This window comes from Triturus cristatus, chromosome 10 (assembly GCF_964204655.1).
Source record: "Triturus cristatus chromosome 10, aTriCri1.1, whole genome shotgun sequence".
Lineage (NCBI taxonomy): Eukaryota > Metazoa > Chordata > Amphibia > Caudata > Salamandridae > Triturus > Triturus cristatus.
The window spans coordinates 520,924,747-520,996,835 of record NC_140593.1 but is presented as its reverse complement, the minus strand read 5'-3'; positions in this window follow the sequence as shown (position 1 = coordinate 520,996,835).

The following is a 72,089-nucleotide window of genomic DNA, read 5'->3' as shown; positions in this document are numbered from 1 at the left end:
GCGCCATCTTCTCGCATCGCACCAGGATTGTTGAATCGCATCGAGGGTCCATCTTGCGCATCGCAACTGGGCCACAGGCCGAGAACCTACGCATCACCCCCGCACTGGTAAGGATCGCGGCGCATCCCCTACTCTGCACAAGCATTGAGGTGCGATGCGTCATCTCCCCCGGAGCACGGAACCGACGCATCTCCCTCTGCACGCCCTTTGTTTATTTTGCGTTACGCATCCAGATACTTTTGTGAGAACTGTGTCGCATTTAACATCAACTTGAACTAAATAACTTTCACCATCTTTAAGTCAATCTTAAGTACAGTATTGTGGATTTTTGTTGTTTGTGGTCTTGTGTTAAGTCTATATAAAGCATACTTATTTTTATAAAACCTGTGTGGTGTCCATCTGTAGTGTTTTCACTGTATTACTGTATGTGTTTACAAATGCTTAACACACTGCCTCTGAGATAAGCCTGTCTACTCGTGCCAATCTACCAAGGGGGTGAGCAGGGGTTATCTAGGAGTGTAATCCCCTTATCCTGACTTAGAAGCAAGGGTCCATATTTGGACAAAGGTGTATACCATTGCCAACTAGAGACCCCCAGTTCTAACACAGACTATTGTCTCTGATGAACTGTGGCAATAACATATTGGCTAACTCTCTGTGCTGCGCCACCACCCACTAATGCAGTTCTGGGTGCTTCCCAAACAGTCAGGATTCATTTTACAGAGGTCCACAGCATTTAACATACTCTAATGGCAGCTCTGCATCGGCTCAATTCCAAATTGCCAGCAGCTGCAGAGCTGTTAGACGAAGAAAAAGTGTTCATTGCTATGGAATGGCCCTATGTGTTTGAGGTGTTTAGATTTTTGGGACTGGGTACCCGCTTATTACTGTACATTTGACTTCTATGTACCACACTGTGTGCCAGGCTCCGGGTCAACGGTCAACACTCAGAGCCATTACTATTGCTAGAGGCCCCATGGCCCCTCTTATCTTCAACCTGACAATTGAGACTCTTGCATGTATCCTTCGAGACTTCCATGCAGGTCGTGGGATACATATACGGGGCCTGCCACTAAGTATCCCTATATGCAGATGCTGTACTATTGTATCTACAAAGGCAGGGTGATAACCTCGCCCCAGTCATTAGAGAGGTCATCTAGTTTGGTGGTTACTCAGAGCTCCACATAAACTGGGAAATATCATGTCTTCTCCCTGAAAGGCGTTACGTTCCCTGCACCCCCTGAATTCCCTTTGGCACGGAGCACTGAAAGAGTGAAATGTCTTTTTGAATCTGTAACGTGTGAAAAGACAGAATTGTTGGGCCATAATTTGGGTGTAGCAATTGAATTGCTCAAAGCGTGGGTCAAATGATGGATACAGCTGCCGCTATGCTTGCTGGGCCGAATTTCGAAGATGATGGTGCTCCCAAACTTTCTGTATCTCTTCACTAACATCCATGTCAGGATGCCAGCTGTCTTCTTCAAGCAATGATGGAAAAACATTTAGTTGCCTAGTTTGTGGAGGTAGGCAGCTGCATCCCCGGTGGGACGTTCTGGCACAGCTTATGAGAGCCGGTAGACTGGCAGCGTCGTACTTGCAGGTTTACTATCTAGCTCCACAGGCGCACAATATCAAATACTGTTTTCTTGGTACGGAGGTACAGATTTATGCCTGACTCAAATGCACTATCACGTGCCCCATGCTCCCTTAGATTGCAATTTTTAAGCAACCCTTTGTACATATGGATTATGTGTATACTGTAAGTATGACATGTAGGGCCTTGTAGGTTGGTCCCATAAGGTGAACTGTCTGACGCAGCACTCTTCACTCTTGCCAGTTAGGAGCAACCCCTTACTCCCCCTACACTTAGCAGAATAACAATACACACTTAAAACTGGTTGACATTGACACCCTGAGAGACGTCTTCCCTGATGGGGTTTCAGTAGTCTGAAAGAGTTTTGGAGACGGGATCATCACCCATAGCCATCTTGCTCTATTATCGCCTAAACTCTGCAGACAGGCAGACATATCACCAACAACCGGCGATAATTATCGCTAAGCGCATTTAGCGCTAGGATAATTATCGCCAGCTATCGCTGAGATATCGTGCTATCAGCAACGCTTATCTCAAAAGCGATAGAAATACCAGCGATAGCCACATATTGTGCAATTATCGCTGGAAATCCAGCGATAATCGTACAACAATTGGCGAAACATTGGTGATAGGGGAGGGCAGACTTAACCATTATATCCACCTTCCATTGGATATAATGGCTAAGTCAGATTAAATCATGAATCATAAGGGAATGGATCACTTGTAACTGGAAATAGGGGTCTTTCGGGTCGTTTCCTGAACCACTAATACCTGAATAGGTATTATGAAAACCCTCAATCACGTATTTTTGATGATGGTATTGGCGGTGTATCTTGATTCTCCGCCTTTAAATACGTTTAAGCATTATCATCGGGTCTCTTGTGTGTTATGCTTTCCTCCACCCGGAGGGGACCGCTAATTCGCAGTAGTGATCAGAAATATTGGTGCAAAAAAGGTGCAAAATAACGTGAAAAGTTTACGTTAAAAATGTCTTACCAGTACTACCTTCAAAAAGCAAAATTTATTCTGTCAGGTGTATTGGTAGACTTTTAAAAATGGTGGTGCAGTAGGTCAGATTATGTGACCCCAGCACTTTAAAGTGTCCAAAACAAAGATGGTCGACATGTTTCTGCCCCTCTAGCGCCCCAGGAGGGGGTCGTTGGGCATTCCTCAGGACCTAGTGAAAGTGTGAACCGGTATTCTCCAGTTCAAAGAAAGAGGTTTATGATGATTTTCATAAACATTATACGAGTACGAGCCCTGCAAGCCAGCGTCAGCACAAGTCGTGCATAGCCCGCAAAGGAGGCTACGCGCTTACGGTGGCAGTCAGCAGCCGCAACACGGATGCGCCCTAAAGGAACTGAATAATCATAAAATAATGTTTATGAAAATCATCATAAACCTCTTTCTTTGAACTGGAGAATACCGGTTCACACTTTCACTAGGTCCTGAGGAATGCCCAACGACCCCCTCCTGGGGCGCTAGAGGGGCAGAAACATGTCGACCATCTTTGTTTTGGACACTTTAAAGTGCTGGGGTCACATAATCTGACCTACTGCACCACCATTTTTAAAAGTCTACCAATACACCTGACAGAATAAATTTTGCTTTTTGAAGGTAGTACTGGTAAGACATTTTTAACGTAAACTTTTCACGTTATTTTGCACCTTTTTTGCACCAATATTTCTGATCACTACTGCGAATTAGCGGTCCCCTCCGGGTGGAGGAAAGCATAACACACAAGAGACCCGATGATAATGCTTAAACGTATTTAAAGGCGGAGAATCAAGATACACCGCCAATACCATCATCAAAAATACGTGATTGAGGGTTTTCATAATACCTATTCAGGTATTAGTGGTTCAGGAAACGACCCGAAAGACCCCTATTTCCAGTTACAAGTGATCCATTCCCTTATGATTCATGATATATAACTAGGAAGAAGAATGGATGACTGCTCCTTCTAGCTCCCTCTTTTTGATTACAAGATAAGTCAGATTAAAACCAGGCGTAAGAAAAGTAGCGATAAGCGCGGTTTGCGCTACTTTTCTTATCGCCATGCCAGTTAGCAGGAGATTTGATAATAGGAGAAATGTCGGTTAGCGACATTTCTCCCATTATTTGGGGGAGGAACGCCAACTTTGCATCTCATTAGAGATGCACAGCTGGGCGTTCAGGGAAAGGGTGAAAATGCATGGAAACACGCGCTAACGTGTCCATGCTGATAGGGCGTTAAGATTATTGCCGCTTTAGCAACAAAAAGTGCAGCTAAAGCGGCAATAATGCCCTTGATGATATGCCCCTAAGTATCTTTTTCATATTTCCCAAACTGCTGCCTGAACTCAAAACGCTCACACACTATATAAAACATGGGTAGTTGAGCACATCCATTCCCATTTTAAACACAGCAAATATTTTGTATGCCCCGGCCCCAGCCTATTCTAGTAGGTCAGATTGGGAGGAGGATTTGGTGGTACAAATCCCATACAAATACTGGTCTCACTTCTGTGCACTGGTGTGCGACACCCCTCTCACATATCATCACAAACTCATACACTTTATGTTCTTACATCGTATCCCCTTTCTTCTCAGAGGAGTGCACTTCTCTGATTCACAGGAAGAGTCGGTTTACTGACTAGAATTCAGGAAGCTCATCCCCCACTGCTATGAGTTCTATACATATGGGCATAAGTAGGGAGATAACAAATGTTCCAAGAGAGTGTAGCCCCCCCAGTGGGCATACACCGGGGTTTGTTAGTGTAGCGCTTGGGAAGGGGTTGTCCTACTTTGCATGGGGGTACAGCAGAGGTTATTCTAATGTACCCGGGTGACAAGGTGATGGTACCCAAAACCCATATGCCTTTAAATATCCCCTAGTACCGGCAGTTGGTTACCATCAATTGACAGAGGTCTGAAGGCTCTGAGGGACACAGGAGCCAGTGTGACTAATATCAGGTATCACCTGGTGTCCTTAGAGCAGGTAATCTCTGTAGGAAAGTGCCCCTTTTGGAATGGTCAACCAGCACTTTTTGCCTGATATCTGATGCACTTTGACTGATTGTGCACTGGGTCCCTGCTAATCATGTCCCCAGTGCCTGTGTTCTTTCCCAAAACTGTACCTTTGTTTCCACAATTGGCACAACTCTGGCCCACATATAAGTCCCTTGTAAAAGGTATCAGTGTACCAAGGGCCTTGTGACCAGAGAGGGTCTCTAAGGGCTGCAGCATGCATTGTGCCACCCTTGGGGAAAAACATTCTTTTAAACAAGGCCGCAATCACGCTTTGCCTTTACAGCTCCGGCAATAGCACTAATGCTTGGTTTTTAGTCCAACACCTTCCCTACTGTTGACCAGACTGTAGTTGGAATAATAAACGGTACTGTTCCAAAGTCCAGTGGCCCCCCTAAGGCAAGTTGTTGTAACAAATTGTGTGCCTAAGAAAAACGTGTTTATTCTAATGCCAGTGTTGTGAAGGCCTGCCTTCTTAACGCATGCTGCATTCAGTCATACATTCCACCCTCAGATACCCCTCACCTGACACATATACACTGCCATTGCAGACTGTGTGTTTTGGTGCAGCCAAAACCTAAAAGTCGACATGGCACACATTTTTGTGTGTTATGGCAGCAAACACTGCCTGTGGCATATGTATTACAACAAACAAATGATGGACGGAATGCTGACAATGCAGACATTCTCCCCCAGTCAAGAGATCTGGGTTAAATCCATCGTTCTTTTGCCAACTACGCCACCCCAGTTTAGACATGGCCATATGCAAATCAGTCTTGACCCTGTGCCTCATGGGAACAGTCCAGCCCGAACTGCCAAGCCATGTCTTCCCTGGACCGGAATCAAGCATCCTAGGACCGGTTTCTGGCTATCAGCCGTCATCAGCCAGGATAGCTTGACTCCAGTGGCGTAGTGAGCACGGGTCCCACGTCTGGGAATACCCATCCCACTTAGGGTGAAAAGTGTTACAACAAACAAATGATGGACGGAATGCTGACAATGCAGACATTCTCCCCCAGTCAAGAGATCTGGGTTAAATCCATTGTTCTTTTGCCCACTACGCCACCCCAGTTTAGACATGGCCATATGCAAATCAGTCTTGACCCTGTGCCTCATGGGAACAGTCCAGCCCGAACTGCCAAGCCATGTCTTCCCTGGACCGGAATCAAGCATCCTAGGACCGGTTTCTGGCTATCAGCCGTCATCAGCCAGGATAGCTTGACTCCAGTGGCGTAGTGAGCACGGGTCCCACGTCTGGAAATACCCATCCCACTTAGGGTGAAAAGCGTTACAACAAACAAATGATGGATGGAATGCTGACAATGCAGACATTCTCCCCCAGTCAAGAGATATGGGTTAAATCCATTGTTCTTTTGCCCACTACGCCACCCCAGTTTAGACATGGCCATATGCAAATCAGTCTTGACCCTGTGCCTCATGGGAACAGTCCAGCCCGAACTGCCAAGCCATGTCTTCCCTGGACCGGAATCAAGCATCCTAGGACCGGTTTCTGGCTATCAGCCGTCATCAGCCAGGATAGCTTGACTCCAGTGGCGTAGTGAGCACGGTTCCCACGTCTGGGAATACCCATCCCACTTAGGGTGAAAAGCGTTACAACAAACAAAAGATGGACGGAATGCTGACAATGCAGACATTCTCCCCCAGTCAAGAGATCTGGGTTAAATCCATCGTTCTTTTGCCCACTACGCCACCCCAGTTTAGACATGGCCATATTCAAATCAGTCTTGACCCTGTGCCTCATGGGAACAGTCCAGCCCGAACTGCCAAGCCATGTCTTCCCTGGACCGGAATCAAGCATCCTAGGACCGGTTTCTGGCTATCAGCCGTCATCAGCCAGGATAGCTTGACTCCAGTGGCGTAGTGAGCACGGGTCCCACATCTGAACTGGGGTGGCGTAGTGGGCAAAAGAACGATGGATTTAACCCTGATCTCTTGACTGGGGGAGAATGTCTGCATTGTCAGCATTCCGTCCATCATTTGTTTGTTGTAACGCTTTTCGCCCTAAGTGGGATGGGTATTCCCAGACGTGGGACCCGTGCTCACTACGCCACTGGAGTCAAGCTATCCTGGCTGATGACGGCTGATAGCCAGAAACCGGTCCTAGGATGCTTGATTCCGGTCCAGGGAAGACATGGCTTGGCAGTTCGGGCTGGACTGTTCCCTTGAGGCACAGGGTCAAGACTGATTTGCATATGGCCATGTCTGAACTGGGGTGGCGTAGTGGGCAAAAGAATGATGGATTTAACCCAGATCTCTTGACTGGGGGAGAATGTCTGCATTGTCAGCATTCCGTCCATCATTTGTTTGTTGTAACGCTTTTCGCCCTAAGTGGGATAGGTATTCCCAGACGTGGGACCCGTGCTCACTATGCCACTGGAGTCAAGCTATTCTGGCTGATGACGGCTGATAGCCAGAAACCGGTCCTAGGATGCTTGATTCCGGTCCAGGGAAGACATGGCTTGGCAGTTCGGGCTGGACTGTTCCCTTGAGGCACAGGGTCAAGACTGATTTGCATATGGCCATGTCTGAACTGGGGTGGCGTAGTGGGCAAAAGAACGATGGATTTAACCCAGATCTCTTGACTGGGGGAGAATGTCTGCATTGTCAGCATTCCGTCCATCATTTGTTTGTTGTAATGCTTTTCGCCCTAAGTGGGATGGGTATTCCCAGACGTGGGACCCGTGCTCACTACGCCACTGGAGTCAAGCTATCCTGGCTGATGACGGCTGATAGCCAGAAACCGGTCCTAGGATGCTTGATTCCGGTCCAGGGAAGACATGGCTTGGCAGTTCGGGCTGGACTGTTCCCTTGAGGCACAGGGTCAAGACTGATTTGCATATGGCCATGTCTGAACTGGGGTGGCGTAGTGGGCAAAAGAACAATGGATTTAACCCAGATCTCTTGACTGGGGGAGAATGTCTGCATTGTCAGCATTCCGTCCATCATTTGTTTGTTGTAACGCTTTTCGCCCTAAGTGGGATGGGTATTCCCAGACATGGGACCCGTGCTCACTACGCCACTGGAGTCAAGCTATCCTGGCTGATGACGGCTGATAGCCAGAAACCGGTCCTAGGATGCTTGATTCCGGTCCAGGGAAGACATGGCTTGGCAGTTCGGGCTGGACTGTTCCCTTGAGGCACAGGGTCAAGACTGATTTGCATATGGCCATGTCTGAACTGGGGTGGCGTAGTGGGCAAAAGAACGATGGATTTAACCCAGATCTCTTGACTGGGGGAGAATGTCTGCATTGTCAGCATTCCGTCCATTATTTGTTTGTTGTAACGCTTTTCGCCCTAAGTGGGATGGGTATTCCCAGACGTGGGACCCGTGCTCACTACGCCACTGGAGTCAAGCTATCCTGGCTGATGACGGCTGATAGCCAGAAACCGGTCCTAGGATGCTTGATTCCGGTCCAGGAAAGACATGGCTTGGCAGTTCGGGCTGGACTGTTCCCTTGAGGCACAGGGTCAAGACTGATTTGCATATGGCCATGTCTGAACTGGGGTGGCGTAGTGGGCAAAAGAACGATGGATTTAACCCAGATCTCTTGACTGGGGGAGAATGTCTGCATTGTCAGCATTCCGTCCATCATTTGTTTGTTGTAGCGCTTTTCGCCCTAAGTGGGATGGGTATTCCCAGACGTGGGACCCGTGCTCACTACGCCACTGGAGTCAAGCTATCCTGGCTGATGACGGCTGATAGCCAGAAACCGGTCCTAGGATGCTTGATTCCGGTCCAGGGAAGACATGGCTTGGCAGTTCGGGCTGGACTGTTCCCTTGAGGCACAGGGTCAAGACTGATTTGCATATGGCCATGTCTAAACTGGGGTGGCATAGTGGGCAAAAGAACGATGGATTTAACCCAGATCTCTTGACTGGGGGAGAATGTCTGCATTGTCAGCATTCCGTCCATCATTTGTTTGTTGTAACGCTTTTCGCCCTAAGTGGGATGGGTATTCCCAGACGTGGGACCCGTGCTCACTACGCCACTGGAGTCAAGCTATCCTGGCTGATGACGGCTGATAGCCAGAAACCGGTCCTAGGATGCTTGATTCCAGTCCAGGGAAGACATGGCTTGGCAGTTCGGGCTGGACTGTTCCCTTGAGGCACAGGGTCAAGACTGATTTGCAAATGGCCATGTCTGAACTGGGGTGGCGTAGTGGGCAAAAGAACGATGGATCTAACCCAGATCTCTTGACTGGGGGAGAATGTCTGCATTGTCAGCATTCCGTCCATCATTTGTTTGTTGTAACGCTTTTCGCCCTAAGTGGGATGGGTATTCCCAGACGTGGGACCCGTGCTCACTACGCCACTGGAGTCAAGCTATCTTGGCTGATGACGGCTGAAAGCCAGAAACCGGTCCTAGGATGCTTGATTCCGGTCCAGGGAAGACATGGATTGGCAGTTCGGGCTGGACTGTTCCCTTGAGGCACAGGGTCAAGACTGATTTGCATATGGCCATGTCTGTACTGGGGTGGCGTACTCGGCAAAAGAACGATGGATTTAACCCAGATCTCTTGACTGGGGGAGAATGTCTGCATTGTCAGCATTCCGTCCATCATTTGTTTGTTGTAACGCTTTTCACCCTAAGTGGGATGGGTATTCCCAGACGTGGGACCCGTGCTCACTACGCCACTGGAGTCAAGCTATCCTGGCTGATAGCCAGAAACTGGTCCTAGGATGCTTGATTCCGGTCCAGGGAAGACATGGCTTGGCAGTTCGGGCTGGACTGTTCCCTTGAGGCACAGGGTCAAGACTGATTTGCATATGGCCATGTCTGAACTGGGGTGGCGTAGTGGGCAAAATAACGATGGATTTAACCCAGATCTCTTGACTGGGGGAGAATGTCTGCATTGTCAGCATTCCGTCCATCATTTGTTTGTTGTAACGCTTGTGGCATATGTCTGTCTCCTCTCTGGCAGGCCTCACAGCCCTAAGGCAGGGTGCACTATACCACAGGTGACGGCATAGCTGCATGAGTAATATACCCCTACAGTGTCTAAGTACATCTTAGACATTGTAAATGCAGTGAAGTGATATTGAGTACAAGAGCAGGGAGTGTCAAAGGGTTGTTTTTCTAGGGTGCACTACACCAGCCTAATTTAAGCAGGGGTGCAGGGGTGCTCTATCTATAATAAGGAAATACATGTATGAAATGCAGGAACTGAGTCAGAACTGAGTCAGAGAGGCACTTTATTAAAGAACAATTTTAAGCATTAAATGCCAATGGCACAATGTTAATCAAAAATAGCTTTGTATAATTTAGGAGATAACAAGTTCCAGAGACACCTTGCTAGATGAAGAAGCAAATCATGCAATTTTGTATATAAGTTTAAAAATCATGGCAAATGCAGAGAAGAGAGAAAGAGACAGTTTCAAGATACAATAAGCATTATAGCCTGAGCCAAAGCCAAATATGTTAGAGAAGATGGCTGAGGGACACCACACACGCGTCATGACCCGAGGGTTCATTTGTGCGAGGTAGTCCGTTGAATGGACTGAAGAGCAGATTATTTATACTCTTTAAATGAGGAACTATTGTCCTCAGATCACGACATTATCAGGTGCTGTGACTGCAGAATATGACGTACTTTGGCCACTTCTCAGAAATATTAGGAAAACAGAAGTGACACAACATTACAAAAGTTTACCAAAAGGTCACATAAATCATAATGAAATTGAACATTTATTGAACATGATTTGCATCACTTCTCGGAAACGTTTTATATGAAAGCAGAAGAATAGTCCAAATTGACCGCCACGCCTTAGTCTTGGCCAATTTTGTTCTTCTAAATGACAGACACATCCTGTTATTGCTACATCTTGATGTTCAGAAACGTCAGTCTCCTCCGAGGCATGGAGCCTACTGCCTCCTAGACGCTCAATGCAGTGTGGACAATTTTATCACAACCCTGTCTATAGGCTGGCAGGGACACTCTAGGCTCTTATGCTTCAGATGTGGACAGAATGGGCCTGGGGCACTATATGGTAAAAACTAAACCCTGCTTCAGGAGTTTGCCATTATGTACTCCACAACTCCATGATGGCTTTTCTGAATGCTAAGAATTTTGGTATCAAACTTACCAGCACAATAGACCCACACTGATTCCAGTGCTGAATTTATTATAAAATGTACTCAGAGGGCATCTTAGAGGTCCCCCCTGAAAAAACCCAACTCTCTAGTGTACAGCTGACTGTCCTCACCAACCTGCCACACACAGACATGTTTCTGACTCCCTGAGGGGGGTGTCTTTGTGCTCTTGGTGGTCAGGAACAGAGCCTGCTCGAGGTGGAAGTGCTTCTCACCTACCCTCAAGCAGGAACAGCATTCAGGGCGGCAAGCCTTAAAGGCTTTCTGCCCTTTCTTTATTTTGACTAGGGCCTCTCCAGCTAGTTGAGAATGAGATGCCCACCCCCTGATCAAACCCCACTTCTGGCAGTAAGGTCAGCAGGAAAATTAGTAGTTCGGAGAGGTGTGTCCCCTTTCTGCCAGGACCACCCCTAAGGTGCCCTGGACTGAGGTGACCCCCCTCCTTGGGAAATCCTCTATCTTGACTGGAGGGATTCTACCCAATAAGGTTAGGGAATGTCCCGTCCCCAAAGGGAGAGGACATACAAAGGGTGTAGTCACCCTATGGCAAGTAGCCCATTGGCTACCATCTGCCCCTAAATTCAGTATTCATAAACACCCCTGAACCTTGATCCTGAGATTCCTGCAAACTACGAAGAAGAAAGATGAAGAAGACGCCGTGCAGCAAAGCCTGAAGATCCCTTTTGTCTTGGCCTTAGCCCTTCCTGCCTGTATCCACCTTAAAGAATCTGCAAAGAAGACAACGCCTGTCCCATAGACAGAAACTTCTACCACTCTTCCTCAAAGACCAGATCTCCCAAGGTCAGTGGACCTGCTCAGAAGCATCCAACTACAAGGACTCTGGATCCAGCTGGGTCCATGTCTCCTGCCCACTCTGCACCTGAAACCCACTGCCTGAGACTAAGTGGCTCACCTGTTCAGTGAAGTCCCCCCAGTGATCTTAACCTCAACTTCATCAGTAGATGACCTCTCCTGGACCCCACAAAGATGCCTGCAGCCTCTTCAAAATGGGTCCCACTGACCACGACCGGCTTCGGTAAAGAAAATCTGACACCGAAAGGCACCCCTGCATACTCAGCCCCCTGACTTTGGGGAGCCCAGCCGACAGTGCCCAGGCCTTCTCCAACATCTCAACTCACCTGCCCAGCTGGTGGTCACCTTCGTGCAGCCTCCTGGTCTGAGCCTGCAGCCTATATGTGCGAACGAGATCCTCCTTCACTTGATTTGGGTGCCTGAATCTGCTTTGCATCCTGTAACTGGCCACCCCTGTGCAGTTGGTGGTGTATTGTTGGTGCGGTCTTGTTGCCTCCTTGTGCTTGCTTTCACCCCTGGGATCTCTGCCCCAAAACCAAAACATTCCTGCAACCAACACCTCTTGTGGGTGCCCCCACTCTCCATGGACTACCATTCGACCCAGTGACCTCTGCACCTGGCCGCCTCAGTGCTGCTGGTGATGCAGTTTCTACCTTCATCTGACTCTTGTCCACTGTTGGTCTAAACCCCAGAAGACTGGATGTGTAAGTCGATTACTTACCTGTACATGTGCATAATTGTTTTCCTTCCATAGAATTGCATCGCATTTCTGCCTATTGCACTAAGGAGCACATGCATCAAGCATGTTACTAGTCGCAAACAGCCGATTAGCAGAATCCACCCGTTTGCGACCGGTAAAATGCTATTTCCGATACATCAAGCACAAAAGCATTCGCGGTTAAGGAAATCACAATTTTTTGCGATTTCCTTAATTGCGAGTGCAGTTAGGGAATCGCAAATTGCGATCCCCTAAATGTTTTCGCAATTTGGTATTGCAAATTACCATCATTTTCAAGTTGATGGTGATTTGCAATTTCTTAGAAAAATGAATAAAATTGCATTTTCTAGAAGATGGCGGTGGAGGAGGCGGCGTAGTCGGAGGACCTGACACGGACTCGCAGCGAAGGGTGAGGTGCCGCGCTGTGTCCCCGGGGAAGGCACCGTGGGGCTGGAGGTATTTCAGGGACTGGCGGAGCCGTGCCTCTCCTTTCCCCCACCCCCCACTGCCGGAACGACCAAAGAACTGTGGGAGGCTGACGACGGGGGACAATCGCAGTATGGCTGCGGCCATAAGCTCACGGAAGGTAGGCGGTGCTGCCTTCTTCTCTCCCTGCCCTTCCTGCCACGCTGGAAGACCAGTTGCCTCTGTGGGTGCATTTGGAGTTGGCGGCGAGGATTACCAGCGATCGTGAAATGGCCGGAGCGCTGGGTGCGAGAAACTGGACCTCCATTCCCCTCCCCCCTCCCTGGCCTCGCAGTGATTGTGTGTGAGGCCGGTGGCAGGGAACGCCCGCAGTCCCGGGGAGGCAGTATTGCTTGGAGGGCTTCTGGAGCTGTGCCCCTCACTCCCCCTCCCCCCCTAGCCTTTCTGGATCACAGGGCCGCCGTGATGAAGGTGGGCAGTGCTGGAGATGGGAGATAGTGGCAGAACGGTCTAGATACTGGCTGGTGGATTGGGTCATGCATGGGAGACACCGGCGGGCAGGCACCAGGACCTGGTGCGCTGCGGTCCGGTCAATATCTGAGAAGCGGCCCCTGGGACACAAGAGGGGAGCGGTCCGGTGCTGTGCCGCGAAGAGTGAGCCTGCACAGTGTCGTACCTGCGTGAGGCAAAGGGGCACGAAGAGGTTGTTGGGCTGACCTGATATTTTGGAGTGCCAGAGGTGCTTGTGATCTGCCAGAGCGCCCCCAGGCAATGTGGGGCAGTCCGTCCCCGCCACCAGGGGAGAGGCACGGCACCAGCGAGAACATACTCTGGGCCGGTGGGCCCTAGCTGCACCGGTGCAGGAGGAGCAGAAAAACCTTCCTTTACAGGACGGCAGAAGAGGCTTCCAGCCGTGGAAGGTGCTATTGGAGGGGCATAAGAACCAAGAAAGACTAGGCGGAGGCCAGGGGAGCATGGTGGTTGGTCTGGTGGTGTAATAATAGCGCCCTAAGGGACTTATTGTTCAGAAACAGCAAACCACTTGAAACCGGCCAGGGAATCCAGCTGCTCTGTCACGGAACTTAGGCACTGAGGAGAGGGACCACCAATGGCGCGTGACAAGGACACCAAAATGCAGAAGCAGGGGAAACTGGACAAATTTGCTAAACCCCTGCTGGGGACGGACCCCCCCCCCACAACGACCACTATGGATGCGCCGGACAACTATGTTCTCCTTCAGGCCATCCACTCCTCTCGGGAGGCACTGGAAGGTAAAATTGACAGCATCATGATTGATGTCAACTTGCTCTGGCAGGATGTACGGAATGTGTCGGAAAAAGTCACGCAGGCAGAGCACAGAATATCAGAGGTGGAGGACACTACGCACACCCTTAGGAAGGAGGTCATAGAACTGAAGATAGCCATGAAGGAGGTTCTATGGAGAGTGGATGATGGGGTAAATAGGGCAAGGAGGAACAACCTCCGCTTTATAGGCTTTCCGGAGAACATTGAAGGGGGCGGATGCCGGTGCCTTCCTGAAGCAGTAAATACTAGACACCCTGCCCGACACGCACTTTTCGCCGTGCTTCATTATTGAAAGGGCTCACCGTATCCCAGGGGTTAGGCCTCAGTAGGGGCGACACCAAGACAGCTGATTGTGAAGTTTCTTAACTACCAAGACCGTGACCTTGTCCTTCAAGGTATTCGAAAGAAAGGGGAAATCAGGCTCAATAATACCAAAATCATGGTGTTCCCAGATTACTCGAGAGAAGTCCAGAAACAGCGTAAAATGTTCGACTCGGTCAAAGATAAGTTGAGACAGATGCAAATTACCTACATGCTTCTCTTTCCGGCAAAACTGAAGGTGATATATCAGGCCAAGACAATGTTCTTTACCACACCTGAGTAGGCTTGGCACTGGATTGAGGAACGCCCGGTACTCAGACCCTCGGGGAGCCAGCGATCGCCCAGTAGGAAGGCCCCGCAAGGCCGCAGTAGCAGGCCCCGGACGCAAAGGCCCGAATGGAGAAACGGAAAGACATCCCAGAGGGTCCTTGACAGAACGACGCCATACGACACCAGGGGGGCCACGGGCAGGACTCCGAGAGCATCAGACTCTGAGAGTACTTCGCGGAGGGGCAGGCATCATGAGAGACTTGTGGGAGGCAAAGCAGCCCAACAAAAATCGACTGATTGTACGTACCAAGACATCACCACAGACTCGGAGGGGGAACATCCCCTCATTCAGAACATTAACCTCCTTGAAAACCTGGGGGTGTCGGACATGACAGCTGGTGGGGGAACGCAAACTGGACACGAGGATGTGGCCGACTGATGAGCAGTGCTGGGCTTGGAGAGTGGTATGGGCAGTAAGCAGTAGAAGGGGCTTTCCCACCTCCCTTTGTGTGCAGTTTTCTTTTCTTGTTGTGTATTTGAAAGTAATTTAAGCTGAAGGTTTAACAGTTGGGGGGGTGGGCGACAGACCTCTCCTGATCCCAGCGACAAAGTTGGTCAGGGTGACCCGTGGGGGAGTCGATTGGGTGGGGGTTGAGTGTGGAGTAGGGGGGCAGAGGTGGTGTTGGAGGGGTGAGTTTATTATGGTTTTTTGGAACAAAAAAGGAATGTATCAAGTAGGAACGTATCGGTTGAGGCCACTCAGGGGGGTGAGGGGGGAGGGTACGGAGCGGGTAGAGACACGATGGCAGTACAGACACGAAGATTGACAGTTAATCAATCCCCATATTCAGTTTTATCATGGAATGTCAACGGGATGGGGAACAAGTTCAAACGTGGGTTGGTCACCGCGTATTGTAAAAGGCTGAAACCGGATGTGATCCTCTTACAGGAAACTAACCTAAAGGGCACGAGATGCAATTTTTTGGGCCAAAGGCCATACACAACACTGGCACACACGGGCTTCTCCACTGGGGCAAGGGGGGGTCGCTATATTAATTAAGAAAAATCCACCATTCAGGATTGAACGCTCCTGGAGTTACCCTAACGGGACATATGTGGCAGTGCAAGGGTTTGGGACAGGAGACACATTACACTTATTAGCGTATATGTGCCTCCCAGGCTACAGAAGCAGACAAAGGACAGACTGGCGGCCATACTTCTTGAAGCAGGTTCACACACCCACATCAAAGGGGGGAACTTTAATGATGTGATGGATCCCACATGGGATCGCACAACAGTCCCTCAAGGGGGCCCCAGGAAAACCCCACTAAAATGGTTTGTAGACACACTGACACTTACTGACCTGTGGCAGAAACAGCACCCCCAGACCAAGATATACTCCTTCTACTCAGGGGCTCAAAAGGCCTTCTCGAGAATAGAATACATATTTACCCTGACTGGGGAAGTAGGGGACATACAAAGGATCGAATACCTAGCGAGGGGTCTCTCGGACCATTCGCCCCTATGGTTAACAATTGGAGCTCGCTCGCAACACCAAACTGGAGAATGGAAATTGAATTTGTGGGACTCACAAGACCCACAGGTGACCCAAGAGATTAGAGTAGACACGGAGTTATACTTCTGGGAAAATGTAGGGTCGGTAGACTCCGCCATTATTCTGTGGGAAGCCTACAAAGCAGTGCTGGATTGGAGTGATGTGGAAAATACTTACCAACCTTACTAATATATGAATTACACGTGGGATTTGCATCTGTATGGCTTAATTAATACGTGAACTAAATTCTGTATGCATACTAATGATAGACAATTAGAATATTGCATGATATATGTCGCTTTTGTGATGTAATTGTGATTTGTGCTTTATTTAGTAAGTATAAACCGCACTGAGTGTTGCTTTTGCTAGATAAATACACACACATATGGGTATTAGCGAGGGAATAACCTTTAATTAGTCATTTCTATGTATTAATTACGTTTTGTGTTTCTTTGCTTAAGTTGACCATTTTGGCCTATCGAAAGATGGCTGCCTTTGGTGCCTAACCCGACTGCCGACACCGAACGAGGCTTGGGTGAAGTGCGCCTGCGCTGACGCTAGCAACTGTGGCCTGGACCTGACCCCAGATGAACATGTACCTTTCAAGGACAGCGTGGGACATCGGCCAAATCTCCTGAACAAAGACTGTTGTGTGAACCGGAACTGACAAGGGTCATAACCCAAAAGACACTTTCGTGGGAACCTAAAAAGGATGATCCCTGATTGTCCAATCAGCGAACTCGGATGTCCAAACTTTGATACATTAAATATTGATTTTACAATAAATTATGGTAGAATAGAGAGGTTGGTGCGGGTTCGTTTCTGGCCTTTCTCAATTTCCTGACGTTATGCTGACGGAGAGGATGGTGACACTGCAGGACAGCTGTTTGCCTGAATCTTTGACGGACTGAATTAATGCCCAAACTCCTGATGAACTGAACCTACTAAATTTGATGGGCATTGATTTGCGAGACTGCCAGATTTGACATAGAGGACGACATTTAGCCAGAATAGGTAAATATGAATGGCAACTTGATCAAATGAATGATTTAATTTGCAATATTAATATAAAATTGAAATTGAATATCTACAAGAAATGAGTTGGGTTGTTTATTCATTGAAATGTGTTAACGAAAAGGTTAATTAGGGAATTAGAAATTTGGGCTAAATCAGCAACTAACTGATCCATCCCGATTTATGAGAGGAATACTAAAGGTGAAGTTTAGGTCCTAATGGGCAATAGAAGGTGGTGTAGTTTTGTCGCTCTTTAGGGTAGAAGTGGTATTTCCTCCTCATACCAGCATTTGGAAGATAATCGCCTCCCACACGGACTAAGGGTGAGTGAATGTTGGTGTTATGGGCCCCACCAGCGAATGTATGGATAGTGTGTGTATGTGAGATCCTTGGTCTGTGATAGAGGGAGGGATTTTGCACTCCACGCTGGAGCAGCAGTACTCGGGACAGGGCTCAAAATATTATCGCACATAAGAAACGCAAATAGACCGAGGAGGTAGAGAAAATGGAAGCGCAGCTCTTACATGCTGAATCGCAAGCCAGCACGGGAGATGATGTCTCCCGGTTAAGAAAGCTGAAACTCCTGCAGCAACAGTATCCCGCTCTAGCCAAGAAGGACGTGCAATACGCAATACAAGCCATGCACAGGAGGCTGTATGACGTAAGTGATAAAACTGGTAGATTGCTTACCTGGCTCAGCCGGAAAGAGATGGAAAGCAGATGGGTAGCCCAAATGCAGACGAAAGATGATCAGGTTCACGTGACCCCAGATGTGATAGCGCATGCTTTTGCAGGATACTATGAGGCCTTTTATGCAAAATGACCTCTAGCAGGCACCGAACAGATCCACGCATACTTACAATCTATGCAACTCCCCCGACTAGAGGCCAGTGAATCACAAGCGCTGGAGGCAAAATTGAAAAAAGAGGAAATTGTAGATGCCATAGGCCAGATGAAAACAGGGAAGTCCGCGGGTCCTAATGGGCTCCCACTGGAATTTTTTAAACAGCAGGGAGCACTTTTTAGTACGCATCTACTGCAGATGTATCTGGAGGCGCGGGAAAGGGGTGCACTTCCTGAAGACTTGAGGACTGCTACTATTGTGGTGATACCCAAAGAGGAGCAGCCGCCACAGAAATGCGGTTTGTATGGACCCATTTCCCTCATAAATGTGGAGACCAAGATCTTGGCCAGAATACTGGCCAATAGATTAACCAAGGTCATAACAGGAATTATCCATAGGGACCAGTCGGGCTTTATGCCTCACAGGTCGACGAGACGCAATCTTAGACGGGTCTCCAATTGGTTGGAGATGGTGCAACAAAGGACTGATCTGCACCTCATAGTGTCTCTAGACGCCAAAAAGGCATTCGACATGGTCCATTTGCCGTTTCTCATGGCTGTACTGGATAGGCTGGAATTTGGTCCTGAGTTCAGGAGATGGATAGCCCGTCTGTATGAAGGACCGTTAGCAAGGGTCAGAGTTAACGGGGTAACATCCCGGAAAATTCCCAATCGAAATGGGCACTAGACAAGGCTGCCCCTTGTTTCCCCTGCAGTTCGTGATAGTACCGGAACCCCTGGCATGTGATATTCGCGCACACCCACACATAGTTGGCTTTCGGGTAAATGACAATGATGATCTGGATGAACGCATCTCTGTGTATGCTGATGACATACTATTATATGTCACACGCCCTGGAACGACGCTCCCCAATATTATGGTGAGCTGTGAGGACTATGGCAAGTATGCAGGGTATAGAATTAACTGGGAAAAATCATGTGACTACCCAGCAGGGCAAGAGGTCGAGACTGCTGTTTATCCCAGCCAACAACAGGTCGCATCCACATGGATGAAATATTTTGGTATCCACATTACACTCGATAGGCAACTGGCGTTGGAGCGGAACCTGTACAAGGTACTGTAGGAATTCCGTTTAGACGCAGACCGATGGGCTTCCCTACCCCTAACGTTGCTTGGTAGAGCCGCGCTCTTCAAAATGATAACCCTTCCAAAGTTTTTATAAGTCTTGCAAAATACTTATCATTCAATCCCGGAAGAGGTGTTCATTAAAATTGATGACATCCTGAGAAAGTTCCTCTGGGGAGGGAAGCCCCCTAGGGTGGCATTGGGGAAGCTACAATGCAAACCAATACAGCGGTGGCATTTCCCTGCCAGAGCTACGGGCTTATTATTGGGCTGCTCACTTGATAGTGATCAATGAATGGGCCTCCGGCGAGAGGGATCACCCTGCATATGCGCTTGAGCACACACAGTTCCTCAATAGGCCATATTCACATTACCTTTACGGAGGCAAGGGTGTCGCAAAATTGTTACCGGACACAAAAATAGTGATAATGGCATGGAAAAAGGCGAAGAGGGGCATGAAGTGGGAAGACCGGGTCACCAAAGAAACCCCGCTTTGGGTGGGAACACGACTCAAGGAATTTGTTAAGCTGAAAGGCTTTCAGAAGTGGGATCTGGTGGGCATTTCACAGCTTAAGGATATAATATACCGTAAGGAACCGGTGACCCACACCTCCAGCTAGAATATGACATGAACAAGGCGCAACATTGCAAGTATCTGCAACTGAGGCATGCCTGGCGGGCGCAACATATTGATATGGAGGGCCTCCCAGAGTATGCCCTGTTAGAAGGACGACTCCTGATGGGCGACATTGGGGAAAAAGCAGTGTCATGAACCTATAGGACAATTATGAATAATACACCTGATCCACTGCGAAAATTGAGAATACACTGGGAGGCGGACCTGGGAGATATTGAAGATCTAGACTGGGAAATGGCTCTGATGCACCCCAGGGAGGTGGCCATTAGATCCAGGCTGCGATTGATTCAATTTAGCTATTTACATACAATGTACTCTGACAGAGCCCGACTGTATAAGATGGGTAGAGCAGAGTCCCCCAACTGTTTGAAATGTAAAACCATGGAAGGGACCTTCTTTCACACTGTCTGGGGATGCACACATGCACAGTTATACTGGGGCACACTTCTGAAGGAACTGGAGCTTATATTACATGAACCAATACCCCCAGACCCTATGTTCATTCTGCTGGGTATACCCACGGAGATTGATCTCGCCAAAGTAAAGCTGATGTTGCTCCAGCTGGCTCTGGTAGCAGCCAAAAGAGACATGGCGAGGGCTTGGGGAGTGGCGACCACTCTAACACTGGATGAATGGCGGAGAGGGATGGACATGTATATGTTGGGGGAGAAAACAACCAACAAAGCAAGGGGGTGCCCGAAAAATGTTTGGAAAATATGGAAGCCATGGCTAACTGACTATGACCTTGCACTCATGGATTCACAGTAGATAGGGGAGAGGGAGGACACCTGGGGGGGGTAGGGAGATGAGGGATCCCGTTGACAGACACTATTCAACGTTGTTGATTATTCATGTGATGATGTTGTTACACCTCGCTCAGCCTGTAATGAAAATAGAAATGAGATGTTTTGTATATCTGATGTGGTTTTGTGATGTGATTAAGAAAATGCAAATAAATACATTCCCTCCCCAAAATAAATTGCATTTTCTAAGTCCCATGTAGCGCACACATATGCCCTAAGGGCATATGTGTGCGCCACATGTGCACACATGCCAATTTTGGAGGTGCAGCAGGGTGGCCTTTTGGCCTCCTAGCACTCTTCAAATTGCATTCGCAATTTGCGAGTACCTATTTGGTACTCGTAAATTGCGAATTACTTCCCATTCATTCCCATGGACCTATTGGCCAATGGGAATGAATGGAATGGCATTCCTTAATAACAAGTCGAAATTTGGGATTCGCTATTAAGAAATTTGTAGGAATCACTATTTATTTTGCAATTCCTACATGTATAAGGAATTGCGATTCCTAAATAGCGATTCCCTAAAAATCACTATTTAGAAATCACAATTCCATTCTTTGATGCATATGGCCCTATATGTCTATCTCTTACACTTTCTAAGTTTTCTATTGTTTGATTGACATTACCAAAGTGTTTTACTACTCCTGTAAAGTACTTCTATGCATTTACACCACAATCCTTACTGTTTTTCGAAAAGTATTGCTATTCATGAAACTGTTATTTATCGGCAACTGAGTTCTTCTTGGTTCTAAAATAAAATACAAAGTAATAACTCTTTATACAAAACAATCGGTTTTGGATTCAATCTTTGAGTGTGTGTAATAATTTCTTGCCTGAGTTTGTACAACAAATGCCTAACACACCCTCCTGATAAGCCTAACTGGTCAACCACACTACCACAAAAGAGAGTAAGGTATTCTGTAATTTAACCTCTGTAAAGCCTCAGGGGGTCCACTGGACTCTGTGCTCACTATACTCTACTTTGGTATAAGATATACAGAGACAGCTTCCTACAATCACCAATATGTTCCATCAGGTTGTGGTAGCAGACAACTATGAGAGCCACTACCCTGTGCCTCTGGTTGCCATTGAATGGGTGGGTGGTCTCAGGTTCTCTAAGAGTAGCTGAATCCTGCCATGGAAAACACCATCAGGAAGGAGGTGAAGCACCAGTCCCACCTAGAGATGGAATGGTTGCCGGAGTGGGTGTGCCTCACCACAAGGTCCATGGCAGCCCGAGAGGGGAGTCAAGGAGGAAGGGCAAGCCACTTAGGAAACCTGCCCCTGGAACTCCCAAAAATCCAGGAGGAGGCTAAGCCTGAGGAAGATGCCTCGGAACCTACAGGAGAGAACATTGAGGCCCTGGGAGACCTGCCCAAGCAGAAGGTGGGCCAACCAGGGAGGAGTTCTGCAGAGATGAAGAACTGCCCAACTCGTGAGGGCCTGAGTTGGCAAGCTAAGGCCCAGGCAGCTTGTGACTTCTCTTGGGATCACTTGGTCTCTTTGAAGAATGACCTCCTGTATATTGAGCCTGAGGTTCCTGAGCCTGGGGCAACCAGACCTACAGAGGCTTCCTACTCGGTGTGGCTCATACCATATCCCTGGCACAACATCTAAGGCATGAGAAGACCTTTGCAGGCTTGTCACCCACTTCTATTGGCCTCGGATGAAGTTGACCTCAGATGCATTCTGCAGGTCATGTCCTACCTGCCATGCCAGTGGGAAGTCGGGCAAATATCTCCTGGTTCCCTGGTTCCATTACCTGTTGTTGGCACCACATTTGAAAGGATGGGCATCAACACTGTTGGACACTCGTGTCCCAGGAACCCAAGGCTTCCTTAGGCAACAGGTTTATTCTGGTCTTGGTGGACCAAGTCACTATATACCCAGAGGCCATACCAATGAGGACTGTAACTGCACCTACAGTAGTCAGAGCCCTACTAGGAGATTTTATCCAGGTGGGGTTCCCCAAAGATGTAGTATCTGATAGGAGCACAAACTTCAAGTCTGTCAACATGAAGTCAATGTTGGATGAGTGTTAGATGGCTTACACATTCTCTACACCCTATCACCCTCAGACCAATGGGCATGAACAAAGGTTCAATAAGACCCTTAAAGGCATGATTATGGGTCTTCCAGTGCCCATGAGGAAGACGTGGGATGTCCTCCTATCATGCTTTCGTTTTACTTACAGGGAGATGCCACAAAAAGGTGTTGGTTCAGTCCCTTTGAGCTTCTTTATGATCACCCTAATATGAAACTCTCAGTCTGGTGAAGGAGGGGTAGGAGCAAACTCTCAAGAAGCCCCCTCGGGATGTAGTGATCTGAAAGGTCTTGTTCTGGTAAACAAAAACCTGTAATTTAAAATAAATGTTATGGCAAAGTTGTATTGTAAGTCAAGATATCCAACTCCATGTGGGACACCAGAGGAGACCGCTGATGGCTGCCGCGGCTAGACAACTTCAATGGAGCACGACCTTTCTCAACAAATGCTGCTCCATATCGCCATATGACATTGTAATTCATCTGCATCTTACATTTTTTCATTTGGCGGAAGATAATTATTAAATATAATGAGCCATTGACTCATTGATCAAGAGGTCTTGGATCTTCATATGAATTTTTTTGTCCTGAAGATGGTCTCACAGATGTACTACAAGAGAAACCACAATGTCGACGTCTTGAACCAATTTCCCTTTTAGTTTTTCTTCAGATTCAATTGGGGAGATCTAGGACCTATGTGTATGACTAACTCCATATTTGTCATTATAGGTAATGGGTTATGTTACATTGATGACCAGTGAAATCTAACACAGAAAGATTTGAATTTCTATTATCAATATATTGAAGTACTTTCTGATTATGAACCCCTAATTAAATAAGTGTTTTCCTTTAATTATAAGAGATACACCCGTTGTTGCACATATATTTCTTATCTTGAATAACTTATACATACGCGGTCTTAATTGATTTTTCATGTCATGCTCAAACATCTGATACTAAAGATAGAATCTAACAAAGTTGATCACAAAATATATCCCTTGTTGGCACTATTACCTGACTTTTAGAAAGCTGGCATTGTCTTATCCTAACCATTTGGTGCGTACAACCTGGGTCCTAGGTCACATGAATATGAATAGACGGCAGTTGGCCTTTGTGTATTACTCACAGACAGTGAGACAAAGGGGGACTACATTTTGGCAGGATATGCTATCCTGCTAGGATGGGAGGGGCGGAGGTGTTCCTTGCCCAACTTATACTTCAAAGGGCTGCCTAAAGTACACTCCTGGACCTGTCGATACTGCAGAGGAAGGGCTGCCTTTTTTCCCAGTGGGCTAACCTGCTGCTTGAGGCCTGCCTTGTTCTTCAGTGGACTGTCCTTCTGCTTGATTCTTGCCTCATTTACCAGAGACTATCCTGCTGCCTAAGGCCTGCCCTGCTCCCTTTATCCCAGGCTAAACTGGTGACTCCAAGGGTCAGTTGGTGGAACTTCCTTTTCTGAGCTACAGGAACACAACAAACTCCAAAGGCCTCCCTGCAACTGCTCAGCTGATCTGCTTCAACTGTACCTGCCTGGACCTGCAACTGGACCTACCTGTGCCCTGCTGGCCTCTGCTAAAGTGATTTTTTGATCTTTAAGTGGTACCTTTCCAGGTCCCAGACCATTGGTTGGTATCAGAGTGCACTCATCTGTCAAGAAAATAGAAATCCTGAAGTTATGGACTCTTTGTGACGACAAACATGTCTTTTGCCGCTGGGACTCTGCCGCCCACAATGATCCCCAATGCGAAGCTCGAGTGACCCAAGTATTTGCGATTCAGCGTCCGCCAGCATGATAGGGAATGCTAGATCTCCACTTCGCAGTACAGCAACGACAGCCCGCGGTAACCTCCAACACAAAACTCTAGCAAAAACCATCTGTGACCCCTGACCAGATCTTTGCGCTACCGTGATGACCTCCAAAATGCCAGGCCTGCCTTTTGCACTACAACAATTTCCATTCACAATGTTCTCTCTGCTCCTCATGGCCTCGTCGACTGCGAACTGGACTTTTCATGCCAGAGTTTGAGGAGGTAACATTTTCTCCATGACTAATTTGGTCCTTGTATGCGGCCCACACTCCATCATGGCCTGAACTTGTGACTTTTCCCTGATCTAGCGCAATCAGAGGACCGCAAGTGGCGCTTTGTGCTTTTAGGCGCTATATTTACCTAAAACTGCAAAATTGGTTATCTCCAGGTCTACTGATTTGATTTATAACATTCAGGTATTATTTTATTTATTAATTTTGTCTCTATTTTTTTGTATAAATTGATAATGATTTTATTATGATGTGTTTTCACTTTTTTACCGGTTGTGCGCTGCATAAATTCTTAACACAGCATCTCCAAGGTAAGCCTGACTGCTTTTGTGCCAAGCTACCAGAGGGTTAAGCACAGGTTTATTTAGTGACTATCGTGGTTCACCCTGAAAGAGATTGTGGTTGCTGCTTGAGAAGGGTGTTTACCCCCCTCAATCAAAAACCCAATTTCCTACACTCCTGATCTACAGAGCACCCCTTACGAGGCCCTTACTGGCCAATCTTAGCCAATGTTCTCACTATCAGTCATAAATGAGGTGCTCTGGTCTCCGAAAAGGTGATATAAGTAATACAGCGGATTGATTTCCAAAGCCAATTTTACGTTTCTACACGACATTTATTGCCTTGATTTTATTGTTGGATCAATAGGTACCTATTCAAATAAAATCTAGTTTGTGACAATTTGATTTTTCATACAAAATGGAAGAGACTCAATCACATAGCATAATTTCTACAAATATGTCGTGTGTCAAAATTAGTTCAGCATATCGTACATTTTCACATTTCAAAATAATGTTATACCTTGTACAAAGACACAACCATGGTTCATGCAGCATCCGCAGGACTACAATTTGTACCTGGAGAATCAATACGCAGAATCGATTCTCATTCTGTCTAGACAAGGAGACACTGCAATGACACATGCAGGATTGCCTTGTCAAATGCAATATTTCACGCACATAATCACAAATGTTCACGTGCATCTGAACATCTGCCCAGGCGTGACGTTTTACTTGAAACGAACCTATAAACACAAACTCGGGACATGCCCGGGGTGACATTCTGCAAATATATATCAGTCTGGAACGACTTCATTTTAGTCCCTCCTTTGCTGAATTCGAGGCGCCCAGCCATTGCGTTTTCGATCCCATGATCTACCAATGTTTTGCACAAATAGAGATTTGTCTGTTTGTGCAAGTTTTTGTTAAGGTGGGCGTGTACAAATGCAGCTCTTGAAGTGGAAAACTTAAAGTGCATGTACTCTCCCTTTAAAATTAACTAAAGCCCCTAAGAAGTGTTGCTACCTCTCAAAATATAAAAAAGCGCAGGTACTCAGTCCCTGACAATACCTGGTTATTTCAAGCACTGCACAAATGTGTTTTGCTTATTCATGCCTTTTGAACAACTGCTCTGATTTCAACTCTGCTGTAGTTTTCTGATTAGTGACAATTTTAATCGGAGAGGTTTTGACATTAGGCTATCTAGCAAACTAACGCAAAGGAGTCTGACAGTCTAAAAAAGATGAAGCAAGTGAAAAATGTTGAGGCAGGAACGACTAAACAACCTAAACTCAAACATGAAAGTTAGAAAACATATAAATACACAATCGAATGTTTCTGTGCCAAATCTCTACTAAAAACATTGTATGTATGATATAAAATTGCAGATTTTACATAAGTGAGGCTCGAATTCAGGGCCATAGTTATCGTTTTTTCACACAACGCAACACAACAAGACACATTGCTGCACTGCGCTGCATGAAAGGGAGAGGGCAGGAATGCACGATTCCTAGAAAGATGGTACAGTGCTTTCCAGCTCTCTCCTTACGCTGGTGCCCTTTTGGCTGCCTAGTGCCAATGCAGGCACCCGTGCAACATGGTGCAAGGGAGCTGGCATTGCAGGCAGGATTGATTTTGTACAGGAAGGGACACCTTGATGCACAAAAACAGTCCTTTGAGATTTTTCCCTCTTTCTGCGTATGTTAGATGTGAAGGACATCTAACATGGGCTTCAATTGGAATTCCATGGAGCATATTATCAAGCCCATTATCGCCGTTTTAGCGGCAGTTTTCTGCCACTAAAGCGGCGATAATGTTATCGCCTGGCTTGATAATATGCCCCTCAGAGTGCCTGTCACAGACACATTGGGGCACAGTTACTAAACTTTCACGCAACTCAGGGCAGCAAGAACAGTTGCTGTGCATGAAAGGAAGAGAGCAGAAATGCTCCATATTTACAAAGATATGGAGCATTTCTGCTGTCTCCATGCACTCAGGCAATGTGTGCAGCCTAGCACCAAGGAGACACCCATGCACCATAATGTAAACATTACTGAAGCCTTTGTGTTGTCCTTGTGTCACCTTGCATGATGTAAGGACAATGCAAAGGCTTCATAAATATGTGCCTCTGAGTTAGAACCTGAGTGAACAGGCAAGCTGATGCCAATATGGAACATGCAGACATTGCATTTGCAACATCCCACAAAAAAAGAAACAGTACTGTCACTGAGGGGCAATAGGCACCACCAGCGGTCCTTCATTGCTTGTTTCCTGAACCCTGCAGTAATCCCGCATGTGCGGCCCGGCACTTTCAATCGGATTGCCAATTAATGGCATTCTATCGATTCCACAAACGGATTCACGCACATTGTGCCTACTGACCGGACCGAATGTTTGGCTCACCGGTTGCCTCCTTAGTTCTTCCTTGTACCCTACTGGACTATACCTACTGATGGTTGCTGATCCACAGGCATTAGTCTCCGGCATACATGCCTATGTCCTGATGATGATCCCAGTACTCTGTGTGTATGGGTTCAAAACATTGTTGAAATTTTTACAGCTTGACACTGTTATATGAATTATCGAATTAATTGTGCTATGGTGTTCATCTCCATATTTGCTTGACAATTTATTGACCCTTCTTCAAGCGTTTATAAATGCCTGAGCCTCACTTTTCTTTTTAGTTTTAATTGTCACAGTGTTTGTGTTTCCACTATATTGTTTTTGTCTTTTGGAAAATATATATAAAAATATTAAAGTACTTTTGTCTGGATAGACAACATAATATAGATCTCATTGCATTTCTATATTGATCCCTTCTCCCAATCCTTCTTGTGAGGGACCACTGTCGATATAAAAAAAATAAATAGGCAAAGACGTGGCATTGACCCCAGCTAAAAAATGTATTGCAAGCAAGTGATGCTGAGAGCTTTCTGGGCCATGCCATGAAACACTCTCAATAAGCCAGGTGCACCGAATACTTGATTAGCCATGAAAGGGCCGATCAGGGTTCCAAGACCAAGCAATCGATCTGTAATACATGCTGACCTTGTCACCAAGGAGAGCTGAGCGATGACAGAATAATTCTCACCTGGCGTTTCCTCAAGGGTGAGATGCAAGCCCTGAAGCAAGGTCCCAAATTCCCTCACTCACCAAGAATGCCTAACTACGTCAAAGGCAGAAATAGTGAGATGGGGTAAAAGGGGAAAACAAGGGAAGAAAAAAAGACTCCCTTCCAAAGCACACTCAGGGATGACTGGCAAGCTTCAGGTACTTCTTGCATGATTTCTGTATGTAAAGAAAAGAGTATATGTGCTAGTGTAGGTTTTAGGGTTTTTTTGATGCAATATCGTACACTTGTGTTATAATAAGTATTCACATTTAATGAGTGACTTCCTGTTAATTTCGCCTCTTCCACTGAGGATAAGATGATTGTAGTTGCAGGACTGGATTACCAGATAATTATGTAGGAGAGGGCAATAAGGGGTTATGGGGCAGATGTACTACCGATTTTGGGGTCGCAAACAGGAATTCGGCCCATTTGTGACTGCAAAATTGGGTCTGCTCCTTGCACAAACCATATTTTGCGAGTCTGCAACCTATTACCGACTCGCAAAATATGGTTGGCGACTTGCTATTAGCAAGGGGCGTGCCAAGGGTGTCCCTTCCTAATAGTGAGTCTAAATGCAATGTATGATTGTTTTGTGACCGTATTTGCGGCTGCAAAACACTCGCAGTTTACCACCTACTTCAAGTAGGAGGTAAACCACTGACAAACGGGTAGGGGTCCCCAGGGGACCCCTTCCCCTTTTTTGAATGGCTGCGCAGCAATTTTTTTTAGAGCAACCAGTGGTCCCAGGGACCACTGCCTGCCCTCAAGTTCAAGTTCAAGTCAAGTTTAATTTATCTGATTTAGTTCTCTACTGAGAACAACAAATTTTGAGTAAAACATTTGTTACAAAAATATCCGAATGACTTTCAATACAAGTTTAGAAAAGTTTTTAAAAATTTAAACAAGTTATAACACACAAATTGATCTGGTGGAAATTAAAAAAGTGAGATCAAACTCTGCACAGATGCACTATTATATCTAAATTGGACTACTTTTAAATAGCGCCTTCTGGCATCAACCAATATCGAGTTCGTGCATACCAACAAAAAATGCTTCAAATCTTGCACTCCTCCATTGCAAAGATTGCATATACTGGTAGCATTTTCTTTATGAGTCCATTTAAAAGTCAATGATTTAAAAAGAAGTATCCCGAGTCGAAATAAAATTATACATCGCCGGATTCCCTGCCTTAAAGAGAAACGGATATAATGTTGAACCTCTTTATATTCAATTGATTCTGCGTAGGGTTCGTAATGATGCAATTTAGAACAGTGCATAATGTCCAATTCAAAACTAATCCTCGCCGTTAGATGTTTTAAAAAATGCCTCAGTTGTGCTGGAGTCCATGATTTCAAAAGTGCAGTTGTACAGTTTGATAATTTAAAAGCGATGATCACGTTTTGACTAAAAATGTACTTTGTAGATTCAGGCTCGAATGTCTCAATTTTTAGTAAAGATCTTAAGGTGCCTTGATCTGCATGTAAAAGAATATGAGCCCATCTTAAAATGTTGGTTATGGCTCTGGCGAAGGAGCTGACTAGAAAAAATTCCAAGCGCTGTGCTTATGCAGGGACAGCTTGGTGGACCTTAGTTAATTTAGGAAGAATTTTCCCTTCTTTAGTTTGGATTTGATGCTACTGGCAAATTGGAATATATTCCAGAGCATACGTTAAGATAGGGGGAATCTTAGAACTATAGACCTGTAATAAGGAAAAGAAGTGCCTTTGCCCGGAATAGGGATATAAACGTTGAAGCGCCCCCACGTGAACATCTGATTTACGACTCAAGTGCTGCAGGTGAGGGGAGTTATGTAATGATTGAGTGATTGCCTGCCCTCAAAAAATGAAACTGAAAAGTTTAATTTTTCTTTTTTAAATGCATCCCATTTCCCTTAAGGAAAACAGGCTGCATTAAAAAAAAAAAGCTACTTTATTTAAAAAGCAGTCACAGACATGGTGGTCTGCTGACCCCAGCAGGCCACCATCCCTGGGAGTGCTAGCCATTCCCAATGGGGTCGCAAATTGTGCTTTTCTCATAAATATTGATGAAGCATGCAATTTGCGACCCCATTGGGAATTGCAAACAGTGTCGGAGACACTGTTGTACATTCACTTTAGCGAGTCTCAAATTGCGCGTCACAATTCGGCGCAATTTGCGACTCTCTAAAGTGAATGGTCGTACATTTGGCCCTATGTAATTAGATCAGAAAACATATATAGTATAAGGAAATTATCTTGTGAAATGACCTATGATGGTGAAACGCATGCAGTCAATAAAAGCCCAAAACAGAAATTCATGCAAAAAAAATAAAAAGAAACCACAAACAAATGTATATCGCCAATAGGCTTGATTACTAGAAAACGCAATCAGGAATGTTCACAAATTTGTGCTGGGGTACTAGTTAAAGATTAGTCCCTTAATTTCAATTTTAAACTAATCCTTTCTTTGCTCTGGCGAAGGAGCTGACTAGAAAAAATTCCAAGCGCTGTGCTTATGCAGGGACAGCTTGGTGGACCTTAGTTAATTTAGGAAGAATTTTCCCTTCTTTAGTTTGGATTTGATGCTACTGGCAAATTGGAATATATTCCAGAGCATACGTTAAGATAGGGGGAATCTTAGAACTATAGACCTGTAATAAGGAAAAGAAGTGCCTTTGCCCGGAATAGGGATATAAACGTTGAAGCGCCCCCACGTGAACATCTGATTTACGACTCAAGTGCTGCAGGTGAGGGGAGTTATGTAATGATTGAGTGATTGCCTGCCCTCAAAAAATGAAACTGAAAAGTTTAATTTTTCTTTTTTAAATGCATCCCATTTCCCTTAAGGAAAACAGGCTGCATTAAAAAAAAAAAGCTACTTTATTTAAAAAGCAGTCACAGACATGGTGGTCTGCTGACCCCAGCAGGCCACCATCCCTGGGAGTGCTAGCCATTCCCAATGGGGTCGCAAATTGTGCTTTTCTCATAAATATTGATGAGGCATGCAATTTGCGACCCCATTGGGAATTGCAAACAGTGTCGGAGACACTGTTGTACATTCACTTTAGCGAGTCTCAAATTGCGCGTCACAATTCGGCGCAATTTGCGACTCTCTAAAGTGAATGGTCGTACATTTGGCCCTATGTAATTAGATCAGAAAACATATATAGTATAAGGAAATTATCTTGTGAAATGACCTATGATGGTGAAACGCATGCAGTCAATAAAAGCCCAAAACAGAAATTCATGCAAAAAAAAATAAAAAGAAACCACAAACAAATGTATATCGCCAATAGGCTTGATTACTAGAAAACGCAATCAGGAATGTTCACAAATTTGTGCTGGGGTACTAGTTAAAGATTAGTCCCTTAATTTCAATTTTAAACTAATCCTTTCTTTGCTCTTCTTTCTAGAACTTAATAAGACATGTGCACATGAAAATTAGATCTTCATGCCCGGTGGACAATCAAATTAGATAAGTAAATGCACCATAAAGCTAGCACAGAGGGCCATACCTCCTTTGTAGATAACGTGATTCTTAAGAGCTTAAGTTGATTTGTATTTTCTTCTTTCTTAGCAGGTTTCCAGGGGCGTAGACCATTGTCACCCCCCGAGACAGGAGAAACGCAATGAGAAGGATGATTAACGAGTAGCCGGCGTTCAGCAACCTGGCGAGAAGCTTCAGGTCACAACGAGCTGTGACCGGGAAGCAACAGGTAAGTGACAGGTAGGGCAGAAAATGTGCACGTCAACTAGAACACGAAGCGCTCTTCCTCCCATGCCAGCTGTCTTTATTCAGGGTTTGCTCCGCCCCATTTGCAGATGTCATTGGAAGCAGAGTAGTCCTGACAGACAGCCTTGTGTGGGGGAGTGATTTTGCTATATGCCTGTCATATCCTGAAAGTTACAGATCCCTTCTGTCATGTAGCCTGTCCTTTTTCCTCTGGCACAAAGGGTTTCCTGGCAAACCAGGGCTCACTTTAGCTCTGGCCCACTTCTCACCTTCAGCCAGTGATAATAGACATCAAGGATTGAGGGACAAGAAATGGTGTCACCACACAGTACCAGCCTGGTCCTTCCAAATCACCAGAAATGTGTGCAGGTGGAACTGAAGACAGTGGTGGCAAAGGTGTCATTGGCTCTGTTGACCTAAAGCAAACATGGAAATTAGACCCCTGCCTCCTATATTGGTAGTAAAAAGCAGCCATAATTCCGGTTAAATGGGTCTCTCAGATCCCTGGGACCCTGTGCTACTGAAACTAGCTATGCCTCTGAGTTAGATACCAGGCCAATGAAGATAGACTAGGACACTAGAGCAAAACTTCATGCAGCATATAGGCCAGAAAAAGGCAAGTAAGAAACGAAAAAAGTATCATTTTTTGTTGTTGTTCTTTTTGCACTTGTTTGCCAATATAATATGTGAGTGAGCATGTTCCTATGTGTAGGCATCAGTGTGAAGACAGCAGCATGTTTGTGTTCTTTTTTTTTGCACATTGAAAGAATTCATGTCATGATGGTGCCCATTCATCACAAAATGTTGGCACTCCCATGTTGATGGCAATTCTTGATATATTAGGGTCTCTCAAAAAGATGTCCACTCCTGGCACAATATTTGCTCTGGTATAGTGGTGGCAATTTCTGACATATTGTAGACACCCATGATGTTGTGTTGCCTGTTCCTGACAAAATGCTGAACCTGGAATGAAGGTGGTCTAAGAAATTGAATTCATAATTTGGGTGGATGACAGTCAGCACAAATAGTAAAGTCACTCCCCTGTTAGTCTCAGATAAAGGTTTCAATAATATAAACCTGATGTCAATCCCCAGTGGCTATGGCGTAGAGGAGACAGGCTTCACTTAGAGAAAACATGTAAATGTTAGACCTAGCATCCTTGGTGCGGTTTTCCCTGTATTGTTGCCCCTGCCTCCTGTGTTTTTGCTGTGTGCTGGACTTTGTTTTTGCTGGTCTAGATGCTTTGGGCATTTTGCCAATGCTGTTCAATGCCAAAGTGCAAGTGCTCCCTCTGTGATTTGTTATTGTGGATTGGTGTTTCCATGATTGGCTTATTTGGCTTACTACTAAGTCCCTAGTAGAGTGCACTGTGTGTGCCTAGGACCTGTAAGTCAAATGCTACCAGTGGACCTGCAACACTGATTGTGCCACCCACACAAGCAGCCTTTCAAAAGGGGTCTCAGACTTGCCACTGCGGTGTCTGTGCACAGTTTGTACTGCCTTGTCGACCTGGCAAGTACACCCACTTGTCAGACCCTAACCTGCCCTTTTATTACATGTGAGTCACCCCTAAGGTAGGCCCAAGGTACCCATGTGGGCAAGGTACAGTGATGTGAAAGGTAGGACATGTACTGATGTGTGTGACATGTACTGATAGTGAAATACAGTGTAATTCGTGTTTCACTATTACAAGTCTTCCTGTCCCATAGGATAGAATAGGAATTTGTGTATAACATCTTATAAGTATAACTTTCTACTGGGACTAGATAGAAAGTTGGAGTTTAATATGCTTCAACTCAGAATATAAAAACACATATTTTAGTCAATATGATTTTTATATTGTGTGTTTGAAAATGCCACTTTTAGAAAGTAGGTATTTTCTTGCTTAGCCATCCTCTGTGCCTCTGCTGGGGTGTGTATTGACTGTCACAGGGGCTGGGGATGAGCATTCACTGTAGACAGCCACTGGGGGGTTGGGTTGAGGTGTGTCCCGCCTCTCCTGGATGAGTCAGGGCTGGGCTGAATAGACCTTGGTTGCATTTAGAGGAGAGGGAGGAGATTTACTTTCACCTGAATGGGCCTGGTCTGCCTCACACAATTATGTCCCCACCACCTGCCGGGAAGCTGGATCAGAGAGGAGAGAACTGATTTTGGCTGGGCATAGGGCTTCTCTGACGCAAGAGAACAAAGAGAAATGATGTTTGAATATTGGGTCCCAGACCCCAGAACTTTAGATTACTTCTGGACTCTAGAGCACCCTCTACCAAGGAGAAGAGATGGGAAAGCTGAAGGAGAAGTACTCCCCCTTTGCTGTGTGCTGTCTGGGGTTGGCCTACAGTAGCTGTTTCTGCCAAGTAGAGAAACTGTGTGTGTATCCTGCTTGAAGAGAATCTCCAAGGGCTTGAAGCAGAGCTTGCCCCCTGTTCAAGAAGTCTCAGTAACTGCATCCCTCTGGGTACCGCTGCTGGAACTGCGGGTTTCAGTCTCCACAGATGTGAAGAGAAGCTAACTCCATCACTGGGTCTGTCACTGATTTCGTGTCCTGAAGGCACCGCAGAAGGCACCACCGAACTTTGCACTGCTACCATGGTCTTACCGACGCCGTTAGACGACTGTATCTGAGCCACTGCTTGCACTGCGTTCTGAGGGCACAGCACTCCGCACTGCCTCACTTCACTCTGCTGAACCTCATCGGACCTCATTGACAATGTCGCTGCCCACCAGAACACCGACCGGCTCTGTCGCATGCACTGGTCTTACCCACACCATTGGACGACCGTCACTGAGCAGCTGCCTGCACCCCGCCAGAAGTGCACTGCATGCCTCACCGCTTCACTTCACAATGCAAACGCGACGGTTGCCCCGACCGACTCATACCAACATGATCAGACACAATGAAAAGGTACTGTTTACGAGTCTGTTGACACTATATCCGACTCGTACGGATGCGGTCATCTGGACCTCTTAGACTCTTTCATTTTCAGCATCGCGATAGCCCCTGATGGAGCTACAGAATCAGAGGAACTGTGTTTTTGAGATATTTCTACAATTTTAAGGTTCTCTCGCAAACTGCAATTTCAGTAATGTATGTTGGATTTTTGTCGTTTTTGGTCTTGTTTGGTTTAGATAAAGTTTTACTATTTTTCACAACTGGTAGGGTGTCCATTTGTAGTTTTCACTGTGTTACTGTATGCATGCACACATGCTTTACACACTGCTTCTGAGATAAGCCTGTCTGCTCATGCCAAGCTACCAAGGGGGTGAGCAGGGGTTATTTTAGAAGTGCATCCCCCTTACCCTGACTAGGAATTAGGGTCCCTTTTCTGACATTAAAGAATTTAGAAGTACCAAAACTGTTAAAAAGTCAAAAACACACACAATAAAATTGCCACTCCAACTTACAAAAACAGTAAAGATTATTACACAAAATTACAACAAAATAACACAAATCTAATAAGAGGAAACAAAGATATGAATTTGTAAAAACTTAAGGTAAAGAGCACTACAAAAAAAGAAAGCAGCACTCTGTAGTCATTGTTTGAGGTTGACCGAGACCTAGGTATAATTTCACGCCGACCATGGAGCATGGGTCATATACATCAAGCAGATTTGTCCTGTTCAATATTTTATCTTCTGACCTAGTCTCTATAACAGTAGATGAAATCCTCCACCATGGCAAGGTTGCAGGCTGTATCTGCTGAAGTCCTCCCAAAGCCAGATAGCTGCTGGACTATGTCTTTCTGGAGCCCTTGGTTTTGGCAGTAAATGCTCAGTGCTAAAGAAATTCCAATGTCAGAGTGGACAAAATCCTCTTGTCAGCCAGATACTTTTTGCACCTTAGTCCGATCAAGATTTCTACCTTCAAACTTAGTTTTTTACAGAGCTGAAAATCGTCCAGCAGGGCAAGCCTGAAACAATATTCGAGAGAGTCACATCAAAATCAGACCCCCTTGCTGTGAGATCCCAGTGACACCCTGAGGGTCTTGGAAGTAAAAAACTGTCCAAGTCTCAACTTTTTAGGTTTGTTTGACAGGTCGAGTTGGACACTGCACGGATTCCTGGACCTCAAGGACAGCACTTAGGCTCAGGACATACTCTGACCGAGGCCACCTGCTGGGTCCAGGCAAGCTCCAGTTGCAACTCATCAACTGGTCCTTGCAGAAAAAGGCCTCTTGCGGCTTGCAAAGTCCTGGTAGCCACACAGGATGTCACTCAAATGACCATTGGATGTTCACTTCTTTTTCGTAGGTAGAAGTGGGCACAAGTCCAACCAATCAAGACTCCCCACATGTCGCAAACGGCAATTGCAGCCCTTCATCCGTTCTTCTGCAGGTCTAGAAAGTGTTCAGAGGAGCTGGTAGTGAGTCACTTTTTGTTCAGTTCAGTAGCCATTGGGTAGAAGTGACTCCTGGCACTCCATAATTTATGGGGAAAGAATTATTGGGGGCAACTCTACCCATGTGTATGGCTCATCCTGTATACCTTACTGCAAACTACATCAGAGTGCACATTAGTCTAACGGAAATACATTATGATACACACTATCTGCCCCTGAAGGGAGCCAGTGGGCTAGGGAGCAATGAGTTTAGGGAAATGAGCAGTCCTTTCTGCCTCAGCCACACCAAACTGGCTCTGAGACCAGCTCCTACTACCACTGGGCTGGTGCCCAAATGGCTACAGAGACATGAAGAGAATTGTTTAGGTCACCATTGCAAGACATCGGGTGTCAGTCCCCATGTCCTATACATAAAAAATAAAAAAGTAAAAGTGGGTAGGGTAGGGTAAGGGTACCCTTACCCTCTAGGCCTTGGTGGGACCAAATAAAAAATGTTTTGGGTGGAATGCTGCAATCCTGGGGGACTCTTGCTGGAGGCAGTGTGACCCCTAACACCCAGAAGAGTCTTGAGGGATTGAAAAATAAGTGGGGTGGGCACCTCTTGGGGTAGACCAGGCCCTTTGGCCAACCAGATGTCACACATAATGGAGGGTTGGGTGCCCAAGGGCCATTGGATGCAGGGCATGGCTGCAAGCAAGGCCCTACAGCCAAACCAATGTTGAACATGGCCAAAGATGGTGCCTAGGGGTGCTTGGTGCCCACAGGGGTTTGGACGAAGAACCAGGCTGCACAGCTGAGGGTAGGCCACCCATATTGAGGGTGGGAATGGTGATAACATATTACTTTACATTGAAAAACCCTGGATATTCACTGAAAAAAACAAAGGTTAAAGTGACATTATAGTTAGGTATGGTAAAATTATCTGATTTACATAAAAAATTCCTCAGTCTGAAATCACTGATAATAACTTATGACACTAACCGTAGAAGCACTCACACACCCACTCGTACTGCTATACACTAACCTACCCACACAACCACTCATATCCATTCACAGACCCATACAAGTACTCACACAACCACTCACTCATCCATACAGATATCCATACACTCGGTCACTTACCCATAGAGCCACTCACACAGCCACACAATCACCCATACTAGATCTTAACACAGCTACTTACTCACCCATACAAGCTCTCACACTCTCACTGACATCCCCCACAACTACTTACATAGCCATTCACACATCCGTACAAGCACTCACACATCCACCCACTCACCCATACATCAATTCACACAGACACTTACTCTAAAATACAGCCACTCATACACCAACTCACTTAACAAAAACACCCACTGAAACAGCCACTCACTCACCGATATAGCCACTTAAACAACCAGTCACTCACTCATACTGTCATTCAGACACCTACTTACTGACCCATACAGTCACTTACACACCCACTCACCCATTCATATAGCCACTCACACAGCCACTCAATCACCCATACAGTCACTGACACACCCACTCACTCACCAATACAGCCACTCACACAGCCACTCACTCACACACACAGCTACTCACACACCAATATACACACCCATACAGCCACTCACACACCCTCTCAGCCACCCATACAGGCACTCAGACACCCACTCATACATGGATGCACACAGTTGAACAGCCACTCAAATATCATATGTTAGAAATAATATCACTCATTAGTAGTACAGAAAGTATACTATTTAAACTTTTGTAGTACCTTGGTATATATGTTTAACACCTATAAACCTTTAGAAAACACTCACGCTCACTGGATGATTTCATCAGTCATGTTATCACTGATGTCAATGACCATGTCATGAGTGAAGTAATATGTGAGGTCATAAGCAGTACATTTCAGGGACGTAAGTTATAGTTATCTCAGCTGACTATAACTGCTGAATATCAGTGGGTTTGTACGAGTGAAATCTTTGCCTAACTATAACACCCCTGTAACCTTTCCTTTTTTCAATGAATTTCTAAGGCTTTTAAAGTGAATTTGTAAGGTTTTTTAAATTGTATTACCTTACTGTAAACACTAACCCTTGACATTGAGTGTGTGAGTGAGTGTCTCAGTGGGTGTATGAGTGTCTGATTAGGTTTGTAAGTGAGAGAGAGAGAGTATGAGTTGGGATGTAAGTGGGCATGTTAGTATCTGAGTATGTCTGTGAGTGGATAAGAGAAAGAATTAGTGAATCTGTAATGGGTACATAAGTGTCTGACTGTCCGTGAACAGGTGAAAGAGAGTATGAGTGATTCTGTAAATGGGTGCATGAGTGTCTGATAGTGTCTGTGAGTGGGTGTACATGTCTGAGTTCATCTGTGAGTTAGTGCATGAATGAATGGGTCTGTGAGTGGCTGTAAGAGTTTTTGAGTTGTTCTGTGAGTAGGTGCATGAGTGCCTGAGTGGGTTCTGATCATTTTCTGCACATTGGCTGTTGGCCTTGGAGGAGTTCATCGAGTTTCACTTTGCCGAACTCAGCAGAGTTACAGAAAATCTCCACCAAATTCAGCTGAGTTTTGTGATCGGGCAGATGAATGCTCAGCCACCCCTAATGAAGTCCCCTTGGCTGCTGAGGGGCTGCGTTGGGGTCAAGGACCCCTATTGTTGCCACAAATAAGTCCCTCACATTGGGATTACTGAAACATCATCGAAGACCATGCCCCCTTTCTCACCAACTCTGCAAAGGGGCCTCCTGGCGCATTGCTGGTAGGGGGGTGAAGTCCCTTTGGATGCTGAAGGACTGCATTGAGGCCAAGAACCCCTATTGTTGTCGCAGGTAAGTCCCCCATATTGGGATTGCTGAGACCTCATCTGAGGCCCTGCCCCCTTTCTCAACCACATTGCAAACATGTCTTCTGGTGCACTACTGGTTGGGGTATGAAGTCTAGGGATGAGTGCACTAGTAAGTCCGCTCCTCCGGTGGTTAGCCAAGTTTTTGCGAAACACCACATTCCAAGCAGAGAGTGGAGTGGCAAAACTCTGCCAACTCTGCTGGCAGAGAGGAGCTTACCGCTCACCTCTAGATTTCTAACTTTTTTCTGCTTACTTCTGACTAAATTGTACCTCTTTCTACTCATTGCTGACATTTATTTTGCCTCTTCCAGCTAATTTCTGACCTTTATATTGCCTCTTTCTGCTCGTTTATGACTTGAATTTTACGTCTTTCCGCTCAATTCTGACCTCTATTCTCTCACTTTCTGCTTTTTTCTGATGTCTATTTTGCCTCTTTCTGCTTGTTTCTCACCTTTATTATGCCTCTTTCTGCTTATTGGAGAACTTTATTCGGACTCTTTCTGCTCCTATCTCACCTTTATTTTCCCTCTTTCTGTCGTTTCTGACCTTTATTCTGCCTCTTTCTACTTGTTTCACACCTTTATTTTGCCTCTTTCTACTTGTTGCTGACCTTTATTCTGCTTCTTTCTGCTTGTTTTCTGAACATTATTCCACCTGTTTCTGCTCATTTCAGACCTTTGCCTTGCCTCTTTCTGCTCTTTGCTGACATTTTTTCTGTCTCTTTCTGTTCTTTATTTTGAGTCTTTCTGCTCATTGCTGAACTTTATTTTGCCTCTTGCTGCACACTGTTGACCTTTTTCTGCCTCTTTCTGCTTGTTGCTGACCTTTATTCTGCCTCTTTCTGCTCACTTCCGACCTTGATTCTGCCTCTTTCTGCTCATTTCAACCTTTATCTTGCATCTTTCTGCCAGTTGCTGACCTTTATTCTTACTTTTCTGCTAGTTTTTGACCTTCATTCTGCCTCTTTCTGCTCATTTCCCCCCTTTTTTTGCCTCTTTCTGCTCTATGCTGACCTTCATTCGGACTCTTTCTGCTCATTTATGTTCTGTATTCTGCCTCTTTCTGCAAATTTCTGACCTGTATTCTGCCTCTTTCTGTTCATTTTTTACCTTTATTATACCTCTTTCTGCTCATTTCTGACCTTTAATCTGCCTCTTTCCATTCATTTTTTACCTTTATTTTGCCTCTTTCTCATCTTTCCCCCCGACCGTGGTGGGATCCTAAAGGCCCCACGGTCCCAGCCAGTGTCCACCTCCTGTGGGAGCCTGCATTGTTCTCACAGACATGGAGCTGCTAAACATGCAGCTACCTGTCTGTCAGAGCAATCCTTCCGTCCCATCTGATATATATAGGTGATATACATAGTTTCCATAGGTGTTTTTTGTTTTGCCAATAACTGGCATCGTTTGATGAATCCTCACAAAATTTTCAAAACTAATATGATGCTCACTTCAGCTGCCATCTTGAACGTTTTGTTGTGATATGCCATGTGGAGGCTGGGAAAAAGTGGGGGCCCCAAAATGCATTTTCCTCATTGTGAATCTAGTCACGACTACAGCCCGAACTGCTGAACAGAATTGCCCCAAATTTGGTAAAAGGTAGCTGTTGGTCCATAAAAGGACCTTTTTGTAAATTGGCATAAATCCATTCAGTAGTTTTGGAAATATTAATGGAAACCTAAATTAGTATATATAGGACGCGGATCCTCAGAGTATCCAACAGTCTGCGTGCTCAAATCTGTTTGGCCGCCAACACTTCCAACCAGGAATTGTTGGCAGCCATCTTGGAACTCAGTTTCAGCCGAGTCCAAAACATTTTCTTTTTTTTAAAGAGAAGGGGCAGGGTAGGAATACCTTGACCCTTTAGGCCTTTAGGGGTGGGTCCCACAGGAACCCTGCCTGGGTAAAAATCATTTGAAATTTTTTTGGGTTGGGACTCACACTGGATCCACAGCTTCCACTGAAAAAAAAGTGTGGGTTCCTGTGCTCCTTTGATGTTGAGCCCCCATGTATGCCAGATACCGGGGGCATGAGCAAAGATATAGAGGAGGGGGCGCAGGGGGCCCCATTCCTACTGCTTATGAAAGCCCCGGGGACCACCAACTCCCCAGGCCACTTTAAAATGTGGGTGCACTGGGCCAGCCTCTGCCCCAGGGACCACCACCTTCACAGGGAGAATGAAGTTAAACTAATGTGGGGGGGGGCACGCACCTCTCAATGCCCCCAGGACTGCCACTTCCCTGATCATATCGGGTAATATATACATTGGCAGGCCCGCTTAGTCTGCCCACACTCCGGGGACAAGCTGGAGTCAAGCTATCCTGGCTGATGACGGCTGATAGCCAGAAACCGGTCCTAGGATGCTTGATTCCGGTCCAGGGAAGACATGGCTTGGCAGTTCGGGCTGGACTGTTCCCATGAGGCACAGGGTCAAGACTGATTTGCATATGGCCATGTCTGAACTGGGGTGGTGTAGTGGGCAAAAGAACGATGGATTTAACCCAGATCTCTTGACTGGGGGAGAATGTATGCATTGTCAGCATTCCGTCCATCATTTGTTTGTTATAACGCTTTTCGCCCTAAGTGGGATGGGTATTCCCAGACGTGGGACCCGTGCTCACTACGCCACTGGAGTCAAGCTATCCTGGCTGATGACGGCTGATAGCCAGAAACCGGTCCTAGGATGCTTGATTCCGGTCCAGGGAAGACATGGCTTGGCAGTTCGGGCTGGACTGTTCCCATGAGGCACAGGGTCAAGACTGATTTGCATATGGCCATGTCTGAACTGGGGTGGTGTAGTGGGCAAAAGAACGATGGATTTAACCCAGATCTCTTGACTGGGGGAGAATGTATGCATTGTCAGCATTCCGTCCATCATTTGTTTGTTATAACGCTTTTCGCCCTAAGTGGGATGGGTATTCCCAGACGTGGGACCCGTGCTCACTACGCCACTGGAGTCAAGCTATCCTGGCTGATGACGGCTGATAGCCAGAAACCGGTCCTAGGATGCTTGATTCCGGTCCAGGGAAGACATGGCTTGGCAGTTCGGGCTGGACTGTTCCCATGAGGCACAGGGTCAAGACTGATTTGCATATGGCCATGTCTGAACTGGGGTGGTGTAGTGGGCAAAAGAACGATGGATTTAACCCAGATCTCTTGACTGGGGGAGAATGTATGCATTGTCAGCATTCCGTCCATCATTTGTTTGTTATAACGCTTTTCGCCCTAAGTGGGATGGGTATTCCCAGACGTGGGACCCGTGCTCACTACGCCACTGGAGTCAAGCTATCCTGGCTGATGACGGCTGATAGCCAGAAACCGGTCCTAGGATGCTTGATTCCGGTCCAGGGAAGACATGGCTTGGCAGTTCGGGCTGGACTGTTCCCATGAGGCACAGGGTCAAGACTGATTTGCATATGGCCATGTCTGAACTGGGGTGGTGTAGTGGGCAAAAGAACGATGGATTTAACCCAGATCTCTTGACTGGGGGAGAATGTATGCATTGTCAGCATTCCGTCCATCATTTGTTTGTTATAACGCTTTTCGCCCTAAGTGGGATGGGTATTCCCAGACGTGGGACCCGTGCTCACTACGCCACTGGAGTCAAGCTATCCTGGCTGATGACGGCTGATAGCCAGAAACCGGTCCTAGGATGCTTGATTCCGGTCCAGGGAAGACATGGCTTGGCAGTTCGGGCTGGACTGTTCCCATGAGGCACAGGGTCAAGACTGATTTGCATATGGCCATGTCTGAACTGGGGTGGTGTAGTGGGCAAAAGAACGATGGATTTAACCCAGATCTCTTGACTGGGGGAGAATGTATGCATTGTCAGCATTCCGTCCATCATTTGTTTGTTATAACGCTTTTCGCCCTAAGTGGGATGGGTATTCCCAGACGTGGGACCCGTGCTCACTACGCCACTGGAGTCAAGCTATCCTGGCTGATGACGGCTGATAGCCAGAAACCGGTCCTAGGATGCTTGATTCCGGTCCAGGGAAGACATGGCTTGGCAGTTCGGGCTGGACTGTTCCCATGAGGCACAGGGTCAAGACTGATTTGCATATGGCCATGTCTGAACTGGGGTGGTGTAGTGGGCAAAAGAACGATGGATTTAACCCAGATCTCTTGACTGGGGGAGAATGTATGCATTGTCAGCATTCCGTCCATCATTTGTTTGTTATAACGCTTTTCGCCCTAAGTGGGATGGGTATTCCCAGACGTGGGACCCGTGCTCACTACGCCACTGGAGTCAAGCTATCCTGGCTGATGACGGCTGATAGCCAGAAACCGGTCCTAGGATGCTTGATTCCGGTCCAGGGAAGACATGGCTTGGCAGTTCGGGCTGGACTGTTCCCATGAGGCACAGGGTCAAGACTGATTTGCATATGGCCATGTCTGAACTGGGGTGGTGTAGTGGGCAAAAGAACGATGGATTTAACCCAGATCTCTTGACTGGGGGAGAATGTATGCATTGTCAGCATTCCGTCCATCATTTGTTTGTTATAACGCTTTTCGCCCTAAGTGGGATGGGTATTCCCAGACGTGGGACCCGTGCTCACTACGCCACTGGAGTCAAGCTATCCTGGCTGATGACGGCTGATAGCCAGAAACCGGTCCTAGGATGCTTGATTCCGGTCCAGGGAAGACATGGCTTGGCAGTTCGGGCTGGACTGTTCCCATGAGGCACAGGGTCAAGACTGATTTGCATATGGCCATGTCTGAACTGGGGTGGTGTAGTGGGCAAAAGAACGATGGATTTAACCCAGATCTCTTGACTGGGGGAGAATGTATGCATTGTCAGCATTCCGTCCATCATTTGTTTGTTATAACACACTCCGGGGACAGCCACCTCCCTAGGACAAAACATAATATCAATGAGGGGTACCTGCACAGGCCCCATGCAGCCACAGAGACTGCCATCTCCCTAGGACAATTTATTATATTTAGGGGGGCTGTGCGGCCACCCCATAGCCTCAAGGACTGGCACATTCCCGGGGCTGAAAATAATGAACATAGGGGTCCAGCACGGCTCCTGGCCCTGGTGACTGCCACTTCCCTGGGGCAAACTTCTACGATGCACCTCCCCTCATGGAGCCACTTATGGCCCTGGGACCGCCAGCCCCAAGAGCTGGCTCCTGCTACCTCCAGAGGTGCCCAACCTTGGGAGGTAGCTGGCTCCCACCATGTAAAAGCAAAACATAACTCAACTTTCTTTAAACCGGAGCTATCAAACAGCTCCAGCTTGCAAAAAGTGGAGTCTTCATCCGTTTTCCTGCACTCAAATATGCTTGCAGAAAAACAGATACAAAATTGCTTTGACAGACAGGTAGCTGGCTTTCAGCAGCCCCCTGTCTATCTGAACAAGGCTGGTTCCCTTGCAGTCCCATTGCACACTGGGGCCCTTAAGGCACCCGGGTGACATGTAGGGGTGGGTGGAATTTACGTAGTCGCGCTACGCAAAGCTCCGCGAAACGGTAAAAAATCTCGGCGAGCACGCAGAGTTCCGCGAACACGTGGAATTGCTTGTTCCGCACGTTCATGGTGCTTTTTTCCCGTTCGCGAACGTTGTTTGCGTGCTCGGGGGGAAATATCTCGCAAACACGCATTTTGAAAGCGTGAACAAGCATAACATTTTTGGCAATTCCGCATTCTCCGCGGAACGCAAAATTACCCAAATTCCGCGAGCAGAACAGAATTTACCACCCAGGCCTAGTGACATGGCCGATCTAGAGGAGATGGGGTCCCTAGGATTGAAGCCGGGTGTATCCCTATAGTATGATGGCCTGGGGAGAGAGGTCCCTCCCTAATAAAAATAGGCTCAATAAAGGTCAGAAAGAAGCAGAAAGAGGCAGAAGAAAGATCAACAATGAGCAGAAAGAGCCAAGATACAGGTGAGAAACCAGCAGAAAGAGATAAAATAAAGGTCAGCAATGAGCAGAAAGAGGCAAAATAGAGATCAGAAATGAGCAGAAAGTGACAAGATAAAGTTTAGAAATGAGCAGAAAGAGGCAACATGCAGGTAAGCAGTGACCAGTAAAAGGTAGTACACAAGCAGAGAACAAACAGAAGTGACTCATGCACTCATGCACCCACTCACAGAACAACTAAGACTCACTCACAGACCTTTCAGACACTTATGTACCCACTCACAGATGAACTGAGACATGTACACCCACTCACATACCCAGTCATACACTCATGCGCCCACATAGACTCTCTCTCACCCACTCACAGACCTACTCAGACACAAATACACCAACTTACAGACCCACTCAAAGACTTACATTTGCACTCACATAGCCCCTGAGAGACTCATGCATCTACTCAGGGCCAATCAGTGACTCATGCACCCTCTCACAGACCCACTCAGACACTCACACACTCACACACTCACTTACAGACCCACTTAGACACACATGCATCCAATTACAGACCTACTTGGAGACTCAGGTACCCATTCACAGTCCCACTGAGAGACTCACACATCCACTGACAGACCCACTTAGATGCCCCCACACTCACTCACAGACCCATTTAGACACTTGCACATCCACTCACAGACCCACTCCGAGAATCACACACCCACTCACAGACACACTGAGACACTTACCCAGACATTCATGCAACCATTCAGACACTTATGCACTCAGTCACAGATCCATTCAGACACTCACACAACCAATCACACAGCCAGTGAGACACTATTGCAGATACACCCAGATCTTCTCACACACTCAGTCACATACCCATTGAGACACTCACATACTAGGCCTGGGCGGTAAATTCCGTTCCGTTCGCGGAATTTGCGGAATTTGGGTAATTTCGCGTTCCGCGGAGAACGCGAAATTGCCCAAAAATCTGCGTTCCGCGACTTCGCGAAATTTTTTGCTTGTTCGCGTTCTCAATATGCGTGTTCGCGAGATATTTCACCCCAGGCACATAAACAGCGATCGCGAACAGGAAAAAAGTATCGCGAACAAGCAATTCCGCGTGTTCGCGGAATTTCTGCGTGTTCGCGGAGATTTTTTTACCGTTTCGCGGAGATTTGCGTAACGCGATTACGCAAATTCCGCCCACCCCTATCACATACTCAGTCACACACCCACTGAGACACTGTTGCACTCACTCACACACACATTTTCAAAGGTTACAGGTTGCAGTTAGGAAATGGAATAAAAAAAACTTGGAAATTCAGTGAAAAAAACAAAGGTTACAGAGTCGTTATAGTTAGGAAATATAATTTAAAAAACCTTAGAAATTCACTGAAAAAGCCAAAGTTAAAGGGACGTTATAGTTAGCCTCAGATCTTACTCCTACACAACCAGTGAATCCAGGCAAAAGAAATTGGGGCAATTTCTTCCCCACCAGGGGACCCTCAGCGACTTCTCTATCACACCCACGGAGTCAGGGTACCTCAACCCTGACCTCTGCTATTACTTTTCATGATTAAATCCAGGCCCCAGGACCGTGTCTCAATAAATAGGTTGCAGCAGCTAATCATAGCATTGCTGGTGGCACATAGGTCAGCAGACTCACCTTGTTGGATGCTCAATGGATCCCCATCACTAGATATAAAACTAAGACCAGACTATGGTAGGGTGTCACCTCTAGTAACCTGTACGCTGCATTTGTAGGAGTGTTGCTTTTTAAAAATTCTTGTGCTGTGCACTGTGAGTACTTAAGTTGGGGGATCAAGGCCTTTTTGATTTTAAAATAACCTAATTCTCAGGAAGTGAGGAGCAATTGTTTAAGTGCCCGCTTCTATATATTGCAGTCTTTTTAGGTGTGCTTCACAACCGCTTGATTTAGTAACCCACTCCTTGCATGCACATCCCTTCTTCTAGTGGCTGTAGCGCCGACTTTCTCAGACTAAGTTAGAGAGTCGCTCCAAGACAACACTATGCTGCAAGTGTGGGAGTGTTGGGTTTAAAAAAAAAACTTATGTTGTGCACTATTAGCACATAAGTTAGTGGAACTGGGGCCTTTTGATTTAAAAAACCTAATTCTCAGGAAGCAAGGACCATGTGTTTAAGTGCCCGCTTCTTTATACACTTGCAGCCATTTTGGGTGAGCCCGGCATCCACTTGAGTTAGCGGTCCAGTCATTACACGCAAGGCCCTACTGAAAGCAACAGTGGCGGGGACATACAGTGAACTTGGGCATGCCTAAGCCAAGCTCGTCTGCACCAGTCCATTCTTGTCTGTGCCCAAATAGGCACAGAATCCAGGAACCCTGCATCTTGCCAGCAAAAAAGGCTGGTGTTGGGGGCATGGCCAGCTGCCAAGCAAGATGGTCGCTCTGTAAAGTGGCTCCGAGTCCCATCCAGCTAATCTACATCTATCCGCTACATTTATCCACACCCATCTTGTTTAAAAATATAGATGCATCACTTACCTAGCTGATGGTGTGCTGAGAGACTGGGAAAACGGTAAAGCATCCGCTGTGGCCATGACTGGAGCCTCGAGGTTGTTGCGGCTGGTGGGCTGATACTCCTTGGGCTGCGCTCGAGGCCTCAGAGCTCCGGGGCTGGGAGGAGGTAGAGCTGGAAGTGGAGCGAGGAGGAGCTGGTGAGTGGATGTCCTCAGGCGACGACCTACCCTGACACCGGCATGCTAAAGGAGCAGAAACAGGGACCGGGCCTAGAGTTGAATCTGCAGTCTGCCCCGCCAACCGGAGGCCCACTCCAGACATTGGCAGTATCATGAAGGTGAGGTGTTGGTGGCGGGGAGGAGCTACAGAGGCTGTGGCAAGGGTGCCTCACCTGCCCTTCACTGCCTGTCACGAGTGGATCTCTCTCCCCGTGAAACAGGCTGAGTCATAAAGACGCCAAATGTGACCTCCCCTCCCCTTGGTGGCGGCCCGGTGTCCTTTGCTGGGCCCTGAACAGATATACACAGACATCCCAGCAACGAGAGGTCCCCCCCCCCAGGGCTGGCATTCAAGAAACTGACCACAGTATCTGAGATTCAGTGAGGCGTCCTTCAGGCCAATAATCCTGGGATTGTTTGCCACCCTGACATTGAAATTGGATAGAGGAGCCCGCCGCTGCACCAACAGACCGCGCGGGTCAGGCAGGGCCTGCGGCGGGTGGGGGTAGAATTTGCACTCCCCAGATTAATACTGATCCTTTCTCAGGCAGGGTGTCAAAACCTACCGCAGGGCCATAGAAACTGCAAATATGGCCGCCAGGGGTCCCAAGAACAGCCATCAGACCAAGTTGGATAAATATATGGTCTCAAAGGAAGCCCCAGCCCAAGGTACGATAACTGCCTCACTCCCACCCATGGCAGCTGATTCTATTGCAGAGGACACACTCACACTTCGAGATGTAATGGCTGCCATCCAGGGAGTATGGTCATCTCTACAACACAAAATAGACACAATGAACATAGAACTTACACTTGTTAGAGCTGATCTGTGAAATTTTAGGGACAAAGTTAAAGGTATGGACACAACCACGGCAACCCTAAAGGAGGAAACATCCTCTCTCAAAACTCAGGTGAATGACCTGAAGACCATCGCAACAGACCTGGAGGCCTGCCTGGAAGATGCAGAAGGTCGCTCAAGGCGGAATAATATCTGCATACTTGGAGTCCCATAAAAAGTGGAGGGCCCAACTGCTGATCTTTATTGTGGAAGACCTAATACTTAAATACCTGCAGCCCTGTGGGCTCTCCAAACCCTTCCCAGTTGGGAGAGCAAACAGGGTGGTGGGGGCTTGTTCTCGACTGGGAGCTACCCCATGCTCTATAATAGCACGAATCTTCAACTTTTGGGATCGTGATGTAATCTTACAGACAGCACAGAATGACCCCTCACTGAAATACTACAATGCCACTGTTACATTTTTTCCTGACTTTACCCTCAAAGTCCAAAAGATGAGATGTTCTTTTCTGGAGGTTAAGAAAGCCTTGAGCGAAAAAGATATCAAATACTCCATGTTTTTCCCAGCCTGTCTAAGAGTGGTAGCCGAAGATAAAACTTGGTTTTTCACCTCACCAGAAGAGGCCTGGGAGTCGTTGGAGGGGTGGAGAAGGGTGCCTGGAGCTAACACACGACACCAGCAAGACAGGCCGCCCAAAGAGACGAAAAAAGGAGCGGTCAGTATTGGTCGAACAGACAAGGTAGCCGGGGAGGTTCTCTCCGCCTTGAAATTTCATGAACAAAGGCTAGTGACTCTGCATTCGATGTGCTCTATAGCATGCTGGAAACAACCTAATGAAATAGATATGGTTGGTGAAGGGGGAGGTGATGGCTGTTTCCCCTCTACAAAGTTACTTGTTTTGTTACTGAGGGTTGAAAAGTGCTCTGCATAGTTTGGGAAGTGGGCAGTTCAGGGCCCGCTTTGCATGGAGGGGGATAATGTTGGGAACTTGTTACTGTTTTTTTTTATTACACCGAGCATCTTAGAATGAGATTCTTACTGCACAAGATAGATTCACGCCTTGCTTTGCTGGCATGAGTGTAATTCTGCTAGTGCGCTCCTAACCAGATAAGTAACTTGCTTGCCGCATGGGGACAGGATGTAACTTCCCCTCATTTCCTTCCCTTTCTTCCCCACAGGGTGTGCCTACTAGCTACCACCCCCCTCCCGAGACCCATGTTGTGATTTATGGTCACTCCACATGTAAGATTTTTTCCTTTTTTTCTGTTGTTTCTTCCACTTGCCAAAATCGCACCGGCTTGTTCTTTAAAGTATGGATATTGTGTTCACACTGACGCACTGATACCGTTAACGCCCAAGAAGGCGTGCAGGTGATATAGCGCTATAAACGAGGTACCTTCACATTATGAGTGGACCAAGCCACAACTAGCGATAATGTGAAAATATATGCACATCCAGATCTCACTATAGTACACCTTAGTTCCTATAGGTAAGGTTACAGTGCACTTCGAGAAAAGCACGAGTGCATGATGAAACTGGAACAACAAATGCACTGGTACTGCATTCCTGACAATCGTTTCTTTCTTTGTGTGTTTGTTTGTGTCTGTTCTTCATTTCAGATAATTGTCGGGTTCCTACAAATAAGAAGGATCCCTCAGTAACAGCAGGTTACTATAATACTTTTTTGCTTACTTTTTCACTCTTTGGACCTCATGGTTAGGGTGAGCCTTAGCGCGCTCATACCGCCGGTGTCCACACTTTGGTCCTGAAGAATGCCTAGCCATTAGCATCATATAGGCAGAAACATGTTGACCACACGTAGTGAGACATAGCTGACCAATCTATCCAGCTCATACATCGCTCACTCTGTTTTTATCCGTGTCTGGTTGCCTAACGGAAAAAATTATTTTTAGACACAACCAAGACACTTTTTAACTCACCTCACAATCACTCGCACTTGTCACTCAGACAACACTAATCTGCTCCGCAGTAATCCTGGCATTGAAGCACACCAGGGAGGTACTCGACCTTCCTGGTGGGGCCCGATGATGAAGCATGTCACCAACTAGGTTGGTGAGTGAGGGCTTTCTAAAGAATCAAATTTGATTCTTTATGCTTGTTCTTCTCCTAAGAAGGCACACTATTTTGTTGTTTTGATCAAGATACACAGCCACATAAGTTTAACAGGGTCAAATGACAACACCTGCCCAGGCAATAGCAAGAGACACCCATGCTGGACACAATAGATAAAACCCGATTGCGTATATTGTCATGGAACGTCAACGGGCTGGGTGACAAAAGAAAGTGAGGAATAGTACTTCTATACATAAAACACCATTCACCTAGCGTTATCTTCCTACAAGAGACACATATGACCGATAATAAGAGTAAAGACCCACACAGATGGGGATACAAAATGCTGGCTCATGCCAGCTACACATCCGGTTCCCAAGGGGTGGGAATATTGGTCAAAAAGACAATGGCATTTCAAATTCACACCACTCAAGTTGACTAACAGGGACGATACATGGTAATCGCGGGTACATGGGAGGGAACATCCATGAACCTTATAAGTGTTTATTGCCCACCAAAACTCCAGGGCACCATATTGACAGAGCTAAGTGAAATGTTGCTGGCCCTCCCTGAGGGTGTGCTCTACATAGGGGGAAACTTGAATCTAGCCCTTGATGACACCATGGACCGCTGGCCTGCTCGACAGAGTTTGGGGGGACGATCCCAGTTAGGAGGTTTTCTTAACACCATGGGCCTGATTGATATATGGTGAGCCCTTCACCCAGGAGAGCAACAATACACATTTCACTCGGGAGCTCACAGCTCCATTTCCAGAATAGATCATCTCCTGACATTGTCCCAGGACTTGCTGCATTTCAAAATTAATAGGCACCTACCAGGAGGCATTTCAGATCACACATACATATGGGATATCTACGGGGAGACAAGCTTACACCTTTGTCAATACATGAAGCTAAACCCGTTCCTCCTCAAAATCCCCAGCATCCGGAAGGCAATAGAAGTAGTCATGGAACAGTACTTTACTGCGTAATCAAAAGGGCACTTTGTTTCATATTATTTGGGAATGTCCTATCATACAACCATATTGGAAGTCAGTGATAACAAGAATGAATGAGGTATGGGAGGCATCAACAACCCCAATGCCAAAATGTTGCATCCTGAATATCTGGGGAGAAGTAACTATTACAGCAAAGGGGAAAATTTGGAAGACATTGGCACTGATTGTGGCCAAATGAAATATAGCTCATAATTAGAGGGCAGCAGTGTCTCCGAGCTTCAAAGACTGGGAAAGGGACATGGACACATATATGGTGGCAGAGAAGACAGTTTATACTAATAGTGGTTGCCCCGGGAAATGGATTAAGGTTTTGGGTAAATGGAATGATGCATGCAACGGACTGTGTGCACCCCCACATCCCTCCAGAAGGGCACCAAGAGATTCGCAGAGTGGACAGAATGGAAAGAGTCTCATTACATTAATAGTGCTGTGTCACTCAACCGAAATGACACTTGATTTAACTGCTGAATAATGTCTCTAGGTGCTGTATTGTTTTGTTGTGTAACCCTGGTTTTTCTTTTCTCCCGCCCCTTCCCTTTCCCTGTGTATTCCTTCTATATCTAAATAAAAAGATTTATTTATAAAAAAGGCTGATGTTTACTTCTAAACAACTTTGGCACTTTGACCAGACTGTCCTAAATTTTGCCTGGCCTCCCTAAGCCCGCTAAGCTGTATCAACTGCGACTTCTTAGTTAAGCCTTATGATACCAGCTACAAACATAGCCCAGGAGGTGCTGTCTGTGTCCACTCATCGCCTAACAATAACGGAAGAACATCCTGTAGTATTCCAGGGTGTGAATTCTGCTTCTTTAGTATTAATTACTGATCCCTCCCTAAGCATCAACAGCACATATTCAACTTTTTTGTGGGACAACGCTCCAGATGTTATCGCTGCATTACCATCTAATTATGCTATTGTTATTAAGAACAAATACAAATACAGTGTTCAGGAGCTTCCCACTCCCGACTGAGAAGCTTTGTTTTTCTCACTATATCTCACCCCCCCCAACTCACAGTATCTGGAGCCTTGATTTATCGGACTCCAGGATACGCTGGGAGCTGGTGCTTGTTGGCATCCGACCTACTCTCTCCCTACATCCTCAAATGCGATCTTAACATCCATCTTGAAGCTCTCACATATAACAACACTTATGGAGGACTTGAATGTATTGAATATAAGTCCTATCAACTCGGCACCTACTCATGAGGCAGGCCACCTCCTTGACCCCGTCTTCACCGATATCACAGATCTTACCACAGACCCACCCTTGTTGTTACACTGGCTGGACCATCTGGCCGTGCCATTCTCCTTCAGGATGCAAAAACAACAGTTGATGGACAGAATGCAGAACAATGTCATACATTCACCCCAGTACAGAGATCTGGGCCTAAATCCATTGTTTTTTTGCTCACCATGCCTTTCCAGTTTGAACCCAGCCATATGCAAATCAGTCTTGACCCTGTGCCTCATGGGAACAGTCCAGCCCGAACTGCCAAGCCAGTTCCTCCCTGGACTGGAAACAAGCATCCTAGGACTGGTTTCGGGGTTTCACCCCTCTTCACCCAGGATAGGTTGATTCCAGTGGCATGAAGAGCACGAGACTCACGTCTGGGCATACCCTTCCCACCCGGGGTGACAAATGCAAAAACAACAGTTGATGGACAGACTGCAGAACAATGTCATACATTCACCCCAGTACAGTGATCTGGGCCTAAATCCATTGGTTGTTTGCTCACCATGCCTTTCCAGTTTGAACCCAGCCATATGCAAATCAGTCTTGACCCTGTGCCTCATGGGAACCGTCCAGCCCGAACTGCCAAGCCAGGTCCTCCCTGGACTGGAAACAAGCATCCTAGGACCGGTTACGGGGTTTCACCCCTCTTCAGCCAGGACATCATGATTCCAGTGGCATGGAGAGCATGGGGCCACGTCTGGGCATACCCTTCCCACTCGGGTGACAAATGCAAAAACAACAGTTGATGGACAGAATGTAGAACAATGTCATACATTTACCCCAGTACAGAGAACTGGGCCTAAATCCATCGTTTTTTGATTACCATGCCTTTCCAGTTTGAACCCAGCCATATACAAATCAGTCTTGACCATGTGCCTCATGGGAACAGTCCAGCCCGAACTGCCAAGCCAGGTCCTCCCTGGACTGGAAACAAGCATCCTAGGACTGGCTTCAGGGTTTCACCCCTCTTCAGCCAGGATAGCTTGATTCCAAGGGCATGGAGAGCACGGGACCCAAGTCTTGGCATACCCTTCCTACTCGGGGTAACAAATGCAATAACAACAGTTGATGGACAGAATGCAGAACAATGTCAGGTTATCCCCTCTACAAGGTCAACCACTGCCCTTGACAATCCAGGAAAAGGTCCAGATTAGATGCCCCCACTCAGAATGCACAACCGCATAGCACTATACCAGACCTGAGACAGAGAGCTGACTTCGATCAGCCCTTGGTCGATCTTTGGTTCACAAACTCCATGGAGGCATTCTTGCCAGTAACATCGAGGTCCACACTGAGACTCCACCTCCCTGCCCCATGGTTCAGTGAAGCCCTTTGCTTGGAGAAAAAATAATGCAAATGTTTTGAGAGAGATTGGAGAAAGTCCTATGATGAGGACCTTAACACAGAGTATAAATATAAAACTATATATAAAACTATAAATAAATAAATAAATAAATAAATAAATAAATAAATCATTTCTGAAAATCTTGAATGCCCAAAACTGCCCAAAGACACTGATTAATGTGGTCAAGGAACTCTCAAACCCAAGTAAAACATCCCCAGGGCCATAACTGTCACAAACTCAATGCAATGAGCTGGCACACTTCTTGGTTAAAAAGGTGGCTGGTTCATACAGCTGATGAGCAGGCTGCTAACATCACCCCAACATCAGCACATGGGATCACATCTCAAGAGGGGAAGAAAATTGTACTTGCACATCTTTAGCTGCTCCTAAATGGAGTTGCTGTTTCTGTTGGGCACCCCCAAGTTTTTGACCCTACTTCGGTCAATTCAATCGAGCTCTCTGCTCAATCCTCTACCTCTGACCAAACTCAACCTCCTGGACCCGGATTTACTCCAAATAGTGGTTGAACTGCTTAATTCCTCACTGCAAAAGGGCCTCATCCCATTGACATGAAAGCATGCCATGATCTTATTCCTTTAAAAAAGCCTAATCTTGACCCCACTAATTGGTCTAACTTTAGACAGATTTAAATGCTGCCCATCTTTTCCAGAATCCTGGAGAAACATGTGAACTCACAGCTCACCACCTTTGTGAAAGTCCAACCGTTTCTCCACTGATCTCAGTCAGGCTTCAGAGCCGGACACAATACCGAATCCTTCCTTCTGGGAGTCACAGAACATCTTGGATGCGGACAATATATCCGTGCTGATCTTATTTGATCTCAGCGCGGCCTTTGACACTGGGTCCATTCCATTCTCCTGGAAATGCTGATGACACTGAGTCTCCAGGGAACAGCTTAAGCCTGGATGACCTCGTTTATGAAAGCCTACTCTTTCCAGGTTTTGTAGTCAGTTCCAGATCAGAGCCCATGCTCTCACTTTTGGAGTCCCCCAGGGCTCAGCCCTAAGCCCAATGCTTTTTAACATATATGCACACACCCTCGCTGATGTGGTAGAAAGCTGTGGATTAATCCTGTTCTTGTATGCAGATGGCACACAAATTATCTCCTTCCTGTCATATACACAGGGATACAGCACAGGAGCTCTGAACCTGTGCTTGAGCCGGCTCGCTACCTGGATAACCAACAACTCACTCAAGCTTAATGGAGAGAAGACCAAGGTAATGGTCTTGTGCAAGAACCCTTGAATATGGGGTCCTAGGCACTGGCCAGAGGCTCTCGGGGCCCATCTGGAATTGTCTCCAAAGGTAAAAACCCTTGGCTTCTGTCTGGATGAGTGTTTAACAATGAAGTCGTACCTATCCAAGGTGGCCTCCACATGCTTTGCATTAGTGAAGTGGGTAAAAAAAATAATTTAGGATGATTCCACCATCAGCCCATAAAACAGTGATCCAAGCCCTCATTCTTGCAAGAATTGCCTTCAAGAACATCTTGCATCTGAAAAGAAATAAGGCAGCAATTTGGCACCTGCAAGTAGTCCAGAACGCTGCAGCCAGGATCTTCTATTAACTTGATTGGCTCATCGTGGAGAAATGAATGCAGTTTAAAGCCTTGAGCTACATGCACAAGGCCAGATCCGGCACATATCTAAGACCTGATAGCACCTTATCAGCCCTCGTGCATGCTTCGATCACTCAATCATTCCTCTGCAAAGTGCCTAGAATCTGCCTGGTGCACTTGGGAGGTTTGTCCTTTGCACAGCTGGGCCCGAAGTTATAAACTGCCCTTCTGGAATTTTTGCAAAGATTCACCTCTCTGACAATGCTCCGCAAAATAACTTGATGACCTGGTTGTTCCAATATGTGGGTTCAATTCATCCTACCTTTGTCCAGCACTGGGAAACCCTTTAGGGTAGCTGAGAGCTCTACAAGATGCAATAATAACAATAATAATAATAAATATATATTTTTTTCCCTTCAATAACTCCACATCTACTGAAGGGATTCACACCAAATTACAAAAAGAGATCTTTTTCAACCAAGATTTCTGCCAAATTTGGTGTAATTCCATCCAGCTTGTCTGGCTGTAGTCAGGCTGTAGTTGTGTCTAAAATCCCTATGGGAAATTGCATGGTATAAATGCGTTTAGGGACCCTCCTTTTATCTTGGTCCCCGCGTGACAGATCCACCTGAAACTTTCAAGACAGTAGGTGACGTGAGTGGCAAATTAGTTTAGAAAGTTTTGTGAAGATTCATAAAAACAGCGCCAAAGGTATTAGCAAAACAACATAAAAGGTTTAGTCTACGGAAACTAGGTACTAACTATTCCTACTGTCAACCGTCAGTAGGTAATCTATAGTAATATATGTGTGTGTGTCGGTATGTGTGTGTGTGTGTACATGTGTGATGTGTGTGTGTGGATATTTAGATATATAATTATCTATACATACATATATATATTCATATATTACACATAGGCAGTCTGAACTGTGTAGTTATTGTTAGGGAAACTTTCCATATGAAGAGCATTTTTTGACTCCTTCGTGGAAATGTTGGGGGTTATCCATCAAGCAAGGGCTGAAAAAGCGGGTACCAAAATGCAACTTGCCCATGTTATCAATGATCCACTCATACAGTTTTAAACATGTAACCATCTTACCAAGCCCTTTCCATAGACACGGAGGAAAGAGAATTACCCTCAACAGATCCCCAATGAAGCCATTTCCCCACTCCCGATGGGCAATATCGCATTCCCCTCCTGAAATGGAAAATATGATGAGGTTGTGTAGATGTTGTCCCATGACCCTTAAGAGAGTCCCACAACCTAGAATATCTAGAAAACCAACAGTTCAAAGTGGAAGCCCCCACCCAACTTGACGTTAGTGGCTGGCCAGCTGGTGGGGTGCGAGATCGAGCCTCCTGTTCCCCAGCCAGGAAGCTGCCGCTGGGGGTGGGCTCACCTCAGCTACTCAAAACCTGGGTACAGCATTCTTTACCTATTTCCCCCCCCCCAGGCCTCCATAGCATGTTGTCAGTGGTATGCATACTCAGTACTTTCTTGCGGGATGCCAGGATAAGTTCAGCGCATTCTCGCATAGCAAAACTCTTCCAACTACACCCAGGTCTTGTTATATTGCAATGAGGCTGGCTGGGATAGGGACTCACCTTATCATATGTTAGCCATAAGGTCCAGCCTGCAAGTACAACCACAATACCCTATTAAGCATGAAGCTAGACCGCCTGCTAGAGAAATTCTAACACAACTAGAATATCACGGCATACTTGAGCCTTGCATATCTCCTATGAATAATCCTCTATTTCCTGTAGCCAAACCGGATGACTCCTTCAGTATAGCCTTAGACTATAGACATTTAAACAGTCATACATGCACCTTTGCAGTACACAATTCACATAGCACAACTTTGATGAACAACATTGTCCGTTAAAAAAACAAAACTACATTGGACATTTACAATGTTTTTTTTCTGCCAAAACATAGCACCTGAAAGCAGACATTTGATGGCTTTTACTACTTGAGGGGCACAAAGAAAATGTTCTTGACTCCCACGAGGAAATAAGAACCGTCCAGGGCTGGCCATGTAGCCTCAAACTTACAATAAATTGATTCAGAAACATCATACCTTGTTAACATTTAGCACACAGATGGCAGATAATTATTTAAACATGCACTTGGCCAGAGTGTATCGCTCAATTTTGGAATTTGCTCAACATGGTTACAATGGTTACAAATTAAATGTAAAATCTAAAATTGCATTTCTTAGTGCCCTATTTTTAGAATATGAATTATCAAATGGAGGCAGAAGCCTTAGTGCGCTCTTCTTAGAGAAGTGTGCTCTTCTCCAACCACCAAACACATTAAAAAAAAGCTAAAATTTTACAGCCTAGACCTAGACATGTAGGAGGGTGGGATGGAACTATCTCAGGGCAGGTCAGGGACCGGACCTTGAGGACTGTGATATATAGCCTAATGTTCCCAGAAGTACCTGTACTAGAAGTGAACCCATATATATGTATGTTAATACTGTTGGCCTTTAACCATGTGTTGTCTTTCAATGAAACTGTTACTACATCTGCTGCCTTACATCACATTTTACTGCCCGCTATTCAGCCCACATTGTGTATTAATGCTTTTCTTTATTTAAATGTGCGTTTCATCTGTCAAAAAATCAATAAAAAGATTTTTTTTTAAAAACAAGCTATAATTACTTTTAGGCTTTCTCAGCCTTGGCAGAACATACATACCAGATTTACGCACAGGGGGTTAAACAGCTGTATGATTTAATTTGTCCAGATTTTTCAGACAAGCATTGGACTACAGAACAGACTACTGTTCGCAGATCATTGCAAACAGATATGCTTGCATCCAAACACTTGCACACTCTTGTAAACAAAACTAATTTAGTCATTCACATCATTGCGGATCTACAGGCTGTACATAAGTCACTTTTAATGAAGGACAATTAGTGCGGACTACATTTAAATTGCATTTGTATTCTAGTGCAGAAATGCATTTTGCAACCATAGAAAAAAAACTGACTGCAGTTCAAGTTGCTGTCCCTAAGGAGCATCCATTGGCTGAGAGGAAACACAACATTGTGGCTTCTCCCATTCAAGCCTTAGAGGCTGTCACAAAAGCAAGCATTCCTAACACTTAAGCCGTACATTCATGATGGATCCAGTGGCCACCTCCTTGACATCTACTGATGTAGACTATGATTTTAACCCAACATTAGGAAGACAGAAATTTCTCCAGTATGAACAAGAATACCCCATGTCGGATTAATTTTTGCCTCTAGACCAGTATGATTTTATAATCTAAACTGATGGTTCAACCCAGCCTGTGGTTGCTGCTAAGCATAAATACTCAGCAGCATGTGCTGCCGTGAAGGATGTCATGAAAGATGGTGATTATCAGGCACAAGAAACTTACACAGAAGCTTTAGGTAACCGTACTGCTCAACTGGATGAACTGAAATCTTTGGTTCTGGCACCTACAGAAAATGAGTCCTGAATTCTCGACACTCATGGGGCTTGATTCCTATTACTGTGTCCAGTCCAATAATGATAATTTGCACTAATGAGACATAAATGGATTCGGAGACTCTAAATGTAACACTATCAAGCATAGGTTGCTTTGAGGAAAGTGGCAGCTCTTAAAGATGCCCTGCCATGGGCTTATTTTATTCACAAATTGAGCTATCAACTAGTTGGTGTACATGGTGTAGGGAGTTCATTGGATGATGAAGCAACCAAAACAGCAGTTCAGACAGTCTTAGTGGCTGTGAATACTTATTCACATACTAGAAGAGATGAGAACATTAAGGCTGCAGTCACTGCTTCAGGCTCGTGGCGCACCCCTACCTAAAATATTCCCAAAAATACTCCTATCTTTTGAGTGACCAAAACATTCCATTTGACTGCATTCCAAGGGTGGCTGATTGAATAATACTCAACCAGGACCACAAGTTATACCTAATACCTGGTGCACATGAAGGCTTAGTGTCCGCCCATGCTGATGTGGTGGCTACAGTTTCTTTGCTTCAGACATGCTACAGGTGACAGGGTCTTTATAAACATACAAAACAATATGGCCTGTGACATTTACCAACAAATAAAGGTTTCGCTGTGGCTCACCCACCACAAACTTCCCGTCTGATATCAAACAAGACACTAAGTTGTGTCTGTTTGGACCACTGCAAACCACTAAATTCAGATATTTTATTGGGTGGTGATGTATGATCTTGATTTCTATAGGTGGTGTCACAATGGTCGTCTGATGCTCGCACTGTTATTAAAGATTTTCAAGTCATTATATGAACATATACATATACAGTAGCAGAATTCCACTGAGATACTTTGCCTCTAAGGCTTACCAAGATACAATGTGTACCCTGGGTGTTTCTGTGCATTATTCCTCTCCCTATCATCTTGAGGGAAATTCATTAGTGGAGCATATAAACCATGACTTAAAGCAATTCTGAACAGCTAGAATATCAATCAATTAATCAATCAGGGATTTGTAGAGCGCACTACTCACCCATAAGGGTCTCAAGGCCCTTGGGGAAGGGGTGTTTTGGGCAGCTCCAGTCATTCAAAGAGCCAGGTCTTGAGGCTCTTCCTGAATGCTTGCAGTATGGGGCTTCGTATGATGCTGAGGGGCATTTGTCCAGGTCTTGGACGCGATGTAGGAGAAGGATCTGCCTCTGTCGCTGTGGATGCAGGGGATTTCAGCCACAGCTAGGTCAGCTGAGTGGAGGTTTCTCTTAGGGCATAAAAGGAGATTCTTATGTGAGGTATTGGGGTCTGGTGTTGTGTAGGGCTCTGTGGGCATGTGTGAGCAGCTTGAAGGTCACTCTTTTTTCAACGGGGAGCCGATGTAGGTCTCGTAGGTGCTGGGTGATGTCGTCTTGTTGTGGGATACTGAGGACGAGTCTGGCTGCTGCGTTCTGAACGATCTGGAGTTTGTGAAGTAGAGATTTGCTGAATCTGGCATAGAGAGCGTGTCTGTAATCCAGCCTGCTGGTGATGAGTGTATGGGTGATGGTCGTTCTGGATTCGGGGGGGGATCCATTTCAAGGTCTTGCGGAGTATGCAGAGGGTGTTGAAGCATGTGTAGGATATGGCGTTGATCTGTTGGATCATGGTGAGGGAGGAGTCGAGTATGATGCTGATGGTGTGTGGGTGTGGGAGGGGTTCTGAGGGTGGGGGGCACTAGGTGTCATCCAATGCCGCGGGGGTGGATCCGAGTTGATCTCCAGTCAACAGCTGCTCTTCCAGGATGCGACATCCTTCATTCCTTCCTGAAAATTGTGCCTGGTGATGTTGGGTTCCTTGGTGAGGGATAGGATGAGCTGGGTGTCGTCGGCATAGGATATTATGCTGAGTCCATGGTGCTGATGATGGTTGTGGGGGGCATGTAGATGTTGAAGAGCGTGGGGCTAAGGGAGGAACCTTGGGGTAAAATGCATCTGAGCTCTGTGGTTCACATCGTAGTTGGATCCATCACCTGTATGGAGAGATCACTAAATAATCTCCCTAGAAGACATTTGTGAGGTCGGACCCCCATGAGGTCTTGTTTAGGGTCAATATGCATGTTCCAGATCTTGATAACCCTGGCACAGTAGTGGCTGATGCTCACTTTGACATCAATGAACATTTTGCTGTCTTACAAGAATTACTTACTCCCAAGATGAGCTCTTAAATGTGGGTATACAATGTTCTGACACTGACGAAGTGAAGAAGCATCCAGCTACTTCTGGCTGGGTGCCCAAAGTTGGGGATCTAGTCTGGGAGAAGATTACAGAAAGAAGGGAATTCAGACCATCCTGCCGTGCCCCGTTGCCTTTGCTTGCTGTCTAATGTACATGAACTGTGATTTTGCCACTGCTTGCTGGTTGTAAACAGAAACAACAAGTTTAAATTGACCTAATTAATCTCCATCATGTGGCTAGTCTAACACAGTAGGCCACGGGGGTGACTGGGTAGTTCATTATCTCCTCTGCCTACCTTTCAAGAGATCTATCTACATGCACTAAGCAGTCCAAATTTAAACACTCCCTGGCAGGGGATTTCTGATGTTGAAAATGCACTTGTGTCTGTTTCGACTGCGGCACCAAACAATGACATTATATATTATCAACCACCTTTGGAGTTACTAACATTCCCTACTTTGCCCAACAAGGTTCCTTTTTTTGTTGAAACTGCCTCCTGTTACTTTGCTGGCACTGATGATTTTCCTTCTAACTATTCACACTCTACCTTGCATGGTGCACATGCCCTGTTTTCTTGGTTTAAACAGCCTTATCTAGTTTCTCCATGGTACTACCTTTGGAATTTCTTTTCCTTGGTTTTCCTTGTCATCTGTATTGGAATTGTTGCAGTATTTTTTCTGCTGCTAAATGGACACTATTTCCCAGAGTGTTCTTCTCCAGAACTGGTACTGAAGTATGTACACCCATTCTTACTCATATAGGGTCCAAAGAGAATTGTCTCTTGTAACTATTACTGCATTTCTGTCTATGATGATGTCATTTGGGATAAGGTCCCATATGACATTTTTGGTCCACAGAAACTTTACAAATTCCATATGCTTTTAAAATTGTTATAGGCTATAATAACTCCAGGTTCAATATCTGATGAATGAGACTTTGTGACTGTGTCCAACTTGTTATCTGAAATAAAATGCTATACAGTATTTGAAAATGAGGATTTGTATTTAAATTCTGCAAACTATGTCAAAATGTTTTGCTACCATTGTTATGTTCATCACTACTTACACAGAGCAATTTGCTGTTTTTAACTATACACAATGGGAACACTGCCTGACACCAGTAGCGGTCCGTGGAGGGAGTTCGGGGGGGCAGTGAGGCGGGGCGGGGGAGGGGCAGGGTGGGGAAATGTAAACACCGGAATATGGATGAACGGAGGTAAGTACACAGTTAAATAAATAAAACGAATTTCGTTGCGCGTGCTGCATCGCATTTTGCGATGCAGCGCGCGCAAAGGAATTCGTTTTATTTATTTAAATGTGTGCTTATCTCCGTTCATCCATATTCCGGTGTTTACATTTCCCCACCCTGCCCCTCCCCTGCCCTGCCTCACTGCCCCACCGAACTCCCTCCACGGACCGCTACTGCCTGACACAACCTGTTGGGAGGCCCCAACAGTATTTTAAAAAGTTTCTTTACTTCCCTACTTTACTTGTCATGTCTCCGCAGACCCGGCTTCATTTTATTTTAAACTTATCCCTTCTAAAGCAATGAAAAACATGCTGACACAAACAAAGTTAATCCATTTGTATTCTTTTATTTCCAGATTGGCTGTCCTAGGTTAGGATTATTGGAAAAACAATATTGATTTGAAATCAATTTGGGGTATAAGACATTGGCAGGTCCATGGCACTGATGTAATATTTTTTAATAAAATGGTACAACAAACTATGGGCCTGTTAGGATGCCAGAGGTTGGACTGCCGAAAGCCATTGCGGAGGTCAGGAGATCACCCGATGACCATGCGGCCGTCAGACCGCTGTACTATGATTGGACCACCGGGTTGGCAAACCAAGGTCAGCGGTACCCTGGTGGGGACATGCTGCGGTCATGGAAAAAGGCTGCAGCACATGCCACCACTGTGCAGCATTTCCTGCACGTCCGTGCACTGTGTGCCATATGCCATGTCATGAATGGCACACGGTGCACAGAGGTCACCGCCACGGAAGAGGGGTAGACCATGTGCTCTCAGGAACACTTTTTCAGGGGCTTTGATGGCTGGGGCCCTGTTTGGGGCCCATTGGCCCCCTTTCCCCTGTTTCCGACAACCTTTACATGGCGGAGTTCCTGCCATGAAAAGGTTACCTGAAATGGACATCGTAATACTGACAGTGTTGCCTGCCTCTGCACTGCCAGGATTCCCTGGCTTGCATCCGAGCACTGCACCATCAGGATCCAGGATCCTGGCAGTGGTGGTGGTGGTGTGGCGTCGTGCTGATGTTGGACCGACCACCACCATCCAAATACAGAGGTCGGACCAACGGACCGTCGGCAGTCGGACCACCACCGAGGGAATGTCAGCGGTCTGCCACCGGCATCATAATCAGGCCCTATGTGTCTTGAACTAGCTAATGCTATGAATTTAAACACACTTAGCATTCCCAAGAATAGAAATTTTAAAAATTGGCAACAACACATTAACGGTACAGAGCAACAACTTGATGAGATGGTGAAGAATGGTACATGAAACTCTTACCCTTTTTAAGGTTCAGAAGGGTGGTTACTGCGGCCCATAGACACTAATGGCTGCAAGTCTTGTCCAAGGAGGGGAACTATGGGCTTTTACATTTACATATTTATTATTTAGGTCCAGCATACATGCCCAAAAGACAGTGAAAACAGAAGTAGTATGCAGTTCCTAATGTATGGTGCAAGTAATGGTAAGAGCTCAAAGGGTTAACCAGAGTGTGGATAATAAGGCGCGCAGAAGAAGTATTTCCTCCTTTCGGGAAAAGACCCTCACACACCCAACAAGCAGGTGTCTTGCTTCATCATCGGGTCTGCTCCTTATTGGGTTGGCGCTGCAATACCTGATCAGGCACCCGTGATGGGGCCTTCTTGGCGGAGATCTTTATTCCCAATGTTGTTGGGTGTAGTGCGTGTGAGGGCCCTAGTGGATATGTATATAGTGTAGGTGGTGGTGATGTGTAGAGATGTGAGAATAAAACAGGGATTAGTGGTCCACTCAGAACAATTTTAATGAGTTGTGGTCACTACCCTTATTAAAACCAGAACAAACGTACAGTCTCACTCTAAGGTATGTGAGAATATGTGCTAGTGAAAAAGGTCAACATGTTTCTTGCCTGTTATCTATTGATATCTATCGATGGCAATTCCTCAGGACTAGACTTCAAACTACCTACACGTTTTGGTGGTGGTCAAGACCTCAGTGAAGTATAAAATTGACCACATGTACAGCACCCTAAAAAATGTGGTACCGGTAGATCTATACTAAGACCCAGGTTGGGTCAAGGGCTAACGGCATTGTATACCGGTAGAGGTAAACACTAAGGTGTAGTGTCAGTTTCGGCGTGAAGAACCTTCCGTGTTCCTACTCATTCATTCTACCGGACCGGCCCGGTAAACACGCGTACGGCTCGTACTTTTTGTGGCCAGATTGTGTTCGGAGCCCTTCCAAGTGAGATCGGAATCGGCCCCTCTGTATTTGAAAATACCACTTTTAGAAAGTAGGTATTTTCTTGCCTAACCATCCAAGCCTGCCTCTGCTAGGTTGTGTGTTCCTTGTCTGGAGTTTGAGTGCCAGGGGCTGGGGGATTCCAGGAGACAGGGTGAGTTAACAAAGGGCTGAATAGAGAGATCTGCATGTAGATGGGCAGGCGGAGTTGCACCTGGGACCTGAATAGGGCTGTGCCTTCCCTCCACAATGCTGGCTCCACCTCCTGTGGTGTGTCTGATGTCCCTGGCCTACACAGTGAAAGGAAAGAAGGAGTCTTGTCAACAAAGTGCTCCAGGACTGACTAGAACTGGTTTGGACTAGGCAAAGGCCACTCTGCCTTCAGAGAACAAAGAGAAAATGAGTATGAAAGGGGGTACCCAGACCCCAGAACTTTAGATCACTTTTGGGAAGCAAGAAGAAACCTTTGCTGAGGAGAGGAACCAGAGAGACTGATGAGAGACTATCCCTAAGCTTGAGGGATTGGCCTGCAGTGGTTGCCTGACTGACAAAAAGAGGAGAAAGGAACTTTGCGTGTACTTTATTCAACTTGTGAAGGATCGCCAAGGACTTGAGAAAGAGCTTGCCTCCTGCTGAAGTCTCAGGGATAACAGACTTCAACCACCAGCTCCCCAAGAGTTCTTTGAAAGTGCCTGCAGTTGTGTTGGGCTTTCTGAGGGACTGCGTGTCGCAAGGAGCTGGAAGCGTAACGCACAAAGAAGAAGCGTTTCGCCGAACTGCCGCTGTCGCTTCACAACCGAAAAAGCACCTCACATCACCGGAGAAGAGAATCGACATCGCACCAGATGCCGCCGCATCAACGGAGAAGCACATCGCAGCCGCAGCCGCTGTCATCGCATCGCTGGGAAAGCGTGTCACCGCTGCAGTTGTCGCATCATTTATGAAGCGCCTCGCATCGCATCGCCGGAGAAGAGGATCGACGTCGCATCAGACACCGCTGCATCACCGGGAAGCGTGTCGCAGGGCCTGTCACGGCTCAGAAGAATCGTTGAGTCGCTGAATGGCCGTCGGGCATGCACGCATCGTGTTTCATCAAGAAGAAGACGCCATCTTTGTTGCATTGTACCGAATCTTCATCACATCACGGCATTGCGAGCCGCATCACCACGGAAGCGCAGTAAGAAACCGATGCATCACCTCCCCTCGCAGAGAAGAACTGACGCATCCCCTACACATCAGTAGGGACCCGACGCATCACCATTCTTGCGTGTAATGAACCGACGCATCACCTTCCCTGCAACACTTTTGTTGTATAGCGTTACACATCCTAAGGTACATTGAACTCAAAGTGTCGCATTTTACATCTTAAGAGAACTAAGCTATTTCTAGCATTTTTAACCTCTTCTGTGCCCATGACAAGATAGTCTCGTCATGGAGCACAGTTGCGCTGTGCCCATGACGAGACTATCTCGTTATGAAACCCACCCACTATGGGAAGCGCCAGGCACAGGTGGGGGAAAAGGTCTGGCACCCAAGGGGTTAAAGTACAGTATTGTGGATTTTTGTCGTTTGTGGTCTTGTGTTAAGTCTATATAAAAATACTTATTTTTATACTACAACTTGTGTGGTGTCCATCTGTAGCGTTGTCACTGGGTTACTGTATGTGTTCACAAATGCTTTACACACTGCCTCTGAGATAAGCCTGTCTGCTCGTGCCAAGCTACCAAGGGGGTGAGCAGGGGTTATTTTAGGAGTGTGCCCCCTTACCCTGATTAGAAGCAAGGGTCCCTATTTGGTTAAAGGTACCTACCTCTGCCAACTAGAGACCCTCAGTTCTACCAATTTTCAAAGGGGCATTGCACTGACATCTGTCTGAGAAACTTTTGATCTCCAAGTTGCAAGATCCTCCTCTGAAGTACAATGGTATGTGCACTAAGTTGCTGCTACATTTGGTGAACTGTATTATTAATGCTTCCAGTACCGCTGGTGTTGTACACTTTTTTAAATGATTGGTTCTGGAATTGTTTCAGCATTTCAGACTGTACTTGGAGAGATTCCTTTATCCATTCACTCTTTTCAACCATTTTTGGAGACATTCCTTTGTTTTTTTACTGTTATTTTAATTGCTGTTTTTGTTCGATTTGTGTTGCTCTGCAAAGGATGTTCCACAGCAAATTTGGATGGTGATGGAATTGCGACACAGCGGTCTGTGTCGTGAGCATATGGTGCAGTACTTTGGATTGTCTCTGTTACTGGACTTAAACGACTACTGCTCTTTGTCTTTCCGGCCTGTGTGTTTTCAGAGTGTACAGCCTGTGTTTACCTGACTGTGGTGCTCTTTCAAATGTGTGCTAGATATATGCCTTGTTATGCAATTGGCGGAAATTATAGGCGTGTATCTGCTCGTGTATCCAATGAGGGTAGATCTCTAGTGCTGTCCGTTGTTGCTACCATTGCTACAAAATGCTTGTTATAAGATGCCCGCACCATATTGAATGGATGCTGCCGCTCCAGGGTCTATGTCATCTGGCTCTTCATCTAAGGCTAAACCTCTAGCACTCCCACATTCATCCTTTGCTGAAGAGACTGTTACTGACAAAGCTGGTTCTTTGGAACTTATTATTCAGGCTAAGGTGGATCTGTCATCTTCAGATGCAGGATAATTCCAGGACACAAATTACTTTCTGGACATCGCCCCTAGGCACCTCATCTCTGGGTCTGGTGCATTTTTAGATGAGTAGGTGTCATGAGGACCCACTCCCTGAGCTAATTTCAGCCACTGGGACCCCATCCCCAGGGTAGTGACACATTTTCCATTGGGGAGGTGGTGTATGGCCCACCTCTCCAAGTCCAATTCTGCCCAGCAACTCCATTCCCTGGGCCTAGTGTTTTTTCAGTTGGAGAGGAGTGGTGACGGAGGGTATGGAACCCCACTCCTCGAGCCATGGTTTGGCTGTGGGGACCACATCCCCCGAGGCCTTCCTGAATACAGTGTCCTGAGAACCACAACCCCTGGCACACTGATGTTGCCTGCCCAACAGGGAGCAGACAGGGAAGATGTAATCGTTCACCGCTGCAGGAGCAGAAAACCCGCCGCCAAGCAGTAGCACAGATCTATCTAGGAGTGCTGGCACAGAACAGAAGATTGCTCCCACCCTATGGGAACAAATAGAATACAGTGGCGGCTGGTGACATTTGAAACTGGTGAGATGTAAAACAATTGTCGTAGTTCACTGTGGCGAGCGCGCGAGCCTGAACCACCTACGGCTATACTCTTTCTTTCACAGAATTAGGGGAAAAGCTTGCCCACTGTTGCGCATACTGACTGTTTGGTCGGCCCTGGGGCCAACCAAACAGTCAGTATGCACAACAGTGGGCAAGCCACTCCTCCCCTGCCCTGGAGCAGGACCGCCCGCCCCCAACCAGGCACTGCCGTGCGAGAAGGCAGAAACATAACATGGTAATTATTATTACCATTTATGTTTCTGCCTTCTCGCACTGCGAGAAAGCAGTGGGGCAACGCCCCCATGCCCCAATGGGGGAGCCGCCACTGATAGAATAGTTGCATTTGCATGAGGAGCATAGAACACAAACCAGCTCCCGGCAGCACTAATAAATGGGTTCTGGCAGGGGATCTGGCAAAGCCACAGGGTACATGGCCCCCAACTTGAGAAAAGTTGTGGGAGGTCCAGTTGGGAATAGAGCACCCACTAAAAATGTTAAGGATGGCAGCCTCCTACTGACACTAAGTATAGGTGCTAGCTGGGGAGCTGGCAGGGGCCACCGGTGCCTTGGGACTCTCCCTGCAGCACCAAGTGCACAAAAACTGTTTGTATATAACTTAAAAAAAGGAAGAATAAATAAATGGCAGAAGCAGCTCATTTATCATTCATTGCTCCGGGCTGATTTGCATAGTTCTTGTTGTTTTGTGGTACCATAATTTGGCCATGGGCACCACCAACGTGTTAAAAAAGTGTTGTGGGGGCCGGCAGGAAGCCAAGCAGCCACAGGAAATTTTAAAAATATGTAAGTCAATAAATGTATGACCCCAGGAGAGGTTACCATGTTCTTTTACAGCACTCAGAGCTGGAGCTGCATGCTTTTTAGCTAGAGTTCAGGGACCTCTTCTTGTTGGGTCTCGGTCTGTATTTTGTGGCTTGGAGAATATTAACGAAAGAATCATCACATATTTATGGTTGTGTTGAAGAAAAATGCTTTATAATGTGGCAGGGATTATTGTTAATCATTGCCATCTGTATACATGGAAGTATTTTGGACTATAGTGATTCATAAATTATTGTATTGTTTTATTGACAAAGCCAACAAACCAGCGATATGTATGTTGATGTGCAGACCCCTTGATAAAGCCAATAGGCTAGCTATTTATATACTGGTGTTCTGACCCTTTGACAAAGCCTGTTGGTCGGCCTTACTTAAATTGACACCCTTCATATTGTTACATAACATGTTCAGATGTGGGCTGCAGTGGGGGATGGGTGCCTCCAGGGTTTGGGCCCAGGTCTTGCCCCAATCCCACACAATTCATGGCAACGAACCTCTAACTTTGCATTAAAAAAAACATAGGAATTAACCGAAAAAACAAAGATTATAGGGACATTATAGTTGGGTAAAAATGTCCGTTAAAAAATTATGGGCCTTATTTCGATGTAGGCCGGAAAACTATCAGACAGCTATACGGAGGCTTTCAGCCCGACATCGATGGTTTCCCTCCGACTGCAGAATTACAATACCGGTTGTCGAAGGGAAACTTATGGGGGGATTCCGCTGCTCTTCCTACAGGCTCAAGGAGCCCGGCGAAGCATCGGAAGGACTCATAATCCCATAATGATGGTGGAGCCAACCTCGACTCTATCGTCTGCCCGCCATAAAAAGGTAGTGGGAAAGGGACTTTGGGGGCCCCTTTCTCCCAGGCCCTCCACCATGGGCCTGCCACAAGGTGCAGGGATGTATCCATTTTAAAATTGTAGCTTGTGCTACAGGCTTTATCCGCCCGCAGCACAAGCTCTGATTGTAAAATGGAGGTTTCCCGACCACCCATAGGGTGGTTGCATCTAAATTCTGCAGGTGGAACCGCTGACCTATGGTTGACGGTTCCATTCCCAACGGTGTCGGTCACATGCATGACATTATTGGCATGGCGGGGGGTGAGTTATAGTTTTGGAGGGACCAAGTTACAGTTACTTAAGAAAGCTATAACTGGGGAATTTCAGTGTTTTTTTTAGTCTAAAACATAATAACTGACATTGTTACTTAAGCATAACGTCCCTTTGTTTTAGGATGTCTGATTTTTTTTTTTCTATGTTGATTATATGTGCAAAATTCACTTATGATCTCATTTGTTGCATTGAGCTTATATGATTGAAATTTGCACATATTTAATTTTAGGACATTTTTATCTTTGTACTTTTTGGTGTTAAGACAAAAATCCTTTTAGCTGTTATGATACCCTGTATTTACTGGCCTGGCAAACTTACTTTTGAGATATACTGGATTGAAATAGTTCTAGGTATTTATGTTTTATGGTTTTCGACTGAATAAAGTTTGATTATGATGTGATGATGATGATGAATGTCCCTTTAACCTTCCTTTTTTCAGCGAAAATATACTCTGAAAATGTTCATCTCACATGTCTTTTTTCTAGCAGAATTGTAAAGCATAGGATTAACACAGTGACATCCACACGGAGCTAAAAAAAAGTGACAAAGACTTTTGCCATTTTTGCAGGAAAGCCTCTAAGCACATGATTAGCTATTGTCATCCAAAATGAGCTGAAAATGACAAAAGCCTATTACCATTCTGAGCACAGTATTACAGCTTTGGATTAGGAAAATATTATCCAGGCCAACCTTGAAAGAATAAAAGCAACCCATGATGTATGTGTTTCGCAGTTATTGCAGCTCGTCAGAGGCATAGCTTTGTCCAGACACAAGGGAGAGCCAAGTTTGAGTCAAAACAATGCCCTTTCAGGCTTCCAAAGCTGAACAAATTATGCAAACAAGCATTTACAATGCAATGGTCTCGGCAATATAATAGATAGGGCTATTGGTATTTCTCATTATTTTTTTTATCATTTTTGTATCCCTAAATAAATGGCAGTCATTTCTATTGGCATTAGCTTTTTTTGCATATGTGATACCTATTGCATTAGCAGAGAGAGAGTGAGGTAGTGAGATAGAGAGAGAGAGTGAGTTATTGAAATAGAGAGTGAGGTAGTGAGAGAGAGTGAGTTAGATAGAGAGTGAGGTAGTGTAATGTGGGGCATACCCTTACTTTTCACAGTGTAAGCAGGAACAGTGCCTCAAGTCTCACATTGTACGGGTGAACACAAACTCGCAGGATGCCATAGACAACCCAAGGCCTGAAGTTCTGATCTCACACCGTATAACGTCACCCAGACAGTGCAGATACCTCCACCGGTGCAACCAGCAGCACCCCCGCGTTACAAAGCATAATCAGGGAACAGAGCTGTGACCCCACCCACAAGCCGAAACTAAAGAATTAAAAACACACACACACCATGAAAAGAATACCCAACCTGAAAAGGAGGGGCAGATTCCCACACTCCCAAACAGTTCTCTAACGCCGTTTTCGTCTAGGAGCAGCCTGCAACTATAGAAATTCAATGGAGGTTTTTTGGTCGACCTTGCAAAGATGAACGTCCGTGACGCCCCTATCACTACTGAAACCTATAACCGGCACGCTACAGAAATAAACCAGCAGCTAGCACTCAACCCGCTGAGTTATCTAATCATTTAAAGTGATACAGCGCCATTGTGCGCGAAGCCCGGTCTCCAAGGAAGTTCACAGTACTGTGCTCGCCTTACCTTCCTCCAGAGCGTTGCCCAGCTGTAGGTTCCCGTTGCAATCTTCGTCGATCGCCCCCTGCGCTGCGTGCTCCAGCACTCCATGGCCCCCTTACACTCCGGCCCACCCCTTGTACAGCTCGGAGTCAATGAGGGACGTGCACGTCCAACAGGATAGAAACGAAGGCGGTGCCACGGGGGCAAGTGGCAGGTGCACCGGCGGACAGCAACATACCCCACAGACTGGCACACGGTAGCATAAGGCGAGAAAAACAAGAGGCACAGACCGTCTGCCAACCACTCTTGCCGCTACCGACCCACTGATACTACTTTTGCATGTATCGGACCACCACCAGGAACTCTATCCTTCGCAGCACGACTGCCCCACCCACACTAGCAGGACACTACCAGTACAACTATCCCCACCACAAACATACACCCCGACTAAACTCCGTGCTAGTGCACTAAACACCGCTACCTCACAGACACCCAGCTCCCGACTCTTGTCTGCCTCAGCTCTGGTTATCTGCACCTGGGAGGGCAGGTCCAACTCCAGGAAAAGGGTGGAGACAGCAACACGTGCATCGCTGGTGAGGAAATAGAAACAGGAATGGGGAGGCTA